This window comes from Squalius cephalus (assembly GCF_949319135.1).
Source record: "Squalius cephalus genome assembly, chromosome: 11".
NCBI classification, from domain to species: Eukaryota; Metazoa; Chordata; class Actinopteri; order Cypriniformes; family Leuciscidae; genus Squalius; species Squalius cephalus.
This window is the reverse complement of record NC_137132.1, coordinates 35,760,137-35,832,225: the sequence shown is the minus strand read 5'-3', so window position 1 is coordinate 35,832,225 and position 72,089 is coordinate 35,760,137. Positions and strand designations below refer to the sequence as shown.

Sequence of the window (72,089 nt, the reverse complement as noted above, 5' to 3'; positions counted from 1 at the left end):
GTAAAGTATATAAGGACATGGATGAATGTGAGGATGTCAGCACTGACGCTATTCGAGACTGGGGGCGACTCTCTGAGGAGGGTCGCAGTGCTGCCAGTTCGGTTGTTTTCCTGCTGGTGGCCACGGAGTGATATATATATATGTATATGTGTATATGTTTTTCTGATATAAATAAAATAAAGATAAAATACGTCTGTTCTTCTGAACACTCCGCTTTTAAAAAAAAAAAAAAAAGAAAAGAAAGAAATTATTCAGTGGCGTTCCAGAGGTTTCTCCCTTACCGATCTAATGTTCCTGAGACTGCTGGGCGGGAGCAGTCTCAGTCTACTAAAGCTCCTCGCAGCATAGATTGCGGCAATACAGAGATTCGCCATTTGGGCTCATCCACAATCGGGGGGACCTGTGTGCGGTCGCAGTCTAGCCAGTTAGAGATATGCAAGATTTGAGGACTGTTTTATCTCTAAAGTAGCTTGGAAGAAGAAGCCCTGACGCCGAGGCTGCAGGCTTCTGAGGGTGGTCCCCTCTGGGGTAGGGACAGTTTTGAGAAATCGTTTCTCCTCGGCGCCCTCTGGGGTGTGACTCTCTGAGGAGGGTCGCAACGCTGCCAGTTCGGTTTTCCTGCCGGTTCGCCGTTTCAGGACACCGAGGTGTCAGCGTCCCCAAACGATCCCCCGAGGAGGGTCGTAGAGCAGTCAATTCGGTTTCCCTGCCGGTTTGCCGTTTCAGGGCGCCGAGGTGCCTGCTTTTTCCATCGATCCTCCGAGGAGGGTCGTAGGAACAAAGCTAGTTAGAGGTAGGCAAGATCTGAGGACTGTCGTTATCTCTAATAAAACTTAGACAAGAAGTCCTGACGCTGACGCTATCAGGCTTCTGAAGGATCCTCCGGGGTAGGGACGGTTTTGAGAAATGGTTTCTCCTCGGCACCCTCTGGGGTGCGACTCTCTGAGGAGGGTCGCAGCACTGCCAGTTCGGTTGTTCCCTGCCGGTTCTCCGTTCAGGGCACCGAGGTGTCAGCGTCCCCATGCGATCCTCCGAGGAGGGGCGTAGAACGGTCAGTTCGGTTGTTCCGTGCCGGTTCGCCGCTTCAGGGTACCAAAGTGAGTGTTCAACCAAATCCAGAGGCCAGTCTCGAGAAACTGGTTCCCCTAGTAGAATTTCTGGCAGCGTGGAAACTACTGCCATATATTTCTCAGTGGGTCCTGCACACTATAGAAAAGGGCACCCAGATTTCTAGGGGTCCTCCCCACAGTGGTGGAGCCCGAGCAGGCTCTGATTATGGAGCAGGAAGTACTGACACTTCTGCAAAAGGAGCTATAGAAGGGGTTCCTCCTCCCAGCAGACAGTCAGGGTTTTACAGCCGTTACTTCATTGTTCCGAAAGAGGATGAGGGGTTGCATCCTATTCTAGGCCTGTGTCAATTAAACAACAGGTTTTAGAATCTCAAGTTCAAAGTATACTTACGCTAATATGTCACAGATTCAGTCCGAGGACTGGTTTGTCACAATAGACTTGAAGGAGCATGTACTTCCATGTATTTATCCATCCTCATCACAGGAAGTTCCTGAGGTTTGTTTTCGGGGGCGAAGCATACCAGTATCGGGTTCTTCCCTTCAGCCTAGGTTTACCACCCCGCACCTTTACAAAATGCGTGGATGCAGCTCTGGCTCCTCTAAGACTCCAGGGCATTCGCGTATTAAATTATCTCGACGTTTGGTTGATTTTAGCTCAGTCCGAGCAGATGGCAGTTCGGCATCGAGATGTCATTCTGTCTCACAGAGGTTGGGGTTGCGGCTCAACGCCAAGAAAAGTGTGCTCCTCTCAGCTCAGAGGACCACTTTTCTGGGTGTTTTATGGGATTCGACAATAATACAAGCACGTCTGTCGCCTGCACGTATTTCTGCGATTCTCACAGCCGTAAAGGGGATAAAACTAGGCCAGTCACTCACTGTGAAACAGTTTCAGAGACTGTTGGGGCTCATGGCAGCTGCGTCCAACATAATCACTTTTGGTCTTCTGTACATGAGACCTCTGCAGTGGTGGCTCAGAACCAAGGGGTTTTCTCCGAGGGGAAATCCATTTCACACGATCAAGGTCACGCAGCGATGCCTTCGTGCCTTGGTCATGTGGAAGAAACCTTGGTTCCTTGCCCAGGGCCCAGTGCTGGGGGCTTCTTGTCGACGCGTAATGCTTTCGACGGATGCCTCCTTCACGGAATGGGGGGGCGTTCATGAGTGGCCGCTTGGCGAAAGGTCTTTGGCAGGACCATCAACGTTCTTGATACATAAATCGGCTGGAAATGATGGTGGTATTTCGAGCTCTCAAATACTTCCTGCCAGACCTGAGAGGCCACAGTGTGCTTGTCCTCCGGACAACACACTGATGGTCTCGTATATCAGAACAGATATCCTGTTGAGGCAGGGGCTGAGGCCCGGGGAATGGAGACTTCACCCCGAGGTGGTGGAGCTCCTTTGGGAGAACTTCGGTCAAGACTCAAGTCTACCTTTCGCATCGTTTTATACAACGCATTGCCCTATGTGGTTCTCCCTGACACATCCAGCTCTGCTTGAACTAGATGCAACGTATTATGTGTGGTTGAGGCTACACCTGTACGCATTTCTCGATATCTTTGCTCCTGGGAGTTACTCTCATCCGGAGTTATGGATACTGTGGGCTCGGCCTCTGAGGGGGCCCAGCTCATAGGTTCAGGTCTCTCGACTGAGGTCGTGGAGACCATACTCCAGTCTAGAGCTTCCTCCACGAGAAGACTGAATATGCATTGGAATGGAAACTGTTCTCTGCCTGGTGCGGAGAACTCCTTCTGAATCTTGCTATCTGCCCTATGGTACAGTACTTGATTTCTGCAATGAATGTTTCTTTGCTGGGTTATCTCTGAGGAGAGATCCTTATTTCGTCTTCTCCGTGGTATGTGAGGCTGAGGCCTGCACATACTTGGATTTGCACCTGGTATGGTGATAGTCTTTCTTCAACCCTTGCCGGGTTGTATTCATAGGTCCCTACTAAATTTGCGGGCCATTTGTGCTGCAGGCCTTCTGTCCTCCACCTTAATACCCCAGATCAGGAAAAACTTAATCTGTTATGCCCCTTTCTGGGCTTTGGATGCTTATGTCCACAAAGCTGCCCTGTGGTATATATATATATATATATATATATATGAGCAATTATTTGTCTGCTTCGGGTTACCTAAGTTAGGTTGCCCTGCATCTAAACAGATAGTGAGCAAGTGAGTAGTTGAGGCTATCTCACTTGCTTATTAAGCGGCCGGACAGCCTTCACCTTTGGCTGTCCCGTCCCATTCTACCAGGAGTATGGCTGCTTCTAAGGCTTTATTATCAGGAGTTTCACTCTATGACATCTGTAATGCGGCAGGCTGGTCCTCACCGCATACATTTGTTAGATTTTATGACTTGGACCTAGGCTCCACTCCAGGGTCTAGGGTGCTTGTTTCCTAGTGTGCGCATGGTCTTCATACAGAACAGGCATTTGTCATATGGCGTCGTGGGTATAGGGTTCCCACAGCGCTTGACGCAGCGCGAGTTCCCTTGAAAGGGAACGTCTCAGGTTACATATGTAACCATGGTTCCCTGAGAGGGAACGAGACGCTGCGTCGCCTTGCCATATTCCCTGCATGCCTGTGATCGACTTGCTTCGGCTTTTCAGGAGCTGTCGCGGTCTGTTTCCAGGGGTGCTTTATAGTTTCCTGGTCGATGATGTCACCCGCCTATGACGTCTCGTCTTTCCATTGGGCTGATTACACATGTGCTTCACGACGCAATCACACAGGGCGTTCCTGCAGCGCTTGACGCAGCGTCTCGTTCCCTCTCAGGGAACCATGGTTACATACGTAACCTGAGATGATTTCTTTCGATAAATATATTCCTAAATATTTCAGTGAGCTCTGATCCCAATTAAGGTGGAATTTCTCTCTAATGTGTTTCGGAGATGTATAATTAAAAGTCAAAGTTTGCGTTTTTTGTATGTTTAGTTTTTATCCTGCATATCTACCAAATTTTTCTAGAAGGTTCAATAATTCAGGAAATTAGTTGTTGGGTTTACTTAAATATATCAAAATATCATCAGCGTATAATGCCAATTTATGGTCTTCTCCATTTATGCAGATACTTTGATGTTTTCAGTCTGACTTATCCATTGTGCGTGAGGCTCTGGACACTCCTGTCTTGATCCACGTTCTAATATAGGCTAATGGTGTCTGAAAGATACCCATTTATTTTTATCCTGGCTGATGGTTTACTATAAAGTGTACGGATGCCTCTATCAAAATTTTCATGCATGCCAAATCTTTCAAGAACCTTATATAGGAAAGGCCAACTCACAGAGTCAAAAGCTTTCTCAGCATCTAAACTAATTAAAAGGGCTTCAAGTTTATCCTGTTGAATTTGATTTAGTAGTAGGGTTGCCACCCGTCCCTTAAAATACGTAATCGTCCCGTACTTACAAGACCCACATTTCTAACTTTCATTCATGGAGATTACATGGATAATTTGACATGGTTTAGTGTAAGATTTTGTGTTAAGATGGGTGTACCTTATTTTGCCACACTGATGTGCAGCCCTAATGTGTAGTGACCGCCTGATGTTATCATGGGTTTGTCTTTAAGAAATAAACCCAGTCTGATCGTTATGTATAAGTTGGGGGAGAATCTTTATCAGTCTTTTGGCAAGGATCCCTGTGTGTAATTTGTAATCAACGTGCAGCACCGAAATTGGTCTAAATAAACTGCTTTCCAATTTATCTTTTCCCTCTTTTGGGATAACTGAGATCACTGCCTCGGTCCATGATGGAGGCATTTTGGCCATTTTTGCTAGATCTCATGCTGCAGTAACACAGGGTTTGTGATGTGAAAATATTAATGGAACAGCTGTTAGATTTTTGATCTAACAACAATTGTTAGATTCCAAAGACATCATTGAATCAGTCTATTTTATGATGATTATAAAACCATCAACAGGTAACCATCATGAAATAGACTGATTCAATGAAGTCTTTGGAATCTAACAATTGTGTTGTTCCATTAATATTTGCGAGATCAGGTGATGATGGTCACCTATTTCATGATGATTATAAAACCATCAACAGGTAACCATCATCACCTGATCTCGTTTCACTTTAGCTTTCTTTGCTGCTGCAAATGTGTTCGACAAACACACTGTCACAGCGGCCAAAAAAGACAAAAGATATAATAAGAGTTAAGAGCCCAACTAATGGAAACACTAATCACTGTTAAACCTCTGTTAATTCTCAATAAGAACTTCTGAAGATGTATGACAGAAATAAAGTCAGTCTGGTTATAATAAGTGGTAATGCTGTTTGTGGAGTTGTTTAATCCTCCTCTGCTGAGATCTTCACAGATTTAAAGCTCCAATATGTAGGAATTTTGTAATAAAATTTCCGAAAATAACTTGCACAGTGTGATATATTTCCTCCAGTTGTGTACTTACAATATTGCAAAAGTCTCCAAAGATTTTTTATTTCAGAGAAATTCCGATTTTAAATAACTGGCCGTCCCGGAAAAGAAACGTCGCCTCTCAGTGACGCAATGTCCGCTCTATCCTTGTTTTCCGGTGTGGACCATGTGATCGGATATTCCACCACACCGGATTTTTTTTTTTTTTTTTACAACAACTTTATTGAGTTTTTTTTCTTATCACAATAAACAATAACGACGTCTGACATAGAAGAAAAATAAATAAAATAAAAAATATGACCCACCACACCGGAATATCACATGGTCAAATGCGGAAGTGGTGGTTATAGCGTTATAGCCATAGACTGTATGGTTATAGCTGTTATGGATCACGATTACTCTTTGGCGAGTATTGAAGTGCCAACAAAACGAAAGCGTCCATATTCTGATACACGCAGACTGTGTGACAAACGAAGGAATAAAACCTGGATAAATATCGGCCAGGCGTTTTCGAGATGGAGAGAGCTGCGCGACAATCTTGGACTTGACAGAGACTCTGCTCTCGCGAGTGTATTGATAGACAGGTAAGACATGCAACTGTCAATAATAGCATTTATAAACAAAGTTATATTGCTCTTTGTACTTCGGTAAGGCTTTTTATCACGTGTGGTGATCGAGATTATGGCAGTACAATTAAATACAATCGGATATGTGTTGTTAAAAAAATATATTTAGTCATTACTTGCAAATGTTCGTTCAAATTTACTTTTAGATATTGGTTTGAACACGTTAAACAACACGGCATTAACCATAAAAACGTAAAACTGCACAACATTAACCCAACAAATCATTTGACAAATAGCTGTAAGTTGTAACGGGATAATATAGCATAACATTTCACATTCCTTGCAGTTCATTAATTATGATAACATAAAATAATACGATCAGACATACAGGTAATACAAAAACGAATAAATTACCTCATCCGTGATCATGATTCATTAATTCCATTTAGATACATCGCTAGATGGTGAAAACGCATTAAAAACGACATCTCCCATCGTCACCTCCTTCATAGCGTCATCAAGCTTCGCCTTTGTTATTGTTGGAAACTGCGCCCTCTTGTGGTCAAAAAAAATCACATACTGGAGCTTTAATGTCTTCTTTTCTCTTCAGTTGATTTAATCTTAGACTGTGTCTGAAGTCAGTTGTAGTTCTTGTGTTTCTGCTCATCTCTTTTTCTGATCTCTTCTTTCCTTCAGTGATTCTGCTTGTTAACAGGCTTATTAAGGATGAGATGACTCCATATTTAATATACACAGACTTTGTGGCTCAGATAAGGTCCAGTTCTGGTTTATTTCTTTGCTCTTGGCTGACATGTGGTATTGCTTTGGCCTGCTTGTGGCCCAGATCTGGCAAACAGGAATGAGCCGCCCAAGGGCCGTCATTCCACGCTCCATGTGGGCCAGATCCGCATTCCACAAGTGCCAGATGTGGGCCGGATCTGGGCCGAAACAATGTTGCTATCTGGGAATTAGGAGAAAAAAAAAAATGTTTTGTGTTTGATCTTTACAAAAACGTTTTTTATTGTGTTGCTTTAGGGCAAATGCAAAGGGAGATTGACAGAGTTATTGGAAGGAACAGGGTCCCTACAATGGACGACAGGAAGTCCCTCCCCTTTACTGATGCTGTGATTCATGAAGTACAACGTTTTCTGGATATTGTCCCACTAAATATTCCCCATTATGCCATGAAAGACATCACATTCAGAGGTTATGTAATTCCAAAGGTAACGATTAATCACACAATACTCAGCTGTTTATTTTATTGTATAGCTGTTGAGTATTGTTGAGTTTGGAAATATTCATATAATTTTAAATAAGCTTTCATTCTTTCAGGATACAGTGATCATTCCCCTGCTGCACTCTGTCCTCAGGGATGAGGTACAGTGGGAAACCCCTTGGACATTTAACCCAGAGCACTTTCTGGATGCCAATGGCAACTTTAAAAAGAATCCAGCCTTTATCCCCTTTTCTGCAGGTAAACTCTGAACTGTCTACAATCTCACACCAAACAAAAGTTTTAAAGTTGTTAATTTAAAAAAATAAAACCACATATTGTGAAGATGGTTAAATGTCTTTTTAATTTTAACATAAAAATGGCATTATTAAAATTTGTTCTTTTGAAAATCAGTCCTTAAAATCAAGCATGAGTCAAATAATGTTTAACCCAGACCTATAGCACTATAGAATAGCTCCAGATGTACACAAAGCTTCTTCACGCAGTTTAACTTTATATGAAGTAACTAATTTAAGCTGCTTGTTTAGAAAATTACTTCAGTCAACGTGGCTAATTCTTGTTCAAGTTCAACAAGCTTGAATCCGATGTGACATTGTAATAGGAACCAAGTAATGGGCACCAAAAAATGTCTGGCCCAATTAAACAGAGGCTGAGTGAATACAAAAAGTTTGAAGTATAAGTGACTATTTATCCAAACGTGCAAAATCATGAAAAATCCTAACCCAAATATATAACATTAATGGAAAAATTAAACAAAAGGGAATAATCTTATCCAAATTAGATTTAAAAGCAATTATGCCAAATGCAAATTTTCCAAAAAATAACTTCCGCAAAAAGAACAAAGAGAAAATCAAAAAAAGACAAATCACACTCTCCACTGTAGCAACCAATACAGACTAACTCCATTAAACACAGACGAGCACATTTATACTGGCGGCCAGCACCATTACCCCATGGGGAGGGACAAACTCTCATTCAACACTTTACACATTTTCTCATAAATATAGAGTCTTGAAGAAACATTTTGTCATACTGTTCAAAATAGATTATCTACTCTCTTATGCAACAGTTGATATAATTTACAATACATTGAACATGAAAAAACAGAATCAACTCGGCCGCGTTGTCCCTGAAACACACATCTTCAATTAAAAGTGGTAGATTCCAATCCTTAGCGGAACCAAAGATTCCCGCCACCATTTCCCCGTCAGACCACTAAAATTATGGGACAAACAATACTGCATAAAGACAACAGGTATTTCATTCACTCATTTCGATCGATAATCATAATAAACTCTTATGTCAGTAAACAGTCTCTCTGTGTGTGTGAGTGCATTTATTAACTCAAGACCATGTTAAATGTGCGGTCAATCCGTGACCGTCACAGACATCCACACAGGGAACGAATGCCTCACGCAAAACTCTAGACTGCATTTCTTGAGCAATGTAATGAAACCAGCTGAAGGATATCTGAAATTGTAACTTAAATTGGAGCAATATCATAAGCATTGTATTCCTAAGTAGATCAGATACTGAGTATCGACTGGTCAAGCTTAACTGATGTGGCCTGTCTGACTGATGCAATACACTTAACAATATGCTAAACACTTAAATGCAAAACCAAATATTTATATATAAAAATAAATGATAAATATTTATTTATAAATAAATAAAATGTATTTCGAGTTATTTCTTTTTTTTCTTTTTCTTTTTTTAGCACAACTGCCTGTTAGAAAAGGATTTTGTGACATGTCACTAGTTCACCTCCTCTGCATTCTGTCTCTGCAGGTAAACGCGCTTGTGTGGGTGAGTCTCTGGCTCGTATGGAGCTCTTTCTGTTCATCGTGTCTCTGCTTCAGAAGTTCAGCTTCAGTAGTCCAAAGGGTCCAGATGGCATAGACACCAGTCCTGAACTCAGCAGCTTTACCAACATGCCTCGATTCTATGAGCTCATTGCCTCCCCCCGCTGAACAAAGAAACATGACCATAATTCATACTAATTACAAGTTCTTTGAAGCTGGATCAGTTTAGAGAGTATTTGCATATAATTTGTTTAGATCTTTTATTTAACAAATTTAGAAAAACACCATTATTTCCAATTTTTCAGCGAAATAGTTACAGTGAAAACTGAAAAATTGGTATTAATGAAAAACGTGTCAGCATGCTGTGAGCAATGTTCTCGTTCTTATTTCAGAATCTACAGGTTTATTTGAGAGTTGTTGTGAAGACATTGAGGGAAAGTCTTTTTTCTGAAGTCTGTTTCTGATTCTTATATATGTGTGTTACTTGCTCCTGGGTGTCAGTCAAATGCTCCATTAATAAATAGCTCAGCAGTCTGCAGTCAACACCAGGATGAATTACTAGAAAGGGCATTTGGAATATAAAAGGAGGCACATTTGTCAATTTCCCCTAACATGTACTGTAACATTGCTGATATTCTGATTGTTTTTTTATCAACAACATCACCAAATCACCAAATAAAAATGTATCATATGCAAAATAAATATCACAGACAATTTTGTGTATGTTTGAATTACGTAAAAATGAATATGAAGTCAATTTTTAATAATAATAATAAAAAAAATAAAAAAAATCAAGGGTTGGTTCGCCCCAAAAATAAAAAATCTGTCCTTTACTCACCCTCATGTCGTTCCAAACCCGTAAGACTTTCATTCATCTTAAGAACACAAATTAAGATGTTTTTAATGAAATCTGAGAGTTTTCTGTACCAGTTCATGCAACTACCACTTTAATGCTTCAAAAAGTTCATAAAGAGATTGTAAAATAAATCCATATGAATTGAGCGGTTTATTCCAAACTGTCTGAAGAGACACGATTGCTTTATATGATTAACAGAGTTAATTTAGGCTTTTATTTACATATAAACATTGATCAATACAAACATCAGTTATGGTAAATGGAAGCTCAAGCATGCAAGAACCAGCGGGGTTCATTCTCGAGTATCACACAGCACGTTTGAGCTTCCGCAAGAACCAATGAGGTTTGTTCTCACTTGTCAAGCATGTACAGTTGAGTTTCTGTTTATGTTCACTGACTAATGTTTACATGAGATTAAAAGCCCCAATCTGTTCATCATATAATGCCCAGAAAGGCCATGGTGACAGCAGAGCAACGACTGAACAAGGCGGAGCCACAGGGACGAGGAAGCCTGGTGAAGTCGTAGGGATGATGGTCCCAGGTGAAGCTGAGGGAGTGAGTAACCAAGGTGGAGCCAACTGGTCAACAGGCCGAGGTGGAGTTACGGGCTTGGAGGTTCTAGGCGGACCTAGAGGGTCAACACTCCAGGGCAGAGCTGGCGAACTGGAAGCCCCAGGCAGAGACGAAGGGCAGTAAGGAGCTAGCAAAGACAGGGCCAAAAAAATTGGGTAGCACAGGCAGGGGTTTACAAAACAGCCTCCTTGGCCGATACAGGGCAGAAAGAGAGTTTAAAAGTGGCCACCTTGGCTGGCATGGGACAGGCAAATAATTCAGGAACTGCCTCCTTGGTAGAGGAGTAGGAGTAGGAGTGGGAAGCAGGGTGGGAACATCCCAGACAATTCTAACTCAATGCAGGGCGACGAAACAGGCATGGTGCTCTGCGATAAAACAGGCATGAAGTTTGGCTACTAAACAGGCAAGGCGTTTATTCTTGCAAACTCCACACTAAAGGGGTTCAGAGTCAGCACACTCACGTCAGCCTTGGCAGTAGGGTCTGAGCTCCACTCCATTCCCTCATATTCCACCAACACGCCCACTGGAACGGATAATGTTGTCGGGCTTGGGCTCCGGTACGATCTTACACTGTTAACCCTTGCTGTAAAAAAAAAGGCCAAATTCTGACAGTATCATACCATTTTCCATTAAAACAATAATATACCGTAGAAAACAATGCATTCTGGGTTATATTTGTCCTTTTCGAGAAAATAGCCTACAGGAATATACTGTGAATTAGCACTGCTTAAAGCCGACTCTCAGAGGCTGTGTTCCAAATCACACCCTATACTTCTGATGAAGGACCTTCGCCTGGACCCGATGACAACGCAGTGCTGAAGTGCCAACTAGTCTCTCCCTATGGAGGATCCATTTACCACTCTACAGATAAAGCGTTTTCGGGAAATTCGTTTCACGTACCTACCCCGAAGTGATAAAATAAAATAAAATCCTGTATCAAAATTTCTAAGGAAAGACCAGTACTTTGTTTAGGCTTGGTTTGTAGGTAATTACAAACCTGTGCACTAGGGTGGTCCTTATTTTTAAAGTATCCAATTGTCATGCTCTTAACTCTTCAAATTGTTCCTTTATATAAGAAAATACAGCATGCCAATTTTTATGGCAGTAACATAATTACTGGTAGCTCAATAGCTTTAAACTTTCTGAGATTTTGATGATTTTCGTAAAAACAGATCATTAGGGGCCAAGCCCCGAAGGGGATAGCCCCTATTGTATCTGGTAGTTTTCTTCTTATTATTATTCCTCCTCTGGAAGTCTATGGCAGCCCTATGAACTGTACATAGGAAAATGATGAAATTTGGCACAGTTGTAGAGATGGCCATGAATAGTAAGTGGACCATCATGCTGATCAAAACCAATATAGTCAATTAAGACTCCGCCCATTACAGTAGTGGCCATTTTGAAAAGTACTGTGTTCAGTTTTTTCGCTACTCCTCCTTCAAAATTGGTCCAATTTTGTCCAAACCTGTGCTCAAATGATCTTCGGACTGAGCTGCACAGAAGTGACTGAACAGAATTTTTTGTTATACTGGAAAAAAAGAGGTTATACTGTCGCAAAGTTAACGAGGTCCACCCAAAATTGGCTAAGTGGCTGTATCTCGGCCAAAGTTTGATCAATCGAAATAAAAATTGGTACACTTCATCGGAGCATGACCTGAGGTTCCATGCCAAAGTTGGGAACAGCGCCACCTACGGGTCATGAGATATGAAAAATGGCTATTTTGGCGAATAACTTTTGAACAGTTTGACAGAAAATCATAAATGTGGTGTCTATGGATTCCTTGAGTCATGTCGAATCCGTGGATACCGATTTTGCCAGGATTGGATGAACCACATGTCTACCATTTTGATTTTTGTCATAAATTGCAATATCCCAGATAGCAATGAGTCGGCGGACCACCGTCGGTGCTCCGGCGGCAGTAGAAGCGGCAGAATGGCGACATCGCAAACACGTTGGACGGCGCACCGCCGGCGGCAGCCGCCTTTTAAAAGCGGCAGCCGCCTTCCTACCGCCTTCGTTCCGCGGCCGGCCCGCCGGCCAACCACCGTTCCGCCGCCTTTATATTGAAGGCGACCCTTCCGCGGCCCGCCGGAGGCAAGCGCTATTTTTTAGCGATCTGCCGCTGCTTATTCTGGCTATATATATATATATATATATATAATATTTATAGCATGCAGTTTATCAAGAATAATGATTGTTCAAACCAGACAAATATCCATTTGGCATTTTTATTCCACATTTCAAAGTACAGTAACTGTCATTTAAACAAGATGTGTCAGATCACTGAAACATAACAGAAAAATAAATAAATATACTAACATGCAGGTTTCTAATTAAATTTTGGTAAAAAAAAAAACAAAACAAAAAACAGCCTTACAAGCAAATTACAACTCTTACAATAATTGTTCATATAAAGAGGACAGCTCTAGGGTGAAAAAAATGACCAGTAAACATTATGACAAGTAAAGAGAATACTTGAAAAAAATGTGCAGGATACCAAATAAAATAAATAAAAGTATGACATCACATTTACAAGCCATTTCTAACAATAGGATAAGTGGCAGTAATTTATAGTAAAGCTCTGGAGTAGAATAGACCATTATAACTGCAATGCTGACCTGTGGCACAAGGACTTACAAGCATTATTTGAAAAAAGAAAATAAAAGTATTTTGCACAGTTAGTGAGTATAGCGTGACACTTCTGACTTCTTTAGGGGTCTTGATGTTACTGACTGCAAGATTAAGAAAGGATTCCAGTTGTCAGTGATTCTGGGGTGTCAGTAGTCAGCCTGGTGCCTTTTTCTGCCTTCACGGTCAGATGCTCCTTTCAGGTAACGCGAAACGTTAACCTAGACTGCTTCATCAGTGGCATCCTGGGTTGCCGGGTTCTTCCGGATGGCTAATTTAGAAAATACAGATCTGTCATTTCATTTGAATTGCATGAGGCCATACACATCTACTTAAATATAATAAAAAATATATCCAACTTACTTTGAACAATGATCTTCAGGAACATGTCTCTAAAACATGCTTTATCCCCTACACCAAGCTGAAAATCCAAAAAAGTGTTACAAATTACATTTCTCTGAAGCTTCTCATAAATAAATAAAAAATGTGAAAGGCTAAGGATTCAGACTGTAATATATGCAGTATACAATCTTAAATTTTACTTTTTAGATTACTCTATGGCGTTATAATCAGCAAACTTACAAATTGTTCCAGGAGCTTTTTATCCTGCTTCAAACTGTTGTCAAGACACGGCAAATCTTCCTGGGTGTGTAGGGGGAGTAACAGATCCCCTGACAGGGATAACTCCAACATCATCAAACTCTGCAAGACGTCACCGCATAAGGGTCTGATCTGCACCTACAGGGTTTCCCAGAATAAAATAGTCAGTCCTGGTCCCTCAACTACTAAACTATGACATTTATATCTAGATCTACTACATGTACAGGTAGCCCCAGTGGGAATTAAACCAACAACCACAGGTGCTGTTTGCAAGTTGTACCTGATTGCCCAGTGCAAGCAAACGTCTTCAACATTGTTTGTTGAACTTGCTTCACCTGCTCTTGAAGTAAGCCACTGTCATCCGAAGCTACAAAATGAAAGGCATATGGTATTTTTGGACTTACATCACACACAAAAAAGTACAATTTAAGAAACAGTGCAAATTCTCACCTGCTCGTGCAATGCTTTCCCTCAGGGCTTGGTTCTACATTTAAAAAATAAAATAAAACAAACAACTAAAGGCACTATTTTCAATACTGTTAAAACACTGGACATTAAAACATAGGGCTAGAATATACCTTCACAGCTGAAAACTTCATGCTTGACACGAGATACCATTGGAGTACAAGGGCCAACAATAGAGCAATGACTTTCTCCCTCCTATTGACAATCATTGACATGTAAAAATATGTTTGAAGTTAGTGAATACATTTAATGAATTGGACTTAAATGTGACGCTTAGTTAAGCGCAACGTATTACATACCTCCAGAGTTTTCACCCATATGCTGCCAGGGTAAATTTGCTGCCGGGGGTGTAAAGCTTAGTACTTGATGAGCTGGGGGAGCAAACATAACAGCTTTCATTTCAATGCAGAGTATTGCATATTTAGTAATGAAACAATAATTGAACAGTGCAAAGCTAATGGAATGTACAACACACCTCAACACCTTTCATCCAGAAACTGCTGCAGCGAATCCCATCAAGTGTCCTAGTGAAAAACAGATTATGATTAAAGGATTCATCATCTTAAAGTCAGCATGAAATCAAATTTTACAATTTGTATTTTTATATGTAATATTGTAGTGTTTATGTAAATGATTCATCTGTGCACTTCATTTTTTTTTTTATTCATGTACCCTTATAATCTTTAATCAAATACATTACCCTTCCCTCCCCCCTCGAAACGACTTCTCTTCCAGTCATGTGCAATGGCGTGAGGGCGTGGCAACTCCCCTCAAACATTAGTCTGCTATGAGCAGAGATGGAGGTGAGGAGAGCTAGAGTAAAACCCTGCTCCTCTATTCAATATTCCCTTTCACTTGGAAATACATCACAACACTGGAGAAAAGCCGTTTGTAACTTCCGGTTCATGCCGACTTTAAATAGAAGCAATAGTTTCCAAGACAAAAAACTTCACAAATAACATCACTTACTTGTACTCAAACTCTTGGCGGATTCTGGATTACTGGGGAGAAACCTGGTTCTGAGGAAGAGGAAACAGAAATTTGATAATAATAATAATAATAATAATAATAATAATAATAATAATAATGAATGAAAGAGTCCGTAATCCACAATGAACAGACAAATAAATTACACAGATGAAATAAAGGAAAATCAAATGTACAAGTCAGACCCATTTACCTGCTCCCTTCATGAACTTAAAATTATGTTTCTCCCTGGTGCTGTGTGGAGGTGTGCAGCGGATGGCTAAATTGTTCGCTTGTCTTTTTTGCGGAGGTTAAATGGGGGCCAATGGCACATGCCCTTCGCTGAGCCACACTTGCGGAACCACTGCAAATGGCAGATCCTCCTTGTTGATAAACTGAACAATGTGAAGCATCTAAAATAGAAGACACATTAGCATAAAGTATACTTTTTGATTCATTTTTTTCAGGCAAAATCAACAACATTAAAATGCTCACCCCTTCGAAAAAGCAGTAATTTTCACAAGTGGATCAACAGAAAACCATGTTCAGACAAACAAAATCATATAAACAACCTATATACATCGTTATTTTTGTAAGAAAACACCAAAAGTTAAACTACCGCTAAGTCTTTCTAGATGTAACGTTTGGCTAACGTTACCTACTGTAGCTAGATGCATTTCAACATGTAGCAACGTTAGAACATGCTTGAACTCAGTGTGTAAAAAAGGTGAACAGCATGTGGTCGCGAACACTGTAATCTAGACTAGCAGCATAATTATGTTTAGTTAGAAAACAACACAAGTTATACTACTATAAAACTCAAGTCTTTCTTGTCGTGTAGATTTTGCTAACGTTACCATTCCCACGTAACGCTAGGCGGCAGAATAATTGTCCGTAGTTCAGGAACTGTAACGTTAGTTAATTCGACTGACCAATACTATCTTAAACCACATGTACTCACACTTGTACAAACATACGTTACAGTTAAACATACTTAGAAGAAGAAAAAAACTCAACGCCAGGAAGAAACCAAGTAGCTAACGTTAGCCTAGCTATGTCAGAAACTTTGCAAACAAGACTAACTTACTTTAGCTTGACTAGTTAGGCAAGAACAGATTTTAAGAAGAAGTACTAAAAACAATGTCAAAAATGAACATAGTAATATTGCATTACACAAAAAGGCAAAATGTACTTACTTAAAAGATCGTATACTTCCTCTCTCCAAATACTGAAACAACCGTGTGACGAGACGAGTTATCTGCTTCAGTTTTTTAGGTGCTGCCCCTCTCGACCGGTGGAGGTACTTCTCTGTTTGTGCTTTAACACTTTCTTAAACATTTGTACAGGTCGCAAAACTCGCAATTGCAAACTGCAAAGTAATCCCTTATTCATGTAAAAGGTAAAATAAATTTTAAAAAATGAGCTTGTAAAACAATGAAAGACAGAGAGACAAAATATTTCTAAATATTTCACTTTATCCTTCAGGTCAAAACAGAGATTTTCATGTTTCTCATAGACATTACCATGGTTGCTAATTAATAAAAAAAATATAAAGCAAACCCAAGATTTTGGCCAAGTTGCAGATGTCTTTCCCTGTTCACTGATTTCAGGCATTGGTGAAAAATCTAAATTGTTCATACCATGAATGAAATATTTATTTTAAAAACTAATCAGAATCAGAAAGATATTTATTGCAAAGTACGTTTTAGAAAAATGAATCCTTTTTGGTCTACTGGGCCCCCCCAAACCCAAAAAAATGCAGTTTTTCCTAAATAACTACCTGAACCGTGGCACCGAGGATGAAGAAATTTTTATGGTATGTTGGTCTACTAGACTTTTACAGAAAAATTTCGTTTGGTCCCCGGGGGACCATAACTTTTGAAAACATAGGTTCAAATTTGATTTCTTTATGTCATTATGTTCCTTGGATTATGCCGATTCTGGCGATATCTCATTTGTCATTTTATAACAATGTGACTGTCCACCATATTGAAGCAAATGGTAAAAAAATTTTTTGCTACTCCTCCTTCAAATCTTGCTCAATTTTGCCCAAGGTTTGCTCAGATGATCTTTGGACCAAGCCGCACAGAAATGACTGAATAGATTTTTGATATTCGCTACCGTTACCGATAGCCTGTGTTTGTTGCCTTATGCTAGTTAGCTTAGCATAATAATTAGTTAGCATGCTAACCAGATACCATTTTTTCTAATGTGGCTCTTCAGCTATCAGGATAACCATAAGCTACATTAGCATTAAGCTCATTCATACACTGAAGCCTCTCCTGAGTGGCGCAAGTTGCTAAGCCACATGTTATGAATCCCGAACCATTCCGGTCGTGGGTTCGAATCCTGTGTGGAACATGCCCAGACTGCAAGAGGTACTGTGGCCTTAAGTGGTGGAAGAGTTGTTTTAGTTCCACAAATTATGTGTATCTGAGAAATTAATTTGTTCTGTGAGGTAAGAAGTTAAGAAGAATACTTTGGTTAATAAAGTTTCTTATAAAGTTTTGAAAGCAAAGTATTTTTAGCTACTTTTTGAACCCAGGGAACCATTGGAGGGCTTGGCCCCTGTGAGGCTGCTTGCAGCTTTAATTTGATTTGGTATTGTACCTGGCTAGTAAAATTAAAAAAAAAATCTCCATAAAAGCATCTAATGCACCATTCCTAAATATGTATTTTAGATACATATCTCAGTTTACTTATTGTAGAAACTAAATCCAAATTAATCCATCCATGACCCGGTTTAGCAGATTTACCTTTCCTGGTGGAATCAATACATATTTCTATTGATGATCACCTTGGTTATTGTTTGGGTTTAGAGCACATTTTTTGGTTTAAAAAATTACATTACGTTCCTTGAAATTGACCCGGAACTTTGGCCGAATCAAGCAGATTATCAGGAGGCACAGGCAACCATGCAATGAAAGTAGTCAATGATCACGCCGAGAGAGGAGTGGCTCTGATTCAAGAATACAGTGGCTATCTCACACACTCTGAAGAACAATTGCAGTTTCTTCTTCATGTGGTGGAAGATCACCGACGGATCTATCCAGACTGCAAAAAGTCAACACTGGCTGCTGAGCATCAGAAATGAGGGATTGTTGAAAACTTTGTGCTTTTTTGAGATTGTTGTCATTGTTGTCATGTCAGTGTTGCTCTGATTTCAATAAAATGTAGTTCATTTGCAGCAACTTTTAATATTACTTGCATATCACAATAACGCCGCACAGCTTAACATAGGCAATCTTCCACATGATTGAGCTACCTCTAAATATCATTTTTTTTGTCAACATTTTTGCATATTTCTAATTTTGAAGTTAAAAGGAACAGTTTAAAAGGTTAAGACACTAACATTTTGCAAAAAAAAAAAAAAAAATGGACTTGATAAGGACCACCCTACTGCGCACATATATTCAAACGCACATAACTATACTGCCCTACAAAGCAAAAAGGCAGTAACTACGCAGAGTGCAGAACTGAGAAAAATGACTTTAAAGTTATCCTGTCATCCAGCCTAAGTAGTTGTAGGTAGATTATTGGACATGTGGCTGTTTTGTTACTTTATATTAGCTTATTCTTTGTACATATCAATCCTCATATTTAATTTGATATTTTACCCCTATTTTGCAGTTACTGTATTCTTGCTTTGTATTACTTACCAAAAACGTGGCACCATACCAAGGAAAAAGGCAGTAACTACAGATTCTCCAAAAACTATTTTGCCACAACTTGGGCTCTGGGTGTGTTAGATAAACTGTATTTGAAATAATTGGAACCATTTGTTTTCCTGAACATGGATATACCAAACCCAAACTAATTTGACCATTTTAGGTCAATATTTTCCACCCGGAAAGCTGTTCTGGTGCTGAAACGGCTGCTTAAAGTCTCACATTGCTAAGCTGTATCAAGGTCCAAATGGGGACAATTTATTTTGAATAGGACCACATTATTATGTGTGAGTATTAGATTAATGTGTGTCTGGGGGTGTTTCTGTATCTCTAATGTAGTATCTGATATACCTACAAATCACATTAATGTTAAAGCACTGCAAAACAACTTTTCTTTGGAGTAATATAGGCAAGTTAAACTCCAATTCAACAGAGCAAAACAAAATAATTTTGCCTAAGTGTTTCTAAGGCTTTTCAAACTCTTATGATGCTAACTAAGATAAACAAGTTGATGATTTTATATGGTGCAGTATCTGTTTCAGTAGGTTTATAAACACAAAGTACTAAATGAAATAAATACATGGGACAGATATTTCAAATTAGTAAACATACATTTAATAATAGATTGTACATAGATCATATATATATATATATATATATATATATATATATATATATATATAAATAAAATGATAATAATAATAATAATAATAATAAAAATAATTGATGAACACCACATTTCATTTGGTTATTACTCCTCATCCTCCACAACATTGCTCACAGGCAGGGAATACCAGAACACCCTCCTGTTTGGTGGCATGAGAGGACAAAGATGACAGATGATGTCTCTCTTCTTGACCTCCTCAACCCCTCTATTCTGTGGTCGCAAAAGAGTGGGCACCTTCAGCAAGAACTTCTTCATGAGGAAGTCCAATTCCATAAATTCATTCTCCATATGGGATAGTTTGTAAAAGAGGCTCTTGGAGCCACGCCGCACCTGTATCTCCACCATCTCCCCAAGCTTTGGTGCTTGCGCTTTCTTGACCTTGACGGTGGAGTGGCCATCCCTCCAATCTAGCACATTGGCATTCTCCAATTTGACAACATCCACCTTCCTGGAGTTGGAGCTCTCCACAACACTCACAAAGTCCTCGAAGTCGTAGACCACACCACCTGGACGGCTCCTCATTTGCTGCTCGACACCATGGTGGAAACTGTCTGCACTCATGAATGTGTGTCCCCTCTCAAAAAACTTTAGTGTGATGTCCTCCTGTGAAATGGTGTCACTGTTCACAAGAGTGACGAGTGAGGATAGAAGGCACCAGTTCTTATTCTGTGCACTGCAGTTGTCCACCCAGAATATGGTGTGGCGTACATCCCGCTCCTTCTCCAATGCAGTTGTGTATGCTGATGTAATTTCTGCTGCACTTCGCCCAGCCACTCCCTCGTGCCACAATACAGAGATGGTGTTTTTTTTTTTTTTTTTTTTCCCCACTGAGGCAAATGTTTCGTGGTATGCCACGATGCGACGAGTAAATACTGCTGACTTGACTCCTGGCATGCGTGGCAGCATTATCACCTTCTGGAGGTCCACGCTCCGAACTGATGTCATGTCCGGCCAGTCCCTCTCTGCATCTGCCTGGTAGCTTTGGCGGCTCTCTAGGGCAGACTGCTTATGTTTGTTCCACCTTAGGCACTCTGGGCAATCTGAGCTTTCAGTCTCCCCTGTGTGGCAGTTCGCATGTTCAGCATGTTCCAAACAGTCCTCACATTGCTCCTCCCCAAGTTTGGCAAAGCTGATTTTTTTGTCTTTTACAATCTTCCTGTATGCTTCATAGGAGCAGACGTTTCCTTTATCCAGGTAGTCTGAATGCATCATCTTTATTGTGATGTCACTTGGCAGGTACCGTCGATTTGGGGCATGCTCCCGTCTGTAATGGCTCACACAAGGATGGAAGGACTCAATGTGGTCATCAAGTGTCTTCACGTCCATCTTGTTGACTGCAGCCTGCCTTCCTCTCTGGTCCTTGGATGGAACCAGTGGCCTGGTGTTCGACTTCCCCATCATGGAAATGACTAGATTGTCATTTTTAGGGTGATAGCCCAATGATGACAGGAAAAACATTTTGCAGACCTGTCTTGGCTCTCCTTTCTGGTTTTGCAGCCGGTAGATGAATGAGCGGCCACGGCGACTTTCTGGGCCGGTTGTTGTTCTTTTGGTTGGCATTGGGGTAACTGAGTAAAACATCCATGATCGTCTTTCTGTGTAGGTCATCTCCCAGTATTGACTCCATATCTCCCTCCGTCTTTCCTCTGAAATATGGTCTGTACACCTTCTTCGACATTTGGCACCACATGGCTCTCTCATTGGTGGTCGACGTGATTCCACATTAGGCTGTGGCCCTGGCTGGGGCTCTGGCTGGGGCTCTGGCTGGGGCTCTGGCTGTGGCCCTGGCTGTGGCTCTGGCTGGGGCTCTGGCTGTGGCTCTGGCTGGGGCTCTGGCTGGGGCTCTGGCTGGGGCTGTGGCTCTGGCTGGGGCTCTGGCTGGGGCTCTGGCTGTGGCCCTGGCTGGGGCTCTGGTTGAGGCTCTGGCTGGGGCTCTGGCTGGGGCTCTGGCTCTTGAACTTGTTCCCCTGTGTCTCCAAGTTCCACTTCAGTCTGTGTCATCGTAGGGGTTGGGACATAATCTAGGTCTGTAATGTCATCGTATAAGCTGTCCACGCTGGAGGTATCCAGTAAAGTGTCCAGGATGGTCCACTCCATTTCTTCAGCGGGGGGCAGGTCTTGCTGCCTCTTTGATGGAATACCTACATGTGTATCTTAAATGAAAAAGAGAGAATATTAGTAGCATGAATGTAAATCCACATCTGTCTGTGTACTGCAACAAATTATTATTATTATTATTATTAGTAGTAGTAGTAGTATTATTATATGGACCTACAGGACAACATCTTCACTCTGATCAAAATATGTATATTGATGTCTGTATATCATAATATTTTATTGTACAGGGAATAACTTCAATTAGGTCCATGACAAAATAATGCATGAATTAGGCTAACACAATAATAAATTAATAATTTTGCACCCTTGAAAATGAAGAAAGAAAAGCCAACACACAAAAACTCAGCCTGGCTTCATAAGTTACATTAGGCCGATAGGATAAAACATAGAAGCTTGCAGTCATGCAGAGGGACAACATTTTCATAGGTTAATATAATTAAGGGAAATCCAAATTAAATATCTAATTTTATATTCAGAAGAAGAAACCGTGCAATAAATAAATGCTTAGGAATAGGAACCAATGTGTTTGAGCCTGAGAGCTAAGGGGGGCGTAAATACCTGCCGGCTCGCTCTGCAGAAGTTTGTTTTTGTTGAAAGCATGGATGCTTACAGTAAAGAGAAAGATGTCAGTTTTGCTCACAACTCGCTAACTTCTCTAAACAGCGGACATAGTCTTCAAACAGCGGCCGCAAAGAGAGTGTGTGTTTTAAGTTGAACAGACACCTGTCACGTTAAAGAATAACTGTTACACTGATAGCTGTGTTTATGGATTATACGGTTATATTCTCCTGCTGGACAACAACGCCGTGAATGATTAGCCTATGAAAAAAGAAGATGCCGTTCATGTAGGCCAATAAGAGCGAAGAAGATCATGCTGGATGTTATGGGATAGCCTGATGCCTTTAGAAGTTTTACCTCCGCCTAAAGGTTATCTTTTGGTGCTGTTTCTGTCTGTCTGTTCGTTAAGATAACTCGAAAAGTACTGTACGGATTTGGATGACATTTTCGGACAACATGGGTATTAGGACAAGGAACAGATGACTACATTATGGTGGTGATCCGGGACATTTGGAATTTGTATTGCCTCAGTGACCTATTAGGCTACCTTGACAGAGGTTAGTGCTCTCCGAGTGCTTTTCTAGTTATTGAATATTTTTCCACCGCTAGTTGGATTATAACTTTGTGACATGAACAACAAAATGATGACATGGCATCGGCGATGATGTAAAGTTACAGAGGATAAAGTTACAGCTAGGAGCAGGGAGGATCAGGGGCAGGTAAGCAAAGCTATTTAAAACATCGCCTGTCAATTAGCATAATGCTATCTGAATGGACCTCTGAGAGGAAGTTCCGCCCTAGCGGCTGATGGGTGTTTATATTGTGATAGCCTAGCCTCTAAATGTTTAATCTGTCACTGTTACTTACCATTCTCCGGGTATTTTCTTTTCAACGCCAGTTCGACCATCTTCTTTCCCCGACTTTGTGCCATCTCAAACAAAATTTGTGTGAAGTTAGAAGGGTGAAATCGCAAATGTTAAAACCGTCCCGTGAGGATGCCGCGAAATCAGCTGTGTTTGTTCACCATGGCAACAGTAACTTCACTGCGCAGCAACACGGTTATTTTTTTGTTAGGTAAAACATAGCAAGAACACAGTAATGGATGTTACTGTACTCATGCTTTGTTTCACTAGGGCTTTTTGCAGTTACTGTACAAACGACTACCATTTTTCTCCAAAACGACACACATTTGAGATAAGATGTTTTGTCACATAACAAAGGATGCCTTGAATGTCATGAAAATGATAATAACTCATTTTTGACCAAAAATGCAGTTACTGCCTTTTTGCTTTGTAGGGCAGTATAGAACCAATTCTTAATGCGCATGTGAACGCCATCAGCGTTTATCACAGGTTTGCGTTTAAAGTCTGTGTAGAGAGAATGTGTCGTCTTGGGGAAAGCGGTCATATAGGGATTGTCAAAGTTTTTTTTTTTTTTCTTTTTTCGTCATCTACTGAATTTTTCGTCAACGATACCAGGGACACCGAAACACCGGGGAACATGAAATTTGGTGGGCATGTAGCCCCACTAGACTTTTACGGAAAAATTTCGTTTGGTCCCCGGGGGCCACTCCCCCCCCCGCGCTGGGCCCCCCCAAACCCAAAAAATTCAGTTTTTCCTAAATAACTACCTGAACCGTGGCACCGAGGATGAAGAAATGTGTATGGTATGTTGCTCTTAAGGGCCCACATCAACCTAGCCAATAATCGATTGTCAAAGGTTTTTTTTTTCTTTTTTTCGTCATCTACTGAATTTTTCGTCAACGATACCAGGGACACCGAAACACCGGGGAACATGAAATTTGGTGGGCATGTAGCCCCACTAGACTTTTACGGAAAAATTTCGTTTGGTCCCCGGGGGCCACTCCCCCCCCCCGCGCTGGGCCCCCCCAAACCCAAAAAATGCAGTTTTTCCTAAATAACTACTTGAACCGTGGCACCGAGGATGAAGAAATTTTTATGGTATGTTGCTCTTAAGGGCCCACATCAACCTAGCCCATAATCACTCATTTGTGATTTGCGCCCCTCCCATAAAAAATGAAAATGCAATATTATTCTGCTTTAATCGCCCCTATCTTCAGTTGAGATGTTCAGAACTGCACCATATTTCATGTGTATGATTAACTTGACATCCTCTGGGGGTATGCTAAGTTTCGTAGAATTTCATCCATGGGGGGGGGTCTAAAATAAATTCATTTATGTGCACATTTAGTGACTGTACACTCATCGGCCTGTAGATGGTGGTGTTGAGCGAAGGGTTGCTGGTTTAGGATGATACTGTCACTAAGGTTGCCAACTGTCCCGAATTAGGCGGGACGTCCCGTATTTTGGGCCTAATTTATTTGTCCCGTGCGTGACCTCCCGTGTCCCGTTTTTTGACAAGCTGATAAACCACTGACTGATACAACAGCAACAGCAGCAGTGCTGACCACGACACTTGAGAATGATCACCGACACCTGTCATCATCCAATCACAGCTTTTTTAAATCACTGTTTTGAGATAAATCATTGTTTGATTTGCGAACATCCTCTGCCGTCTGGTCGCTTCCGCTTCAAGCCGGACTCGTCTCGTGCTAACGGTAATTTCCTTTCACTGTCCACGTTTTGATTTCGGCTAATCAATTTTGGCGAATGCAAACAACGTGATTATTGTTCATGAGTCTAACATCCAGCCACGCAAGAAAACATGTAATCTACCTGAGGGAATAATATGCTCAAAAAACATTTCTGATTATTATTAATGTTTTAAAGCTTTTAGAAAGTACATAGAAAGCTTTTGTAACATTATCTTAACTGTCACTTTTGATTAATGTAATGCATCCTTGCTGAATAAAAGTAGGCAATTACTTTCTTTTCTTTTTTTTTTCCAAAAAATAATCTTACTAACCCCAAACTTTTGAACTGTAAGCCTAGTGTATAATGTTAAAAAAGCTTTCTATTTTAGATAAATGCTGTTATTTTGAACTATGGTTTGTTTGTAATGTGACTTTTTTCATGTATGACATTAAAATTATTTTTTGAATTAAATACATAAATAGGTTAAGCAATACAAATGTGTTTATGTCTGATAACCTTTTAAACACAAACTTTTCTAAAATTGTTATGGCAAGAAAAAGTCAAGAATAAGATGATCAGGTGTTTCTGGCTGTTGTGATGATGCCATAATCATTTTGGACATGTCTGATCCTCTGATCTCATCCTGTGTATAAGCTTTGAATTTATGGTTGCTTAAATTGTATCCTATATCTGTGAATCAACAACATAAAATACAATGGTTGTGTAATCAGTTATTCTGAAGGATAATTAAATCATATAGTGCATTAAAACATGCTGAACTCATATTTGACTTAATCACACACAGACATCAACAATCCGCACATGAATCTCAACAATGGTGACAATCAAAAGTTTCATGTAGCAATGCATGTTGGGTTCATGATAGTATAAAACTCCCAGCTGCATGAATAAATAAATAAAACAATTATTACCACCATTGTTGAGTGTGCTGAGTGTTCATGTGCTAATTTTTGACATCTCTGTGTTTCTACATGACAGCTCTGTTTTTTTGGTTGTGCATGATGTGTTAAAAAAAATCACCCTTGAAACTCTTTGCTGTAGTTATAATGTGTTTATTAATGTAGCCATTAATAATCTGTAATGGTTGTAAGTCAGTTGTAGTTCTTGTGTTTCTCTATTTTCTGTTCTTGTGTTCGTCTTTCCTTTAGTGATTCTGCTTGTTAACAGCAGGTGTTCATCACTAATGCTCAAAAATTACTTACACAGCAAATTCCCCGATGTTAAATTAACACCGCTCTGTGTTTATATGGGAACCACCAGCAGAGTGACCAGCGCAAGTGTATTTCTTAGTTAACCGACGTGCGTCTGTGGAGGGAAAAGTCCGCTTTGCGTGGGTGCAAAATAGGAATGATACATGCGTCGGTGTACAAAGTCAATTGCGCTGGGTGCAAGATAGGGCCCTGAGTGTTAATTCAACACTGGGGATTTTGCTGTGTAGATTTATAAACTTAGAGAAATATAACACTCAGAATACTTCAGGCTAGAAAAAAAAAAAAAAAAAAAAAGAAACCGGTAACAAAACACAGGTGACAGGTGACGGTAACAGGTGTTCCTAATAATCCTTTAGGTGAGTGTATGTGTTGTGCTGTGTGTGTGTGTGTGTGTGTGTGTGTGTGTGCGTGTGTGTGCGCGCATGTGTGTGTGTATGAGTTAGACGACTTAGACGATGTTGTGTGCACCTCTGTATTTGTCTTCATTGTTGTACAGCTTTGATGTTAATATTTTGGTAAAAATTGTTAAGAGCCCAGGAAGAATAGCTGCTGCTTAATGGAGTAGCTAATGGGGATCTAAATAATAAACAATAATAATAAACAATCACCCGTGACAGTCCATGCAGCATTGTTCCTTACAACCACATAATTCTAAGACTGCAATTCGATGAACTTGATCCAGGAATCAGATTCCAAACAGCACCAGGCCACAGCCTGTTTGCAGACACACTCTATAATCCAGAAAAAGGTATGCAATTCAATTCATTCCATGTTGTTCAGTGCCTTCACAAACCAAGAGCTGCTTAGATTTCATTCAGAAATGAGCAGCTGACCCAGCCTCAGGTGACAAGCCCGAAAATCAGGTCCTGAATAGATCCTGATCGCAGATTCAGACAAAACAACGCCAATCTCTAAAACTTATCAAACGAAAATAAACAAACAAGCAAACATACAAACTATCCAAAATACTGTGTCATCAATTTAGATTTGGTGTGAACTGCTTGTACTTTTTATTTTTATTTTATTTTTTTACTACTGGCATCAGAGTTGCCAGTACATTACTGTTTTTTTTTTTTTTTTTTTCCTGTTAGCTTGTTTACTGTTTAAAAGTCTTGCGGTTGTGTAAACACTTTATTGTTTAGTGCAAATTAGCACATATTTAATACAGAGTTAATGCCTATGCAAATATGCCTTAAATTTACAGGCATTAAATTCACAGGCCATTAAATTACAGTGATAAATGCACTTTATTGATGGTCCCCCAACAGACATTCTACTGACTATAAGTAACTTTGCAACTACATGTCAAGTCTTTATTATACTAAACCAAACCCTAACAACTAACCCTAACTTAAAAGTCTACTAACAGTCTACTGCAGTCTACTAATACTCTGAGATTTGCAATGTAGTCGGACATGTAGTCGTTGCTTAACCCACCTTTTCAGACCTTAAAATTGTTGGTTGTTCTCCACATAGCAACATTGTGATCTGGGCCACATGTCAGCCAAGAGTAAAGAAATAAACCAGAACTGGACCTTATCTGAGCCACAAAATCTGTGTATATTAAATATGGAGTCATCTCAGCCTTAATAAGCCTGTTAACAAGCAGAATCACTGAAGGAAAGAAGAGAACAGAAAAAGAGACGAGCAGAAACACAAGAAGAGACTGAAGAGAAAATAAGACATTAAATCTGTGAAGATCTCAGCAGAGGATGATTAAGCAACTCCACAAACAGCATTACCAGCTTCACTTATTACTAACCAAATTGTCTTTATTTCTGTCAGACGTCTACATAAGTTCTTATTGAGAATTAACAAAGGTTTGACGCTGTTTCATTTGAAGTCACAAAAACGGTGATCAGTGTTTCTATTAGTTTGCCTTTTAACTTAGATTTCCCAACACTATAAACTGTTAACCTTTGCTGTAAAAAAAGGCCAAATTCTGACAATATCATACCATTTTCAATTAAACATTTCAATAACAACTTCTGTAGCTGTATGACATAAATAAAGTCATACTGGTTAATAATAAGTGTAATAATCTGTAATAGCTGGAAGTCAGTTGTATTTCTTGTGTTTCTCTATTTTCTGTCCGTGTTCCTCTTTCCTTCAGTGAATCTGCTTGTTAACAGCAGGTGTTCATCACTAATGCTCAACAATCACTTATATATTCACTTAATTATCTCACTGCAACACTGTCTCAATGTTACTTTTACTCTTTGTAGAGTGGATTTTCCTGTAGGGTTGAAAGGGTTAACAGTGTAAGATGAAATGACACACCCACTGAATGTATTTTAACAGTAAAAAACTGTAAGTTATAAAACAGGTACTGTTGCCAGTAGTTTACTGTAAAATATTTTTTTTTGGGTCACCATTGTGCTGAAGAGTAGAGCCTGTGCTTCAGTCCAGGAGAAGATCTTCAAACATTGATGATATGCTGCATGTTGCTTTATTTAGCAGGCAGTGACTGTGTAGTTGCTGCTCCAGATGAAATCTTTTTATGTACAATAGTTTTTTAGTGGTCTCAAATGAAATATGTTCACAATAATACTTTGCTCACATTATTAATGCATTATACATTTTAGTTAATACATTTAAATGACAGTTGGTCAATTTAAGGCAGTCGGTTTCTGCAAGTGAAATAACAGTGTATGAGAGAACGGTTCAGGTGAGTTTGTTTTATAAGTAGCTGTTTTATTACTCCCTCATCTCCTGCTATTTTTACAATATAATGTGACTGAAACATTTTGTGAGGCTTCCTTGATTTTCATTGAGAAAAATGACTTGTCCAGCTTTGAGTGTAGTGTCATAAATGCACTAAATAAGTAAAAACATTCATCCATTCAACGCTAGAAAACAGTCCCCTCCCTCAAAAGAGCTTCAGTCCTGATGTTTCACTGACATCTGCTAATCTCCATCCCATCAAACCCTAAGTGCTGGTTGAATGTACAGTTATTGTCATGGCAATCATGCACCTTAAAACTGAAAACTAAAACCAAAAGTATTTCTGTCAGGTTAGGCGTGTTTCTGTTTGATCATGTGCACCAGCAGAGGACTTTCTGTTTCTGTTTAATCTCAGTTACAGTCACCTGATGAGACCGGAAGATCTGAAAATCAGCTACGATTTTGACAGTAAGGTAATAATAATAACACACTAATAATTATATACTTATAATTACATTTTATACTTATATAAACATTAAGTCAATTAACAAATGTGGTGATGTTATTGTTTTGATTGTTACTGTGACTGAAGGAGAAGAACACACTTAATGGAAGTACAAAGATCACAGCACAGATTATGTTGTGTATATGCTGAACAATGTTATCTCACAGACTTGGAACAACTGAACTAATTAGTTAAGTGAGAGATGTAGGTGTATTGTTTGGTTTACTATTATCGCCTAAACCACTTTCAGAAGAGTTTTCTGTTCTTTTCTATTCAGTTCTGTACGTTGGCAAGATGACAGATGAATGCATCACAATAGAATCAGACCTCAGCGAGTCAGATGAGGACACTGATGAACTGCCAGCACCTGAGTTCACATGCCACTGTTGTTATGAAGTCCTCGTAGATCCCACTACGCTCAACTGTGGCCACAGTTTCTGTCGGCATTGTGTGGCGCAGTGGTTGCATTCTTCTAAACGGAATGAATGCCCAGAATGCAGAGAGAGTTGGCAGGGGTTTCCCAAAGTCAACATTCTCCTCAGGTGAGAGAACCATGGCTATCTACTGGACATCTACTCAGGGGTGATTCTAGGATTTTAATCTCGGACCCCAATGAGGGTATGATAAAAAAATATATGGTGACAATTTTTGGCTGTACACAACACAGAAGTACACAGGCTTTACAGGGTTATAGGTGTGTGGATGTGTGTGGTCTACAAAGGGAAAGGAATAAAGATATACAGTACCGGTCAAAAGTCTTAGGCATGTTAATGCTTGAAGAAACCTTTGATTAGGATTAGATGTCAATGGCTGTTTGTTAATGGTCACAATCATCATCCAGTGACCCGATTCACTGATCTCATTTATTGTTTAATATGTTTATATGGGTGGTGTTTTGTATTTTTGATCATGGTATCACTGTGATTTTACAGATCTATATCTACCGGATTATTGACAACTAGAAAATATGAAGGATTTTAAAAAAGTTAATGCTCAAAACATTTTGAATTTCTAGATAAGCCAGACACACACAGACATCAAGATTAGGCGTATGAATCTCAACAATGGTGACAATCAAAAAAGTTTCATGCTGCAATGCATGTTGGGTACCAGCATAGTACAAAAAAAATGTGTGCATGACTCCCAGCATGCATTGCAGCATGAATAAATTATGCAGCTGAATTGTCTGGTTATTTTCTTTAATTTGTACTTTTTGCTTTTATTTTTGCTTTTGGTTTTGTGTTGACTTTTAGTAGTGTGTTTTGTGATGTTCAGATTTGATATCTTTTTTTATTGACTGTCACCATTGTTGAGATTCATTGGCTGATTCTTGATGTCTTTGTGTGTCAAGTCATAATTAATTTTTTTTTTTAGTGAATGATACATTTAAAAATTCTTCATAACTGATTGCGCAGCACTGCTTGATCTTTTGCTGTAGTTTCACAATGTAGTAATATAAAATTAAAAACGTATTAAAAGACACATTTTGATAAGTGATTAGACATTGGATGAGATTGGTTATCCAAACATAATGTGATGCCGTAATAATCAAAACATCAGCAACAAGTGATCTATTTTTTTTTTTTTTGGATTTGTTTCTTGTTTGTTTAAAAACACACAGTTACAACAGCCAAAGAAAAACTATTGTTAAAGTCAAGGGTCAAGAGCCCAACTAAAGCAAACACTGATCTCCATAATGGTAATGTCAACGTATGAACAAATAAATAAAGTCAATCTGGTTATTTTTGGAGTTGTTTAATCCTCCTCTGATGAGATCTTTAGAGATTTAATGTCTTCTGTGGCTGGAAGTCAGTTGTAGTTCTTGTTCCTCTGTCCTTCAGTGATTCTGCATGTTAACATCAGGTGTTCATCACTAAATTATATCATTAACTTCAACACTGCTTCAGTGTTACTCCTACACTCTGTAGTGTGGACACACAAGTGTTCATTTAAAACTGCAGATTTTGCAGTGGGGTTAAAAGGGTTAATTGTGTCAAATGAAAAAAAAAAAAAAAAAACAGAGTGAAGCGTAATTTAACGGTAATTACGGCATAAAACGTCTCGGTTACGTATGTAACCCTCGTTCCCTGAGTACAGGGAACGGAGACGTGTCGTCGGGGGAGTTCCCTGACGAATTGGGATCACGCTAGGGAGACCAATTGCCTACGAGTGAATTAAAACGAGCCAATGAAATTTGGCATGCAGGATTTGCATTCCGCAGCCCGCCTACCAGCGCGGGTATGAAAAGGCGGAAGCAACACATGCATAGTGCTTTTCGCTGAGGAGCCGATGTCCAGTCGGTGTCCAGTCCTCCGCGAAGGTACAGCAACATGGCGAAGGGACGACACGTCTCCGTTCCCTGTACTCAGGGAACGAGGGTTACATACGTAACCGAGACGTTCCCTTTCGTCCTGGGAACTCCGACATGTCGTCGGGGGAGTTCCCTGACGAATTGGGATCCCTAATAAAACGCCATGGTGCTGGCCCCCTTCCAGCGCCCAGCTAAGCTACTCTGCAGCAGTTTCTTGTAATAAGTTGCGGGAGCTAGCTAGGGAATCACACTGCTGTTCCGCAAGACCCGCACAGTGGATTTTGGATAACACTGGGAAAGCGTGCCCTAACCCCCGGGGGGGGGGGGGGGGGGGATACACATATGGCCTGCCTGAGGAAGGCCTGGAATACACATATGTACTAACCCATTGGGGTAGTGAAACATATGGCAGTCCCTGAGGTGGTCCCAATCCAATGGAAGTGGGAGCGTACTCAACAGGGACGACAGAATGAGTCTGTCAAGGGGAAGACATGGCTGAACTGCACGTGGCATCATGGGTCACCGTAGAGACCACTGGACAAAACACCCAGTCTACTAGCAACTCCTACTAGAGGTAGCAGACCTGGCGCCGGGGGGTCCGCCACGCCTGGCACCGGAGGGGTGATGGAGGAACTCACGAGGCTCACTAACGTAGGGCGCCATACGGAGCAAAGGACGCACGTATCCGGCCGAGGCACGGAGTGGCGTAGCAAGCCGACACAACCTATTCCCTCGCACCATTGGCCGTAGTGAGTACTCGGGAGGAAACAGGTTCCACACGTAGGCTATAGAATCTAGCGAACGTGTTTGGTGTCGCCCAGCCCGCAGCTCTACAGATGTCTGTCAGCGAGGCGCCTTGAGCCAAAGCCCAGGAAGCGGCAACACCTCTAGTAGAGTGAGCGCACAACCTGGGAGGACAAGGCTCACCCAAAGACTCATATGCTCGGGTGATAGCATCCACTAACCAGTGGGCTAACCTCTGCTTGGAGACAGCCTTCCCCTTCTGCTGGCCTCCATAACAGACAAAGAGCTGATCTGAGGTTCTGAAGCTTTGCGTTCTGTCAATATAAACCCGCAAGGCGCGGACGGGACAGAGAAAAGCTAGGGCTGGGTCTGCCTCCTCCTGGGGCAGCGCTTGCAGGTTCACTACCTGGTCCACGAAGGGAGTGGTAGGAACCTTGGGCACATATCCGGTCTCAATACAACATGAGAAAGGCCCGGCCCGAACTCTAGGCACGATTCGTCGACCGAAAAAGCCTGCAGATCCCCGACCCTCTTGAAAGAGGCCAATGCTAACAGGAGCGCTGTCTTAATGGACAGGATATTAAGCTCTACTGTCGACAAAGGCTCAAAAGGAGGACTTTGAAGAGCTCTAAGTACCAGAGCTAGGTCCCAAGAAGGTACAGAGTGCAAAACATGAGGTGGATTTAACCTCCTAGCAGCCTTAAGGAATCTGATGATCAGGTCGTGCTTTCCCAAAGACTCACTTTCTACTGCATCGTGATGTGCGGCTATTGCAGCGACATACACTTTGAGGGTGGAGGGAGACAGCCTTCGCTCTAACCCATCTTGCAGGAAGGAAAGCACGACTCTGATCGGGCAAGTTTGGGGGATCTCCTGACGGGAGGAACACCATTCGACGAACAGGTTCCACTTCAACGCATAGAGGCGCCTCGTAGAGGGGGCTCTAGCGGAAGGGATGGTGTCTACCACTGCTTGTGGCAGGCCATCTAGAACCACCACGTCCTGTCAAGGGATCAGACATGGAGTTTCCAGAGGTCTGGACGCGGGTGCCATAGAGTGCCCCGTCTCTGAGAAAGGAGGTCCTTTCTCAGAGGAATCGGCCAAGGAGGGGCTGTCGCGAGGAGCATGAGTTCCGTGAACCAAGTCCTGGTGGGCCAATAGGGCGCCACTAAAAGGACCTGCTCCTCGTCCTCCCTGACCTTGCACAGGGTCTGTGCAAGAAGGCTCACTGGGGGAAACGCATACTTGCGCAGGTCCCGGGGCCAGCTGTGAGCCAGGGCGTCCATGCCGAGGGTCCCCTCGGTCAGGGAGTAAAACCACTGGCAATAGGTTGTGTCTGGAGAGGCAAACAGGTCTACCTGTGCGACTCCGAAGACACTCCAAATCAGCTGGACCGTCTGGGGATGGAGTCGCCATTCTCCTGGCAGGGGAGGCAGCCGTGAGAGCTCGTCTGCCACACGGTTGAGCTCCCCTGGAACATGAACGGCACGAAGCGACCTCAGATGCTTCTGACTCCATAGGAGGAGGTGGGAGGCGAGTCGCGACATACGACGGGAGCGTAGACCACCTTGATGGTTGATGTACGCAGCGGTCGCAGTGCTGTCCGTACGGACCAGTACGTGCTTGTGTCTGAGAAACCCCTTGAGGCGACACAAAGCTAGGCGTACTGCTTGCAACTCTAGGCAGTTGATGTGCCAATGCAGCTGGGGCCCCGTCCACAGACCCGAGACTGCATGCCCGTTGTACGTGGCCCCCCAACCCATGGCAGAGGCATCCGTGAAAACCACAGCATGCCTGGAAACCTGGACTAAGGGCACTCCAGCCCGTAGAAACACAGGGTCCGACCATGGGAAGAAAGTCTGGCGACAGCGCGGGGTAACTTTGACCCGGAGCGTACCGCTCTGCCACGCCCACCTCGGGACTCAATCGTGAAGCCAGCGCTGAAGCGGTCTCATATGTAACAGGCCGAGCGGCGTTACTGCGGCTGTGGCTGCCATATGCCCCAGGAACCTCTGAAATTGTTTCAGTGGAACCGCTGTCCTGCCTCGAAAGGACCTGAGGCAGGTGAGCACTGACTGGACGCGCTCCTCCGTGAGGTGCGCAGTCTGGGCGACCGAGTCCAATTCCATACCGAGATAAGAGATCCTCTGGACGGGGCAGAGTTTGCTCTTGTCCCAGTTGACCTGAAGCCCCAACCGGCTGAGGCGCCGGAGCACCATGTCCCTGTGATCGCACAACACATCTCGCGAGTGAGCTAAAATGAGCCAGTCGTCGAGATAGTTGAGGATGCGAACGCCTTGTTCTCTCATGGGAACAAAGGCCACCTCTATGACACGGGGCGACAGGGCCAGCCGGAAGGGTAGGACTTTGTACTGACATGCTCAACCCTCAAAGCAAACCGTAGAAACGGTCTGTGTCGAGGAAGAATCGAGACGTGAAAGTATGCGTCCTTCAGGTCGATCGCTGCAAACCAATCCTGGGGACGGATGCATTCGAAAATGCGCTTCTGAAGCGCTTCAGCATTTTGAACGGGAGTTTGTGCAGGGCCCGATTCAAAACTCGCAGATCCAGGATTGGCTGTAACCCACCGCCTTTCTTGGGTACAATGAAGTAGGGGCTGTAAAACCCAAACCTCATCTCGGCAGGAGGGACTGGGGGGAAACGAACTCCGAGCGGGCTGGTTTTGATGCGCTTCTGGACCACAGTGTGGACACCGTCTGACCGAGGGCCAGCGCTGAGACTAATCACGGTCAGTCACTAAGTGCAGCTCCACCCCAAATCAGAACTACCCACGTGCACTGAATGTGCAGGGGTAGTGAGAGAGGAAAAACTTCTGCAGATTTAGGCATGTTTGGCTTGCCATATTGGCACCAAAATGCTTCCATATTGCCAACATTTTTCACACGCATCCAGGCACTTTAGACCCAGGAAGTGTGGCTGTCAAGTCTGAATCTTCAGCACGAGAACACACCATTACAGTAGGAACTCAGCATCATTTTCAGAGTATAACAGCCCTCTCTCCGATGTAGCGATCGACATCTGTCCTCCCCCGGGGCCCCGAATGAAATGCTTGGTCACTCATGAGAAGGACCAAAATCCCATTCAAAGCCTCGACGGCACACGGCACGCTGAGCGGCTCAAGCCTTTACGAGAAAGGGGAGACGAACAACGTGCCGACGTGGTCATGCGAGAACATGAACCACCCATGAACGCAGTCTCAACACACTGATTAGGCATGTGAAACAGCGATCATGGCCGTCAACCAGGCATGCAAGACAGTGAACATGGCCATCGCCTCGATGACACACGGCACGCTGAGCGTTCAAGCCCTCAGGCAGGACGAACAACGTGCAGACATGGTCATGCTCTCATGTAGAGAGCACAAACCACCCACGAACAGAGTCTCAGCATGTTTGCGATGCGCTAGAGGAGTGAGTGGTTCGTGCTCACTGTAACCCTCAGATCACCAATGTTATTCGCCAAAGTAGCCCTCTTCTGGTGCACCAGAAGAGAAACTAGATCGGGAAATAAGCAAAGGGACTCACCTCATAGAGGTACGCGAGTCTTGATCTTGACCACGCATCTTGAGCGCCGAATGACGCGCGCTGGGTTGCTCGACAACTCGAGCCTTTAAAAAGGGGAGACGAACAACGTGCCGACGTGGTCATGCACTCCTGAGAGAACATGAACCACCCACGAACGTAGTCTCACACACTGATTAGGCATGTGAAACAATGAACGTGGCCGTCAAATGAGGACAGGAAACGATCGCATCCAGAAACACACGAGTGAAACGTCATCCTGAAAAGGACGCGATCTTCACTCGTGTTGCTCTTTCAGGAAGAAAGTACTCTCTTTATCGTGCTGAAGCACACAGGGACCCAACGCGGCAACACAGCGGGGAAACTGCAAGCCCGCTGTGCGCACTCAACCGTTTACCAGCTGCGAAAACAGCTTTTGAATTAACAGTGTGTAGACGCAGCCGGCAGACAGGAAATCGCGCCGCGCGCGGTCGCTGAAACGCCGTCACGCCAACACAGAGAGATCCCTTCCCGAAACAGCAGACTCGTAGAGCGTAAGATAGATACAATCTTAAAGCTCATTCACTCAGAGATGACACAACTGGTCGGCTCCGAAGCTAAAAGCACTACACTCTAAAAAGAGATGTGTTAAAAAACAACACACATCATGTGTTGATGGTATTTTGACACATGTTGTGTATATTTTAACACAAAATTTGCGGCATGTTTTTTTTTTTTTTTTTTTAAGCAAGTATGCTAATGCTCGCTAAATGCGAACTGCAAAGATTTGAGTTAAAGTCATGTTTTTAATTAATTCACTATTACACATTAGGTGTTTGCAGTTTTATATTAAGAGATATTCATTTTCAGTGGACTCAAATGAAAAAAGTTCACAGCACTATCAGAATAAATACTAGTTTTTAAACTCGAACTGTTTGAAGCAATCGGTTTCCCAAATTATATGAGTTACCTTCCGTAAAAAAGGAGAGCTGTTAATTAACGGTAGAGAGCTGTAAATTAACAGTGCATTGCTGGCATCCACAGCTGCCAGTAGATTACTGTTATTTTACAGCGCAATTTCTGTTTAGAAGATAACTAAGCCTTTAAATCTCCTTTGTAAAAGCTTTTCAAGGCATAATTAGTCCTCACTTTAGATGAGCTCACAAACATAGTTAACTGACCACTACTAAACGCTTTATAACTACCTGAATTAACCAATGATTTACAGTAGACATACATGTTAATAAAGCATTTATTAACACATTAAATAACTATTACTATATGTCTGAATAATAAGATGTATGTACATTTAAATAGTTTATTAATCATTTACTTACACTTTCTAAGTGATCTTATGAACCACTGACAACTCCTAATACCTGGTGTGTAAATAATGCTATACTTCATTTAGAAATGATAAATTGATCATTAATAAAGTATGAAAATACAATTATTAAACACATTATAGATATGCTTATAGATCAAGAATAAAGCATGTATAGCTGTAAATGTCTATTAATGCTTTATAAATGATTAATTAACTGTTTACTAATGCTTAACTAATGATTAATAGCATGCAGTTATTATAAATTGTTACCAATGAACCCTCTGATATTATGTGTGTGCTTATGTTAGGATATGTTTATGTGTGTGTGTGCTAGGGATGCAGTGGAGAAGAAGTTTCCCGCTGAGATAAGCAGACGGAGGAGGGCTGTCCAGAGTGACCCGCGGTTCCATTATTTTCTCCAGATGTTCCATCAGTATGGACAGATGCTGACCCAACAAATACCTGTATCAGAAGTCCTTCAGCAAGCTATACAAAACAGCTTTTTTTCTGGAGCCATTATGACATTGATCTGTGTGGGGGTGAGATGCTCTTTTTCTTACACTTGCCCAGCGATTAATGATGAGGTGAGGTTGTGCACAGGTCATAATAAGCACTGTGTGAATGTTTCTAGGTTTTGTTGTTACGGTATCACTGGATCAGTACTGATTCTGATTATGACATCTTGGTCCAGAAGCCAATCAACAGGTGGAATACTGATGATGTCAGTCTGTGGGTGAAGCATCTGGGTCCCTGGACCAATCAGTACAGTGCAGTGTTCCACAGAGAACAAATTAATGGCAGGTGGGCAATAATTACACAAACAGAAACATAAGTAAGTTGCTGTTTTAAAAAAAAAAAGTGAAATGTACGGTAAACAAAACGGCAGCTGTGGTTGTCAGTATTTTAGTAGTAACAAAATAAATTTACAGTAAGTACACAGTAGTAACCTTTTAGTTTTTACGGGACAATCCTTATATTTCATTAACCGCTTAGCGTTATCATTCAATTTCACTAAAGTATTAAAATCTGCTCTATTCCTTTGTAATAACCACCATAATAATACAGTCGGTAAAAAAGAAAACCACATGATGATTCAAAGTTCATCACCATTAGTTTTCCACAAGCTGAGGCACATAATAAAATAAAGAAGGTGCACAGTGTCATACACACAAATACAAAAAAAAAACATCATGGTGACACACACATGACTCCAAATAATGCCATAAAACATTCATTCAACAATATATGATGTAATATAAACCCCAAATGTACATAAATGATAACAAAAACTAAGAAGAAACATAATTATTTAAATTAAATAACATTAAATGTGAAGTGTCACGCAGGGAATTCTGGGAATGTCAATTTAGAGAAACAACAAAAACAGAAAAAAGAGAAGAGATGAGCAGAAACACAAGAACTACAACTGACTTCAGACACAGCCTAAGATGAGATCAACTGAAGAGAAAAGAAGACATTAAATCTGTGAAGATCTCAGCAGAGGAGGATTAAACAACTCCACTAACAGATTTACCAGCTTCACTTATTACTAAACAGACTGACTTTATTTCTGTCACACGTCTACAGTTCTGTTTGAGAAAAGATGTTTAACAATGTTTAACAGAGGTTTAGATATTAATGATTTATTGTTTCATTTGAAGTTACCATGATGGTGATCAGTGACTGCTTTAGTTGGGCTCTTGACCCATGACTTTTTAACATTAGTTTATCTCTGGCTGCTGTAACTTTGTTCATGAAAAGCATTGGTTATGGCAACAAAATCAGAGAAAATTTTCAATCAGGTTAGGTTGGTTATGTATTGATGATGACATTATCATCATGTAGTGGTCTGATTCGTTGAACTCATACTGAGTTTACAAAAACATGATAAAATGTGTAGCTTTGACGTGTGTTTATAGGTTATAGGACAGACATTTAAATCAAATTAAAACCTATTAAAATAAAAGTATTTGCAAATATATATAATGCATTACTTTACAATAAGAATAAATCAATAAATAAATAAATAAAACATTAAAATTCTATAGCTGGTCTACTCTCAAAAAACTGAAAACTCTGTTATCATTTACCTATTCAAGATCTGGTGTTCCAAGGCCAAATGCTCAATTAATTTTTTTTATTGACCATTGTGTTTACATTCTTTTTTTATTATGGACAAAAATAAAAAAGACAGACCCTTACAGATATTTATTTAAAAAATAAAGATGTTTTAAAGATATTGTTATCCAATCTTGCCCTCCAGATGTCTTAAAGGTCCCATACTGTCAAAACTGAAATTTCCTGGCTTTTTGTCTAGGGGCTATGAAACTACCATATACGTTTCAAAACAGTCGATCCACAGACAAATTCGCACAGCCTGCATTAAGTAGCTGTGCCTTTTCACAAGCCGCTGTTACTTCCGTATAATGTGATGTCAGAACTACTCAGTCACCGCCTTCAGTCTCACCCCGAGCAATGCCCAGCGTCACGAAACTACATCATTGCACAGGCTTCCGAACAACATTAATATAAGAGACCAGTGGCTAATGTTTATTTATTCAGAAACGACACAGCAATTTAGTTTGACCTTAACCGTCTGTTCTGCATATTGCACAAGTGACTGCTTCGTCAATCAGGAACAGCTCAATGCCGGTTTTTAAAGAAGCTGCTACTCAAAGATGCTGCAGTCCCTACGGTTCATAGTTTTACAAGTTTACCTTGTTTACCAATTGCAGCATATGTTCTCGCGTTCTGTGGGCATCTTTGCACATTTACCACAAGTACACCTTTTACAGAAAAAAGTAACATTGTAAAATAAATTGTTGTTCGTCAACTTACTGTAACAGTAGGGAAGCAATAGTTACATAGCTTACTGCATTCGGTGTCTGTCTGCTAACGTTACATATTATAAAGTGGTTAAGTGTTTCAAAATCAGTGCATTTAAATCGATTTAAATCGAATTTGACCAAAAAAAGTCTGAGTTTGTTTACAGACAGTTTAAATTAGTGTTAACGTTAAATCTGCATGCAGCATTGATGTAGTGGTAATTATAATACTTTTACAATAACGCCGAAAGTAAGGAGGTGGTTGTTTGTCTCCCGTCGTCCGGCTCGAACATATAAGGCCGGATAACAGTTCCCTCAGCAATGTCCATTATTACAGGTGTTTTATTCACCTTACTTGTGAGCATCACCAAGCCACAGCAGGCTACAAAATCAATCTGTTCTTAGCAGAGCTCCTGAGAAAGAAGCTATAAAAATATATTGGGATGGTTTTTGGTACTTATACCGCAAATATATATTCTTGAGGACATCACAACCTAAAATAAATCTTCAGAAAGGTGTACAATATGGGACCTTTAAATTTGTAGATCAGGATAATCAAAAATTTTCCAGGAGGCGTATGCGGACCTCGATATTTCTAAAACCCTTAAGTACGGCCATGCTGTTGTCGAAAAATTACCACTACTAATACATGCCATAATCAAAGCTAAAGGCTGTCCGATGCTTGATGTACACACTGTTACAGCAGTCAATGTGCATTTATCACTATTCCTCTTTGTGTGTTTGTCAGTTTGTTGGCTCGTCTCAGAGATGAAGAACTGTCTGCTGCTCCATTCAGGGTTGAGAATCCATCACACAGACAAATCATACTGGATGAAATCCAGAAAATCAAAGAGCTCAAAGTTAAACTGCCACAGAATCTCTGGGAGTACAAGGTGTGTGTTGTGTTTTTCTGATAAATTGTCTGTGTTTCATTTTGCAGAGAGCCTAGTCAAATCAAAGTTTTGACTGAGAATTCTAAATAGTCACTAAAAGACTGCAAATAAACAGTAAAGGGTTGTTATTTCTAGCAACTCATTAATTTTACACACCTCTATTTGTCAACTTAATCTCATAGTTGAGTTCCCCAACTCGCCGTGTGACTTGCCACTTGGTGAGTAATTTAGAGCTCGACTTTGTCTGCCTGTTCAAATTACCACAGCCGGCTCTGACGTTCTTGAGCCTGGTGCACATTCTCCTGCTTCAGTTGACTGAATGCATGGAGCATTGTTCATTTTTACTGATAAAATGTCCCTCCCAAGGATTTACCAGCTGACGTTCACAGCATGTTGCATACCACCAGCGAACATTCCCAAAAATGTATTGTACCAGGTTAAACCAAGCGTTGATGAATCAGGGTTTAGTGCAACCATAATCCACCCAGGATTGGTATGTACCCCCTTTATACTCACAGGTACTTAATATGTCTCAGCTCAATCATGGGTGGCCCATGGAGTTAGGACACGGGTAAAGGCATCAGCGGATATTGATTTCAGACTCCCTTTCAAGCTACCTGGCTCTAGCATACTGGCCATTGCAAAACATGTTGGGAACTACAGATCCACTGCCCAGAGCTGCATTTCTCAAAAGCATTGTAAGGCAAGTAGATCGTAGAGCCTTTGACATGGTCACGATGCTTTTAAGAATTGCAGCCCTGGACAGTGGATCTGTAGTTCCCAGCATGCTTTGCAAAGGACTACATTAGGAGAGTAAATTTAGGGATTAATTATGTTATGTGTTTTACAGTAAAGGGAAAGATGTTGGTAGTTTATGTTAATATTTAAAGGCAGGGTAGGTAGGATTTTTCTAAAAAAAAAACATTCCAAATTTGTTTAAACTGTCTTTATTTACCAATACATAATTAAAATGTAAGTACTCTGAAAAAGAGAGTATAAAAATTGAGTGTATGTAGACCTCTCACGACTGTTGTAAACACAGCTAATTATTTCCATTCACTCCACCCCCTCCCTTCTGGGCTCCTTCCAAAGCCACGCCCCCAAAACACATGAACGCGAGACGCCAAACACTCAGGCTCAGCTGGAAGACGCATTTATTACCTGAGACGAGTGGAGAGGAAGGAGCCCAGTGCATGCAATGATATCATGTCAGAATCACATGTAATAAAATACCTAACTTTATCACTATGAATATAAACAAATAAGATGGCTTTTAGTACTCACTATCAAGCTAGCATATCGATACTGGTAAAGTGTAAAATATATTTTGTTTGATTCGGTAACGAGCTATATTTAGGCTATAGGTAACGAGCTATATTTATAAGGCAAAGCTAAAAACAGGTTGCATTGATACACGTTTTTCCATTACCATCAGTTACACTGTGATGAAGGTGAATTTCGTGTAAGATTCATAACATATACGGTGTTTTGCATGTAAGAGTTTCCATGATGAAAACATTGTTGACTCGGTTCGAGGACAGGTCCGGGGTCGAGGGCGAAGCAGAGGAGGTTGTTCAAGAGTGCGGGCAACCAGGGTCCGAGGAAGTAGTTTTTGCCTTGTTTGCCTTCGCTGACTGAATATGCAGGTGCTTTGAATTTTGAATGCTCTTTCTCTGCCATAATTTTACTCTTCGTAGGTTCTGCGCCTCTCAAATCAAACGGGTGCGCGCGCATATGGGCAGATCTAGCAACAGGGGTGGTAGCCATGGTTGCGAGAGAGAGTGACAGTCGCCCAAACCAATCAATTGTTTCGTCCCGGATGGAAATAATGAGCTGTGTTTATTGCAGATTAAACGGTCTACAGTCCCTCGATTTGTATACTCTCTTTTTCAGAGCACTTACATTTTAATTATGTATTGGTATATAAAGACAGTTTAAACAAATTTGAAAAAAAGTTTTTTTTACAAAAATCCTACCTACCCTACCTTTAATGTTCAGTTAAGTTGAACATTTAGGAGTTTCTGTTATTGAATGGTGTGGTTACCATTGTGGTGAAGAGTAGTGCTGTCAATTGCGATTTTCACTTTGATGCAATATAATATTTAATAACCCCAAATCACAATTTCTTTTTTAAGTAAAATTTGCCGATCAGCAAGGAGCAGGTGTGCATGTGTCGAATGTGTCCATCCTGAACTTTAATGGAAATTGCATGTTGGGTCAATGTAACTCACTTAAGTTAAAATGGCATTCCCTTGTTTTATGTTACACCAAACTGATTGGATTAGGTTGCAACAACAACATAAAAATGTATAGGTAGAATCAGGTAGATATACCTCCTTAAAGCAACAACTGCACATTTTCACATTTTACAGTGTAGATGCAGAAGTTACAATCTTATTTTTTCCCTTCCTTGAACATGTGACAAAAACAAAAACAAATTTGAGATATTTAATACTGACCAATCAGCAGATTATAGCATCCCCCACCATACTAAAGGTGTGACAATTAGCAGACACCCGATGTAAACAAATCTTGGCCTAGAGGCCTTGATCAATATCAGCACCTCTGTTCCCTTTAGGCATTTCAAATCAAAACTGTTTGTCGTGTTTAAATGCATTAGACTTTCTAAAGGTGTATTATAATGTATTATAATTGTGGTTACTGGTTACAACTATTCATGGGACCACACAATGCATTATAAGGTGCATTACAAGGCATAATTAATGCATTAAAATACTTTTATAATGCATTATACATAAAGGCTTAAAAGTGTTACCCAAAAGTCTTTATTGATATTCATCCTTTTATTTTAAGTTTGGTACCCCAAACAAAATTTTAAAGAGACCTCAACCATAATAACAACTATATTTAGTGTTGGAATGAGGGGGTCGATTCACATTCCCAAAAACATAAACACATTTTTTTTTTTTTTTTAGTTTTCATAGTTTTTGTAGTGCATGCAGTCTTTAGTTGCTGTTTTATTTCTGTTCCATTACAAACTCCAATTTTCATTTCTGAGTTGGTTAAGTATTTTTACTGTCTTTTCTTTTCATGGATAACAACACTTGTATTTTACGGTGACGCATTGCTGCCACATACATATTATTTTTCCACTCAGTTATGTCGTAATAACGACGTTAAAACGACATATTTTCTCATAATAATGATATCTTATGTCGTTAAAACAAAATATTTTTCTCATAATAACGAGATGTTATGTCGTTAAAATGACATGCGCAAGAAAATGCAACATAATTTGATATGTTAAACATGAAGAGGATTATCCATCTGGCATGGCCGCTCGCTCTAACGTTAACCTAGATAAATGTTCGCTATTATTAAGCGCATATCCAAGTGTTTGTGCGGAGTGTGGAGCACGCACTGCATGACATGGAGGCGCCGGTGCCATCACTCGCATTTTCCTATCAACAGTAGAAACAACTTAAAATACTCCATCATTTCTGGTCATAAAGAAAAGAATAATACATCAGTCGCAACTACTTTTATTTGTGTAAACTCACAACAACAAGAAAACGTTGTGCTTTTGTAAAAGAAAAGAAAACGAACAGGACGAGCTTTCATGGTCTCCGTGAATTGGAGTGCGTCTCAGAAATGAACTGAAAAACAGCGTATAGACTAGCCTTACAGACATGAGAAATATATCTATATAAAGCTTGAAATGTACCAACGAAAAAAATCTAATCGACAGCAAATACAGTACCATCTGATTATGTAATCCTGTCCGTATGAAAGGTGCATTTCTAAGGCGCATCTACTTTACAGCGGAGATGTATGAAGACATGTTTGCAGCCTACACTTATTTAGAAAAATGAACTAATAAAATAAAGTTTAAATTAAGATGCTAACCATATGTTTCTATATACAGAAGCATTATTCCACCACAATAAGGTTTATAAGATGACAATCCATGTGATGATTGCAGGCTGTATCTTGAAGATTTTTGTATTGTATTGTATCTTCTGTTATAAAGACGAAGACTGACATTTCGTTAATTGAAAAAAATATATAAGAACACAATGTTGTAAAAAATAAACAATTTAGGCTATGTTCTGTTAGATGTGTTTTGACTATATTTTGTTTAATTATATCTCTAGGTAATGAAGATATAGCCTATTAACAAATATAAATAAATCAATATATTATATTAAAAAAACTTATGGGCCTATATAAAATATATTTTAAAAAAGGGCCTCATTGATTATTTTTGCCTGGGGCCCCCATTCAGTGTAGGTTCGCCTCTGATTGGGGGCTGCTACTATTTGCTTAAGCTTTTTGAAAGTAGAAGTATGATAAAGGCATGATAGTCTATATAAATTTTATGTGGATAAAGGAATATTTTGTACATGACTACACATGTCCTTATAAGGCTAAGAAAATATGTTGTTTTAACGACATAGCATCTTATTATTACAAGAAAAAGATGTTGTTTTAACGACATATCTCGTTATTACGAGAAAAGATGTCGTTAAAACGACATAAGATCTCGTTATTACGAGAAAATATGTCATTTTAACGACATATCTCGTTATACGACATAATTGAGTGGAAAAATAATATGTTTGTGGCAGCAATGCATCACCGTAGTATTTCTCTCATGTCTGTGAATAATTCTCTTTCCTACCCAAGGCTACAAATCTTGGAAAATCCCTGTTTCTCCAGTTTGGTCTGAGAGAATTTCCACGTCTCACTTTTCTCTACTTGTACCTGTTTGATTATCAAGACACCTTTCTACCCTTCATACACACCTGCTGCCCTGCACACACAACCACCGCAGTGCAGGATGTCCTGCCCGACAACATGCTGGTTTGTGTCTGAGAACTCTCCCCATTGTTAACATACAACAGTTGAAATATAAGAAAACAAAGTGATTGTGTCTATGTAGCAGGAGCCAAGCCAGCATCAGTGGATGGAGTTTCGGGTGAAGGTCTGTCTGTTGCCCTACCTGCTACTGATTAACTTTGCGTGGCAATGGCTGAGCGTTCATTACTGGATGTCATGGATTGTCATTGTTAATGCCATGTTAATGACAATATTGGAGTTCTTTTTTATCTGGATACTATGGAAAAGAAGACAGATGAGGTACACACATACATTTACCATATATAGAATACAGTACATACTGTACTGTACATTAGGGTGGTCCTTATCAAGTCCATTTTTTTTTTTTTTTTTTTTTGCAAAATGTTAGTGTCTTAACCTTTTAAACTGTTCCTTTTAACTTCAAAATTAGAAATATCCAAAAATGTTGACAAAAAAAATGATATTTAGAGGTAGCTCATGTGGAAGATTGCCTATGTTAAGCTGTGAGGCGTTATTGTGATATGCAAGTAATATTAAAAGTTGCTGCAAATGAACTACATTTTATTGAAATCAGAGCAACACTGACATGACAACAATGACAACAATCTAAAAAAAGCACAAAGTTTTCAACAATCCCTCATTTCTGATGCTCAGCAGCCAGTGTTGACTTTTTGCAGTCTGGATAGATCCGTCGGTGATCTTCCACCACATGAAGGAGAAACTGCAATTGTTCTTCAGAGTGTGTGAGATAGCCACTGTATTCTTGAATCAGAGCCACTCCTCTCTCGGCGTGATCATTGACTACTTTCATTGCATGGTTGCCTGTGATTGATTCCACCAGGAAAGGTAAATTTGCTAAACCGGGTCATGGATGGATTAATTTGGATTTAGTTTCTACAATAAGTAAACTGAGATATGTATCTAAAATACATATTTAGGAATATATGGTGCATTAGATGCTTTTATGGAGATTTTTTTTTAATTTTACTAGCCAGGTACAATACCAAATCAAATGATCTGTTTTTACGAGAATCATCAAAATCTCAGAAAGTTTAAAACTATTGAGCTACCAGTAATACTTATGTTACTGCCATAAAAATTGGCATGCTGTATTTTCTTATATAAAGGAACAATTTGAAGGGTTAAGAGCATGACAATTGGATACTTTAAAAATAAGGACCACCCTACTGTACATATATCCCAGCAGGCACAGGATGTAAACTCCAACGTTGGTTAGACGAATGCAAGTCGGGGTGATGTTTAATTCCAATGTTTGTTTGACGTCAAGCTCAAACGTTGGACAGGATTTGAGTTTTGGTTGGAATAAACACACTTTTTTTTTTTTTTTCTAAAAAGGTGAAATATATGAGAGTACACTTATTACCAGCTTCACTTATTACTAACCAGATTTACTTTATTTCTGTCAGATGTCTGCAGAAGTTCTTATTGAGAATTAACAGAGGTTTAGATGTTAATGTTTCGTTGAAGATGTTTCGTTTCGTGATCAGTGTTGCTTCAGTTGTCCAGCTCAACTCTTGACTGTGTAACATCTGTTTATCTCTTGCTGCTGTAACTGTGTTAGTTATGGAAAGAACTACAAGACAAATTGTGGTGCTTATTCCAACCAAAATTCAACATCTGTCTGACATTGGAGCTTGACGTCAAACAAACGTTTTCATTTTCAACCAAAATATGACGTCTGACTGACGTTGGATTAGTTGGAGTCCAACGTCTTCCTGACATTACATTGACGTACTGTGTTTGCAATGTGGTTACAAGTGGTTGTGTGATTCGATCACAAATGTTTTGAATGTTTAGATGTTGTTGTTGCAGACCACTTGTAATCAGGTCACCAGAAAATATCATAAAACACTAATGATTTTGTTTACACCTCATATTGAGAAAATCACTTTATACTCAGCATTCACAAGTCAGATATTGTGTGTGTTTGTATGTATATTTCAGCATCCTCCCTAAGATGTTTTTGTGGAGGATATGCAGTCTGTTCTGCTTTGTGCTGCTGTGGCCTGTGCTCCCTCAGATCTACTGTGAATTTGAATTCTACGTGGGACTCTGTTTCAGCTCAATCATTTACATCTGGGTTCGGAAACCTATTTTTAAGCTGGCACAGCAATGAAAACCAAAACAAGTTTAGATTTATTATTTTTTTTCAGTCAGAAAACTTCAAGTTCAAACATGAAACCTGTGAATTTTTTTTTTTATTAATCATAACTAACATTCCTTTTTTCTTGTAGGATCAACATTTATATGCTTTTTTAAAACTAAATGTCTTAACTACTATTAATTCTGTAGCCTTAGACGAAATCAACTGAAGATAAAATACATTAAGATTTTCTGATACATGCTCCGAAGCCTCGGCACAGAACGTAACATCACTAACAATTGGTAACTAGCCAAAATAAACATATATAATATATATGATTATAAAATATACAAAATGTTACATTATATATTTCTCTATTTATGTGTGTTTATACTGCATGAGTAAATATATCTGCAATGTATTTATACACATGCAGTACCATATCTTATCACATGTACATCTATATATTATGAAGTGTATTACTGAAAATAAAATTAAATACATTATGATATATTAGTAAACATATTGTCACATATTTTAATATATGAAAAGTGGCAATTCCTTATGTATTATTCAATATATTTACAAATAAAAATAAAATAACAAATAAATACATAATATTGTATATTACAAATAAGTGAATAATTGTTAATGAAGAATGTTTTAAGAGGCAGCAGTTTTCTGACAGTCAGATAAAATGAAGGATCTATGGCAATCCTAAAACTCACACAGACGACAAGAATCGGCATATGAATCACAACAATGGTGACCATAAAAAATTATTCATGCTGCAATGCATGCTGGGTACCAGCATAGTACAACATGTATCCATGGCTCCCAGCATGCATTGTGGTATGACTAAATAACACAGGTTAATTGTATATGTTCTTGTATTCTTACAATTTACAAAGAAAAATATATTTTAATTGTATAGACAATTGTAAATTTATAATTTTGATGATTTTTATGAAAAATATTAAATAACTTCACTGTAATTCACTGTATTGTTGCCAAATTCAGTTCACACATCACTGCTGTCCTGATGGTTATACTACAACACTTATCTTGAAAAAAATATTTTTAATTGTAAATACAATTGTAAATTTATAATTATTATGATTTTTATGAAAAATATTTAAATAACTTCACTGTAATACACTGCATTGTTTCCAAATTCAGTTCGCACATCACTGCTGTCCTCATGGTTATACTACAACACTTATTTTAGATAAATATTTTTTTTGCATAATTTTTATGATTATAATTTATGAAAAATAATCAATAACTTCACTGTAATTCACTCTAGTGTTGCCAAATTCAGTTTACGCATCACTGCTGTCCTGATGGATATATTACAACACTTTTTGGGGAAAAAAATATTTTTGTATAATCTTATGATTTTTTTTTATTATTACAAGTATTCAATAACTTTACTGTTACACACTGCATTAATGCCTTATTCAGATGGGCAGTACTTTGTTGGAGACAAAGTTCAAGTTACTGCCTTTGCAAGAAACAAATACTTTTTTGTTTTGTTTTTTTAAATGCATGATAAAAGAGCTTAATTTTTCAGTAATGTTCATTTATTCTTTATACAAACATGAAAATCTATGAAGACAAAACCTGACATTTTCTGTATTTTTCTATAATTTCCATAATTGTAATTATTTTTATTTTTTATTTTTTTAAGTGTGCATGCTTGTCTCATGGCTACTGCCTATAAGCCAATCAAATGATAGTTGCAGGGGGTGGCTAAATCTGTAGCCAGTCAGTAACAACTTTCAATTAATCTCTAACTGTATCACTGCATGCAGACATCAAAACTGCTCCTGATTGGCTAGTGTAGAAGTCTGGTAGAGATGGACTTTTTTGTTTGTTTGTTTGTTTGTTTGTAAAAACTACATTCGGGAAAGAATCTTTTCATACATTTTGAATTGTCTGACTTTTTTTTTTTTTTTTTTTTTGACATCTGATTGAGAAATTTTTATTTCTGAAATTTCGGTCAAGTTCCATCATTACATGTAAGTAATCTTTTGTTTTTGTAGCCTATGTATTAATGTAGTTAGTTGAATGATTCTTATATACCTGTTCAGACTTAGACACAAGTTTTGTCTAACCTATCATATCTTAAGTTATTAATCAAATTATATACTTGAATCGGGGCTGTCCATCTACTGTTCATTTAGTTACAAAATAACAAAATGAACAAAATAACTTGCTAAAAAAATAGTGCATTTAAGCAATTCAGAGGGAGTGGGAATAGTATATTTAAAGGGAAATGATCTATTGTCATTTGCACGCTCTTAACAAGTTAATGACGAGTGATTGACATTTTCATTGACATTGGCATTTCGTGAAAAGGAGTACCGTGAATTGATTGACGTTTCAGCACTTTGTGAACAGGGACAGCGACCTTAGCGTAACACATAAATTCCTGCCGCGCATTTGTCTTGTTGACAAACAAATGGAAAAAAAAAATGAGTAAGAATGTCATGATCCTGGTTCTTCCTTTACTTTGTCTCCCCCCTCTGGTCACACACATTTACACACACACACACTCATATGTACGCACACACACCCCTGATTACTTCATCGGTCATTACACACACACATAGCTCTTTTCCCCAGGTGTTCCCATTCATTACTTATTATCCTCATCATCAGTTCCACACCAGTCATCGCTTTCCCTAATTATCATTACTTCTTCTAGCCTTGTTTTCCCCTGTCTCTTTGCCAGATTATTTCAGAAGCTATGCGTACGAATTCTCTGCGAAGCATCCTCTCTAGTAGCCTGACTACGTCAGACTTCCTACTTCCGCTAATTTCATTTCGCTCCTGTAGTCAGTCTGAGATAGCAGCGTATCTTTCAGTTTTCCACCGGCCTGAAAACAGCCGGGCCAATCAACGAACAGAGGGCGGGCTGAGAGCCGTGACGTAGACGCTGATTGTACCGTGGTGGATGCGTACTTGCATAGATTTACTTCACATAATCTGCAAAAGTCGTTCACAGCCATGTTCACTCCGGTATTTCGCTCGATGGTTTAGTTTTTGCATCATACATGTGTTTACAGTGGAAGTTAGATGCGGCTGAGCATGCGCATAACACACGCCATAACCAAACGTTATGTGATTGGCTTATGGGTAACCAATGATTTTAAACTTCAGACAAGCGCCCCTCCGCGAGAGAGAAAACACTTCTCTATTATGCTATTCCAGACTCTCTCTACGAAGCAAAGTGAAGTAGCAGAGTCTGGTATTACCAGGCTACCTCTCCTGTCGTTTCTAAGTTCTGTCCTGCCCTGTCCTGTGCACGTAAGGGGATTGTTCTACCACTGTGAATTGTTACTAAGCTATGCTTGTTACAGAGTACCTGTGACTGCGCTCGTTGCTTTCTGATCACCTGGAGGTCCCGGAGTTGGCTGGCATTCTCACGGTACCCTCGACTACCAGAGACGCTCCGCTGCCTAGACGGAGGAATTACGTTTAGTTCCCGGCAACTGTTTAACCGGAAGATTTTTCGTTGTCAATTATTATATACTGAAGATTTCTGTTCTTACCTCTGGACTTCTGACTCTGTTTATTAAAGACTTTATTGCTGCATATCGCTCTTGGGTCATCTTTCTCTCCACGCATTACAAAGAAAGCAGTTTTTTTTTAATTCAGTTGAATGAATAGCAACAATTTGCGAGGCAGTGTCTCGTAAATAGGCATTTCATAAATAACTAATTGTACAATAAAAATAGGAATTTAAAAGGTGTTGACTAGTAAATGTATTAATCATTAATGCACTTAGTGACAAAGTAATTTATGTCTGGATATTTTAATGGATAATAAAAAGATTACATTTAAAATTATTTAATAAATGAGATATTAAACCATCAAAAAATAAACCATCAAAAATAATACAAAAGTATTATTTTTGTAAAAAAAAAAAAAAAAAAAAAAAATTATCATTCATAATTAAATAGTGGAATTTAATGTTGAAAATGCATTTTCAAAATATAAATAAATTACTGGATTCTCAAAATGAATCTACTTTGAATCATTACTTTTAATGCACTGATGTTGAGGAAGTATCAGACAAAACTGACACAGAAGATGAACAAGAGAATGTGTCATTGCAGAGTATAGTTCAAGTGGAGGAAGTGGTCACTGATGTTGAGGAAGTATCAGACAAAACTGACACATAAGATGAACAAGAGAATGTGTCATTGCAGAGTATAGTTCAAGTGGAGGAAGTGGTCACTGATGTTGAGGAAGTATCAGACAAAACTGACTCAGAAGATGAACAAGAGAATGTGTCATTGGAAATTATAGTTCAAGTGGAGGAAGTGGTCACTGATGTTGAGGTAGTATCAGACAAGGGAACAAAAAACATTAGAGAAAGATGACAGTGGTTTCAAAAAGGTTCATAATTACAGTGAACAGAAAGAAATGGCAAACAATTGTTCCACTGCACGGTTCAACGAAACTGAGACAACCGTGGACCCATATATTCTACAACAGTTTCAGACAGAAAAAAACCCTGTTGTACCCTTGCCTTCAAGAGCCAGCATATTATAACTCCTCACAACCGGAAAATGAATAGTCCATATTTAAATATTACAGCAGTTTGTACATTTCCTTCCTGCAGTGCAAAATACTTCTTTAAAAAGAAAAAGGAGCCAGTGGGAGACAACCCAGTGAAGAACAGCAATTTCCAGATGCTCCTGCTATTGTTCTGGGTGATTTTAACAACTGCAATCTAGAGAAAACTTTGCCAGGATTTCAACAGGTTGTGAAATGTGAAACAAGAAAGGATAACATACTGGATAAATGCTACATTAATCTACCCAATGCCTATCAATCCAGGAGCAAACCACCAATTTCTAACTCCGACCATAATGTCGTACATCTTATCCCGACGTACACATCAAAATTAAAAAGTCGTAAACCAGAGAACAAGGTTGTTCGACAGTGGACTGATGACAGTAGAGAGGAATTGGGAGCTTGTTTTGACTGCACAGATTGGCAAGTGCTGAGGGGGGACACATTGGAAGAAACTTGCACTGTAACAACAGACTATATTAACTTTTGTGTACAGTCTATTATACCTACAAAAATGGTTAAGGTGTATCCCAATAATAAAATGTATGTAACCAAAGACATTAAACAAGTAATGAATTTGAGGAAATTGGCTTTTAAAAATAAAGATAGAAGGGAGCTACAAAAAACAGACAAAGAACTGAGAGAAAAATTGAGGAAGGCGAAGGAGGCACACAAGAAACACCTGGAGGAAGCCTTCAAGGCTGGCAACCCACGTAAAATGTGGGATACAATGAAAAGCATAACAGGTATGCAAAGTAAAAACAGGAGACCTATTGTGACAAATGATGAGTTAACCTCTGCTATGGAATTGAACACCTTCTTTACTAGGTTTGAAACCTCTGGGAGTATAGAGAGATGCAGGGAGGTGTTGGAGTCAGTCACGGTGGGTTCTGAGGATAGAGTGACAATTACAGTGGGTCAGGTGGAAAACGTCTTTCGTCAGCTGAATTCAAGTAAGGCCACCGGCCCGGATAACATCAGTGCCTCTATCCTGAAAACTTACTGTAAGGAGCTAGCCCCAGTGTGGCAACCCATCTTCCAACAGTCCATGGATACACATACTGTCCCCATGGCCTGGAAGACATCGCACATCATCCCCCTACCAAAGAAACCATGCCCCAAGGAGTGCAACGATTTCAGACCTGTAGCATTAACATTGGTATTAATGAAGTCATTGGAAAAAATCATATCCTATGTACTCTCTCAGTCTGTACAGGGGCCTGTTTCAGAAAGGAGGTTCAACCAACTCTGAGTTAAAACTTGAACTCTGAGTTGACTTACCCTGAGTTAAGCGTGTGCACCACAACTATAAAAAGCCATTATCAATGGAGCGCAGATATTATGAGTCACCATTGTAACAGAGCTAGACAAAAAGAGGTCTGCATATTTCTCACCAGCAGAACTGGATGATCTTCTGCAAGCATATGGAGAGTACGAACACATATTATTATTATTTTTTAAATATCGGCTCCAGCATCAAAGGACAAAGAGTTAGCTAGTGAGAAAATAGTTGCTCGAGTCAATGCGTAAGTTTACATTTTAATTACTGTTACTGTTACTGTTTAATTACTGTTTCTGCTGCCACAGAGAGGCCTACATAGGTAATGTTAATATTACAATCTACACATTCCGATTTAAAAAAAAAATATGTGGAGTAGCCTATAGAATCTAAGTTTAAATCTAAGTATAAACAGGTATTCTTATCTCTTCCCCCGCCCCCCAGAGTGTGGAAGAACAGCAGGAGGAGGGTCCATCAACTTCTGTTGCACAGATGAACACAGTTCAGTGATTTTCAGTAAATGCCACAGTTTAATTCTGTAGAATTTGTTTAGAACTACTCTAACTCTAATCTACTACTGTATTTTCAGTTGCCAGTTAAGGAGTTATATAGACTTCATCTTATAAAAAAAATAGGAGAAAAAAAAAACAGCAGTAAAAACAGAAATTAAACACTGCTTCCTCTTTTTTTAAAAAAGGGGAGGAGACCGAAATAAACTCTGGGTTTACCAAAGAAAACCTGCTCTGGACCAGGTTAGGTTCACAGAGTAAGTTACCATGGTAACTGATTCTGAGTATAAGGTACCTCTCTTTCAGAAACGGGCTTGACTTACTTTGCTTTCTCGGGTTTGACATACCTCCCATAGTCCCATTCTGAAACAGAAAATCCAGAGTTTCCCTCATTTTAGGGTTAACATACTCAGAGTTTTCACTTAACCTCCTTTCTGAAACAGGCCCCAGGACATACTGGATCCATTACAGTTCGCATACAGGCAACAGCGCAGTACGGAGGATGCTGTTGGCACGCTCATGCATTTGGTCTCAAAACACCTGTACGCTCCAAAAATAAAGCCATATGCCAGGGTACTGTTCATCGACTTCTCCTCTGCATTTAATACAATAAAACCGGACATAATGTTATCCAAAATGGCTCAAATGGGTATAAACCCATATCTCGTTCACTGATACTGTTCTTTCCTCACTAACAGGCAACAGCTGGTCAGGGTCAATAACACCTATTCCCCCATGGTCACAACCAGCTGCGGTGCCCCACAAGGTTGTGTTAGCTCTCCTTTGCTCTTCACGCTTTATACCAACGATTGTGTTACCTCTGCACCTAACCACCATATCATCAAATTTTCCGATGATACTGCACTTGTAGCTCTGATGAAGGAGGGAGAGGGGGCCGATCTCTATGTGGAAACGGTGAATAATCTGGTAAAGTGGTGTGATTTAAATGCCCTCATCCTCAATACACAGAAAACTGAGGAGATTGTCTTTGGCACCTCTCATGAGTGCAACATTACACCATTAATCGTTCACAATCAAACCATAAAACAAAAATCAACGTTCAAATATCTTGGAGTGTACGTGGATAGTGACTTTTCCTGGACTTATCATGTAGACTACATCTGCAGCAAAGTACAGCAGATAATTTATTTTTTAAGGAGACTTAGGTCTTTCGGAGCGAGCAGTGAAATCCTGTCTCTTTTCTTTGTGTCATCAATACAAAGCATTCTGCAGTATGGAGGCGCAGTGTGGTTTGGGGGTCTCTCCGCTCATCTGAAGGCCAGGATTCTACGGCTCCTGGGAATCTGCTCCAAATTGGTTGGACACTCAGTGGAGAATGCATTCATTGAAAGCCATTTACTGCACACCATCAGACTGGCAGATAAAATCTCCCAGGACTCTTCCCATATGTTGCAGCGGGAGTATCAACTCCTGCCCTCCGGCAGGCGTTATAGGGTTCCAGACTGCAGAAAGAACACATATAAACACTCATTTGTTCCTCTGTCTATATCTCTGCTGAATCAATACGGAAGAGTAAAGAAGTGTTAATTCCTACTCACTTTCATCTATATTTTTATGGCTATTGAAGACCACTCTTGCAGGGCAGATGGGGCAGGGCCCCCCATCATATTAACTATCTATTTATGTTGTTACTGATGTTTATATGTTTTTAGCTTGTTTTTGTAGGTTGTTGCGTTGTAATTGTTGGAGCTTGTATTGCAAGACAAATTTCCGTGTACACGGACAATAAAGTGCTATCAATCAATCAATCAATCAATCAAGATATCTGTGCTACAAAGAGGAAAAATTGCACACAAAAAAAGTGAAAAAAAATTCAGACCAGCATCTAACACAAGAAGAGGGAGAATTGCAAGAGCCCTACACAAAGGTGTTAGTCAATTGTTCTACAGAAAACTTTTTAAAAAACACCCGTTCCTGACCTAATGTCAGGAAACATAACCCGAAGTCTGAACAAAAATGTTCTAAAAGTGATAAGTTCAGAGATTAGAAAGAGTAAAAGAATTCATGACTACATGTTCATTGAGATGTACCTCACTCAAAATATCATGAAGGAATGTGACATCAAATTTCACAAAATGCCTGGGCACATACAGCACTTTCAAGTGGACCCCTTCGGTGTGCACATGTACACTGAAACAGGAGTAAGCATAGTTGTGCAACACCTAAGAAAGAAGACTCCACTGACCTTATACCTAGATGCTACAGGAAATGTTGCATCAAAAGTTCCTGGTCAGACCAAAAGAGTCCTTTACTACTCTCTCACCCTGCCTGGATGTGGTCAAAATGCACCTCCCGTCCCCGTCTGTGAAATGCTGACAAATGAACACTCTATACCACCAATCACATTCTGGATGATGCAGTTCCTCTGAAAACTGTCACAGTATACAAAACTAAGAGTTCATCAGATAGAAACAGACTATAGCTGGGCACTACTCCAAAGTGTTCTTCTGGCATTCAACAGGGAGAGCATTGTCAGCTACTTGGACAGGGCTTTTGACATTTGTTCAAAACTGAAGACATGGAAGGATATCAGAGCATTTACAGTGCTACATATATGTTCTGCACATGTGCTCAAAGCTGTCTCTCAGTCATTTGGGAGAAAAACGGCAGACAAAGGTTTGAAGGATTTTGCTACATTTGCATTTGCCAGGTTTGAAAAGGTATGCAGATGACAAAGAAGATGACAGCTCCATGCCAAGTAAAACAAGGGACACAAATTGCCATGTTGAGCGATGGTTCGGAATCGTGAAACACTCAATTCTGGAAAAACAAAGGCGATTGAGACCAGGAGCATTTGTCAGAAAAATGTATGGCTCTTTACAGGGGAGGTACAGAGATGTACCACACATAATGGCTCATATCTTCTCTGAACATTTACTACTTAGACCCATCTCAAGAAAAGACATAACTCAATCTCAGGAAGATTGGGCAAAGAGAGATGGTTCAAAGCCTCAAACTGCCAACTCCAAATTTTACACTCCTCCACTCACTGTTCCAATTCCAAAGAAAACAAAGGCAACCAAGAAAAAAAGCAAAGATGTCAATAACAGTAGTATTGACTTCAAATGTAAAATTTCGGAGACTACCACAGAGGTATGATCATTCAAATTACTAAAATCAACTCATTGTAATTTGTAGAGCCTGAAGCCACCTATAGCACTATAAGGAGCTATACAAATACTATTTTTATCTTATCTTCTAAAAAAAATACACAAAGTTAAAAATGTGAAAAATATTCATTGATATTCATACACCAAATGAAATGGGTTAGTTTAATGACAGCTTGTCTGTACAAGGACAGTAGCATGTGCTGTCAGAGTAGCTTATTAAAACATTTAAAATGGAATTAATTAATATGGAATTTTCAAATACTGTGTGAAGTAATAACAGTTCGCTTCTTCATATCCTTGTAGGTTGATGCCCTTTGGAAATGCAAACCAACTGAAATTGTAGTTGCTGTTGTAAAGCATGAACAGAGCCTGAATTTCACCCTGCGGCACAAAGAGTTCCAGATTTTGAGGCCGGATGAACTCATTGTAGGCGAGGCAAGTTTCTCATTAAAACTGTTGTACCACTTTATGATTAATCTTTTTGTTGATGCATACCTTAAGAAAAATGTAAGAAATGTAAGAACCTCTGTAATAATTTAATATGTATTTTTTTTGCACTGTCAAAGGATGAATCGTGATTAATTGCATTTGATATTAAATATCTATAACAACAACAAACAATTGACAGGAATTCCCAACTCACTGCAAGCATGTCTCTATTGTTTCTGTATACAAAATGCAGTTGTTCTTTTTTTCATTTTCACACATTGTATCAGGTCACATTTGATGACTATGATGGATGATTGATTGATGACTCATTGGATTTGTCAATACAGCAAAAGTACACTGGAAGTTTGTGGTGAGTATATAGCTCATTGTGTAATTTTGTGGCTAACGTCTCATCCGTCTTTCAAAATTATTATTATTATTAACAGCATTTCTGCACGGTTCATGGTTTGTGTATTTAAAGCCCATCAGCCTTACAATGCTATAAATATTTATATGAATATAGTGAAGTAAATACAACTATAAATACATATATTTTGCATTATTGTTATTAAATATTTTATATATTATCGCAAATAATGTATTTATTTTATAGTGCTATCAGTGTGTCTTATCAATTTATGTGAAAACAGTTATGTGTATGGAGGCCAAAACTAGTAAAAATTCACAGTATGTGAGTCCTTTACAATGTTAAAAGAACCAAATGATAATAAGTCATGGGATAACTTAAACATTTTAATTAATTAATTTTCAATGTACTTTTATGCATGAAGTAATAATTAAAATAATTATAGTAATTATAAATAATTACTCTCCAATAACACACATTTGATGTGATAACACGTACTGTATTTTTACTGGAACAGACAAATTCCCACAGCATGCACCTTTTGCTAACTCAACGCCGGCTCCGATGGATAGGTCCACTGTCAGCGCAGTTATATTCTTTGGTGGCGGAACCTTTAGGGCTTTTAATAAACAGAGAAAAAGGAGGATACAATAATTAAAGGGGATACAATTTTAAGAAAAAGAATAATTAACGAAAATATTCCAATACGCTGACGATACGACAATTGTGGTTGAAAATATCGAAAAGTGTTAAAGAAGTGATGGAAAAAATTAAATGCTATTGCGATGGCTCAGGTGCAAAAATAAATGAAGGAAAAACAGTATACATGAAGTTTGGAAGAACAGAGGTTTTAACGGGGGTTGTTAAGTTCATAGAGGTACAAGAGATGAAGATTTTAGGAGCAATTTTAGCAAAGAACAAGAAGGAAGCTGTTGATAATATATGGGAAGAGACACTGGGAGGGATGGAAAGAAGACAGAAAGATGGAAAGAAGCCTATTTCTATTTTTTGGAGAAATAGGTTTTTAAGTTTGAAAGGGAAAATTGTAACTGTAAACATGTTAATGTTATCAAAGATGTGGTACAAGTTACATGTGATGTCATTACCAAACTGGGTTTTTAAGAGAATAAAAAGAGTATTTTAGAATTTGTATGGGAAAAAAAAGCCTCCAAGCATAGCGTATCATACGCTGATAGGAAAACCAGAAGAGGAAGGGATGGGTTTAGCATGAGGGTAAAAGTGGTTAGGAAATATTTGGATGACAAGAATAGAGCTGAATGGAAGAAATTGAAGGGTTTTTATTTAAATAAATGTGGGAATTTTAACCTTGGGGAAAACATTTTTTGTATGAAGTTGAAAATTTGAATGATAGAGGGGATTCCACAGTTTAATAAAGCAGTTTTAAATGCTTGGAGGCTTTTTCTAACAGAAGTGGATTTTAATCCAGAGGGGAGGGAAAGGATTTTAAATCAGCCTCTGTTTTTAAATGACAAAATAAAGATACATGAGAGAGATGTCTATTTTAAGAAGTGGCTACAAATGGGGATTGTAAAAGTGAGGGATGTTTTATGGGAGTTGAAAGAGGGATTTTTACCGCTCCAAGTGATCATGGGATGTGATGGAGGAGGAGAAGGAGGATTTTAATGTGATGGTTTTAAAAAAACAGTATGAAGATGTCAAGAAAGCAATCCCAATGCAATGGATAGATGAGATTAACAAAAAAGAAGACAAAGAAAACAAAATGATGGTGTTCTTAAAATGTAAAGACAAGAAGGGGGATTTCAATTTGGGAACGGTGAAAATGTTTTTTTTATAAATAGAGTTTTTAAAGAACCTGTGGCCAACCAGGTCTGGCTAAGGAATTTTAATGGAATTGAAGAGAAAGACATCTGGAAGAATAGAACATGGAAATGGTTGGATATGGATTTAGAATGTTTAGATTATTTTATTAGACAAAATGTGATTTATACAGAAATGAGATTGTGTTTAATGCAGAAAGAAAGAAATGTCCAATGTAAAGTCTGTAAAAAAGATGATGAAGGGATATTACATCTGTTTTTTATTCGCTGAATCCATTTTTTAATGAACTGAAAGAAATTGTCAAAGAATTAAGAGAAAATGAAGAGGTTACTGAATGGAAGAGATTTTTTATGCTGGGAATGACGGAGAACAAAGAAAATAGGAAACTTGTAAATTTGATTTTAATACTGGTGAAAAAAAGCAATATGGAAAAGAAGGAATGTAGCAAGAAACAGAGATTTTACTCTAAATCTATGGGTGCTTTTTAAACAGATGGTGGAAGGTTATGTAAAAATGTTGTACAATTATTTTATAATGGAAAACAAGATGGGGGAATTTTACAAATTTTTTACCAAAGATGTTATATGTGTTTTTAAACAAATGCACTTTTACTTGACAAAAGAGGATGAACTTGTCTTGTGTTAGTTTCTTGGTTTAAATCTGTGTTATGAATGTGATAACGAGGAGATGGGGATTTTATGAATGAACAACTTTTAGAGTATGGAAAGCTGATTTTATTTTATTTTATTTTTATTAAATTAATTTTATTCTCGTCTGATCTCAGAAGCTAAGCAGGGTCGGGCCTGGTTAGTACTTGGATGGGAGACCGCCTGGGAATACCAGGTGCTGTAAGCTTTTTAGTTTACTTCACTAATGTTCTAACCTTTTAAATAGCCCGTTTTTGGCAGCAGATTTTGCTTACGGCCATACCACTTTGAGAACGCCTGATCTCGTCTGTTCAGCAGAGTCTGTTGGCAGCAGAGTTTCTTCAGAAAGTCTGAAAAAGTCTATGAATTTCTTCAAAAAGCCTGTTTTTGGCAGCAGATTTCGCTTACGGCCATACCACTTTGAGAACGCCCGATCTCGTCTGATCTCGGAAGCTAAGCAGGGTCGGGCCTGGTTAGTACTTGGTTGGGAGACCGCCTGGGAATACCAGGTGCTGTAAGCTTTTTAGTTTACTTCACTAATGTTCTAACCTTTTAAATAGCCCGTTTTTGGCAGCAGATTTCGCTTACGGCCATACCACTTTGAGAACGGCGATCTAGTCTGATCTCGGAAGCTAAGCAGAGTCGGGCCTAATTAGTACTTGGATGGGAGACCGCCTGGCAATACCAGGTGCTGTAAGCTTTTTAGTTCACTTCACTAATGTTCTAACCTTCTAAATAGCCCGTTTTTGGCAGCAGATTTCGCTTACGGCCATACCACTTTGAGAACGCCCGATCTCGTCTGATCTTGGAAGCTAAGCAGGGTAGGTCCTGGTTAGTACTTGGATGGGAGACCACCTGGGAATACCAGGTGCTGTAAGCTTTTTAGTTTACTTCACTAATTTTCTAACCTTTTAAATAGCCCGTTTTTGGCAGCAGATTTCGCTTACGGCCATACCACTTTGAGAACGCCCGATCTTATCTGATCTCGGAAGCTAAGCAGGGTCGGGCCTGGTTAGTACTTGGATGGGACACTGCCTGGGAACACCAGGTGCTGTAAGCATTTTTGGTTTAAAAAAAAAAAAAAAAGAGTCTAAGAGTTTGTTCAAAAAGCCTGAAATAGTCTCTGAGTTTCTTCAAAAAGCCCGATCTTGGCAGCAGAGTTTCTTCAGAAAGTCTGAAAAAGTCTATGAATTTCTTCAAAAATCCTGTTTTTGGTAGCAGATTTCGCTTACGGCCATACCACTTTGAGGGCGCTAGAGAGCTCACAGGAAGTGTTGGCTGCAGTTGGAGAGGAAGGCTCTCCTTCATTTTGTGTTTTCTTTTTGTGTTTGTTTGTGAGGTTTTCTTACTTTAAGTTTTTTTTTTTTTTTTTTTTTTTTTTTGACAGTTTTTAAACCACCTAACAGCAGCTTTTGCTGGCTGGAGGGTGGTTATTTTTCTTTTTCTTCGTAAAATGGACGGATTAATGGCAAACGACACAGGACTGGCAGGAGGAACACACACGGCAAACAACACTGGACTGGATGGAGGAACAAGCATGGCAAACGACACTGGACTGGCTGGAGAGAAGCGCAGGGCAAACGACACGAGACTGGATTATCGACAACGAGCGGGACACGGGAAAAACCAAGACGTTCGAGACAAGTTCGGTGGAAGGAAGTATTTAACCCTCTGAGGTCGGCAATCACGCCGGCGTGATCTGCTCGCTTTTTTCCTTATCAGTGCAAAGGAGACTCCAAAATAATCTGTTGACTTTGATATTACAAACAAGTTTCATACATTAATCGATTCTGTTAAATGTGTATTATTTTTGTGTATACTCACAATAAAAACAAAGTGTTGTGCTTTTTGCCAAATAAAGAAAAATAAACACGAAGCGAGTTCTACCTTCTCTCTGTCAGTGTAGTCCATTCTGAAACGCGTCCGAAAATTAACAATAACTCAGCGAATACTCAGTCAAACAAGCATACAGACACACAGGCATGAAGCTTGAATTCTCTTCTTTTAGTAATAAAGTAATTTATATAAAAAACAAATATTCTCAGTTCATGTAATCTGTAAGAAAAGAGCGAGATGTCAGTCGTTCTCATCTCATCTAATTATTTTTAATGTGACCCCGCCCACGGAGAGCGCGCGCTATTCAAACGCAAATAACTGAGGCAATCCACGCAAACCTGTGAACGCCCCCATATCAGCTCGAGAAAACACAAGTTTAATCACATCATTGTAGCCTACTTGTTTACACCGTCTCGCAGCGCTGTGAGGAATAATAATAATGGAAAATGTACCTCAGAAGTGCGGGTATTTCGAGGAGCAAGGATCCGACTGAGCTGAGGAATACTGTAGTAAGTTTTTTTTCCTTCTCAAGTGAATCGCGTTTCTGTGTGTGAATGAATGAATGGCAGAGATGCGCGCTGTTTACCACAGCTCTCAAAAAGACAGTTTAAATTTAAATCGCGTTTCTGTGTGTGAATGAATGATGATGTTTTAGCAAACTGTATGAGATGAGTAAAAATCGACTGAAATATGTTGAAATAAAATGTAGGCTATTTGTATAAGCAACGTATTAAACTGCAAATTAACATTTATATGGCCTAATATTTCATAAAAACAACGTTACAGTCAGGTGAAATATGAAAGACAACATTTTGTTGACTAGATTTGGGTACAGTTTTTACTGTAGAATTTACTGCCACATCAAATAAGCTTTTGTTTAGCAATTTCTGCTCATATGTTATACAGTGCAATGCATAAGTGAATACACCCATGCTAAAGTTGACTAAAAAGAGGAATAAAAAATCATATTTTGGAAATTGAACTTAATGCCTTAATTTAAAAAATTAGGAAAAATCCAACCTTTAAGGACACCAATTTTCTTTGTGAATGAATAATGTATCGTAAATAAATAAATGTTCTTCCTTAAAATACATGGTGCATAAGTGAGTACACCCCTATGTTAAATTCCCATAGAGGCAGGCAGATTTTTATTTTTAAGTATTTAAAAAAAAAAAAAATTTAGGATACTATGCATCCTGATAAAGTTCCCTTGGCCTTTGGAATTAAAATAGCCCCACATCATCACATAGCCTTCACCATACCTAGAGATTGGCATGGGGTACTTTCCATAAGATCATCTCTCAATGCAAATCAAACTAGCTTTTAGGCTAACTGAAATAAAACCATGCCAATCTCTAGGTATGGTGAAGGCTATGTGATGATGTGGGGCTATTTTAATTCCAAAGGCCAAGGGAACTTTATCAGGATGCATAGTATCCTAAAAAAAAAAAAAAAAAAAAAAAAAAAAAAACTTAAAAATAAAAATCTGCCTGCCTCTATGGGAATTTAACATAGGGGTGTACTCACTTATGCACCATGTATTTTAAGGAAGAACATTTATTTATTTACGATACATTATTCATTCACAAAGAAAATTGGTGTCCTTAAAGGTTGGATTTTTCCTAATTTTTTAAATTAAGGCATTAAGTTCAATTTCCAAAATATGATTTTTTATTCCTCTTTTTAGTCAACTTTAGCATGGGTGTATTCACTTATGCATAGCACTGTATATCAGGGATGGGCAACTTCGGTCCTGGAGGGCCACTGTCCTACAGAGTTTAGCTTCAACCCTAATCAAACACACCTGAACAAGCTAATCAAGGTCCTCAGGATTACTAGAAAATTACAGGCATGTGATTTTTTCAGGGTTGGAGGCGGTTTCTCACCCAATACCAATACGTTTCGCTGCGTTCACCTTCAGCCCTTATCAGTGTGATAGTTGTTTTTTATTCCTACAAAAATGAAGCGATTAACACCCATGAAAACATACTTTAGAAAACGATCATTTATTTTAATTTACTTTTTAAACTTTAAAACGTATTATTTTGTATTTCGGCATTACATTATGCAGCCATGCACAGAAATGATTAAAGACACACATCATTGTCTGAAAGCACTAGATGGCCCAGAGAGAGAAACATCATGTGGAGTTATTTTGTTTTTGTATTAATAGTTTTGTATTAAGTAATAATGAATCAGGAGGAGTGTATCATGATACATATATTAGAGTAAGAGTAGAGTAAAGGGATTTGTGATTTTCTTTTAAGTACTTGATTTATAGAAGTGGCAAATTGATAATTCATGTTGTTATTTTTAATAAATAGAAATAAATATAGAACAGATTAATCATATTGCCAATAGACAATTACATTAATACATGTTTAGCTGGTTAGTTAAATGATTTGAAATTAAATAGATTTTCACGGGGTAACTTGATGAATAACCAACCGTATTGTTGATTATAAAGGCTAAAAAGCTTAAAAAATAAAATAATTTATATTTCATTGTAGATGAACTTAGTTACCTAGCTTTCCTGGTAGCCTTGTCTGAGAAAATGATTCATGAATCAACCTATCAGTTGACCCTATGTTTACTTTCTTCACTGACAGACAAAAATAAAAAGCCTATATCAGTCAAAGCTCAGCTTTAGGAGGGGAAAAGACAGAGCAAGATAAAAACAAAGAGAAAAATAGTGTGATGCTGATGAGGTGAGAAAAAAAAACAGCTGCCCGCACATGGTTTTAAAGCTATTGTCATCCAATTTTTTTGGCCTTCAAAACATCTTAAAATGCACATATGTAGATCAGAGAAATCAAAATTTTCACGGGGGAGCATGCCCCCGAACCCCCCTAAATACCTCGCATTCGGTACCTCAGTGATTATAAAACCGTGCCATATACATGTTGCTGGATGAATGAATCTAGTTAATAATGAGCATTAGATCATAAACTAACTTTTTTTTTTTTTTTTACATCATACCCTCATTGGGGGCTGAGCCCCCCTAAAATGAAAATCCTAGAATCGCCCCTGCAATGAGCTAATCATTGAGGTTATTTCTGCAGTAGGATTACGCCTGGTCACAAATGGGCCTGCAGTAAAATCTGCCGCATCAGTATCATTTTGTACATTTTCAGATGTAACTGGGTCATCAGGATTTACATCAGCATTATTAACAACTTCTGCAACTGCATCAGAATTATTCACATCCATATTGCAAATTGAAAACAAACAAAACAAACTCCACAAACAAACACAATAATAAAGGGTCCCCGTACGGGCCACCAATATGTAACGCTCAGCCTAAATTATAGGTGATAATACACAAAAAAAGCTTTACGGCCTTGACCCTTCTTCTTTAAAGTTATGTTTGAATGTTTATCAAAAAGAACTCTTGGAGAATATCAATTCGGTTTAAACCCAAAGTGTATTTACAATAAAAAAAAAAACACCAAACTGTACCAACAAATATATACATCTCATATAAAGAAAAACAAGAAACAAATTGTAATATAAGCGGAGGAATTGTCCGTATTAGTCCCGTACCATATATGTACTGTAAGTGTGTGTGTGCGTTGGTGCGACCGGATTATGAGGACAAAAACCATGGATACATACCGACTCTATGAGGACATACCGTAACTACGAGGACAGCACTAATGTCCTCATAAGTCAAGCAGTGTAGAAAGGCTTATCAGACCGCGCCTAACCACCTCCCGCTTTTTCTCAATATGTCCTTATAAATCCGTTGTAGGCTACCCGTTTTTCAGTGTATGCCAGTGTATGCTCAGAGTGTATAATCTCCCTCTATGTGAAATTCGGTGCTACTGCAGTATATTACACATTTCATACACCCAGACCACGCCCAAGCGCGATTCATTGGTGGAACACTGGAATCCTCGTCAGTGATTGGCTGCATTTCACATCCGTCAAAGTCAGCGCGCCTCCTGTAGACGTGTGGTGTGACGTGTGAGTAATCAGAAGATTAATCATCATCATGAAAGATTAATTAGCAGAATTCGAGCGAAGTTGACGAGCTATAGCGGGAGATTTTCACTTTATCATGAGGAAGGTAAGTGTTTATTTATATATTCTACCTTTATGGAGTTTAGTGTCGGAGTCGGACAGTTTTAACTAGTTAGCCTACAAGTTACAAGGTTTCAGGCTTATATATTCAATGCATATCCAATACTCGCAATAATATTTGTGCTTTGTTAGTTTTAATATGAAAAAATGTCTCAACTTTCAAATTCAGTCTATTTTATAACAAAATGTAAACAATAGAGACCGCTCTTTAATACGGCGTGGTATATTTCTGTATAGCGCCTCAGTGCGCGGCACCTCAGTAAAGTTGGTTTCATATTCGCACATTCGGACTTTGTTTTTCAATAGATTTCCAAAAGTAGATGCGAAAGTGTAAACGTAAGTTCAATAATATTATTGGCATGTTTGACCATTAGCTCCAACTAATTTCATGAAGAAAAATATACTATTAATGAGCTGATCATATTTTCTATGAATATCCACCGAATATATTTCTCGGTGCGCTGGCGAATTAAGGGACTGTCTAAAAAGTTGCTTTTTTTTTCATTGTGTGCAAACAGACAACTCAAATTTAGCAAAATACAAATGTACCAGCAAATATCTCTCACATTATTTGTTCAAATTCTATTGATTGTACTTTAGCAACAATAAAAAGTGCATTGATTGAAACCTGCCTCACTGTACATAATGTACATAAATATTGTTAAAGAAAATGACATTAATTCACCAAAGGGATTTTGTTTTACTATCCGAAGGTTGTAGCATGTTCCTAGTGACCAGTCTGACTTACCACAGGTGAGATTTTGACAAAAACTCCTTTACTGTACGTCCAGTTGACATGTGTTTTTTTTTTTTTTTAAATACTGTAATTTACCCTAAGTATTTTTTGGTGTTTCAAAGGCTGTAGTACTTTCTTACGGCCCAGACTGACTTACTACAGGTGAAATTTTGACAAAAACTGCCTTACTGTATGTACAGTTGACAAAAATGTTTTTAAGAAAATAACTGTAATTCACTGTAAGTATTTTTTGGTGTTCCAAAGGCTGTAGTACTTTCTTACGGCCCAGACTGACTTACCACAGGTGAAATTTTAACAAATTGAACTCCCTTACTGTACAATTATGAAACAATTTTATGCAATAAGCATTTTTTACATGTTTATTACACATGTTTATGAAATAAACTGTAAATCACCTATAGTGGGGTTTTTTTATATATCAAAGTTTGTAGTACTTTCCTAGTGAAAGGACTGACTTACTACAGGTGTAATTTTGACAAAAACTGCCTTACTGTACGTACAGTTGACAAAAATGTTTTTTTTAAAAAATAACTGTAATTCACTGTACGCATTTTTTGGTGTTTCAAAGGCTGTAGTGCTTTCCTACGGCCCAGGCTGACTTACCACAGGTGAAATTTTAACAAAAACTGCCTTACTGTACGTACAGTTGACAAAAATGTTTTTAAGAAAATAACTGTAATTCACTGTAAGTATTTTTTCATGTTTCAAAGGCTGTAGTGCTTTCCTACAGCTCAGAGTGACTTACTACAGGTGAAATTTTGACAAAAACTGCCTTACTGTATGTACAGTTGACAAAAATGTTTTTAAGAAAATAACTGTAATTCACTGTAAGTATTTTTTCATGTTTCAAAGGCTGTAGTGCTTTCCTACAGCTCAGAGTGACTTACTACAGGTGAAATTTTGACAAATTGAACTCCCTTACTGTACAATTATTCCATATGTATGTAATAAGCTTATTATTACATATGTTTATTACATATGTTTATGAAATAAACTGTAAATGTCCTATTGTTTTTTTATATATCCCAAAGGTTGTAGTTCTTTCAAGGACTGACTTAATACAGGTGAAATATTGACAATACCTGCCTATACTATAAGTTTAGTAGGCTACATACATTTTATGAAAACAAATAATTTCACCTTTTTCAAGTTTCAAAGGTTATTGTATGCTTCTAGTGATGTCTCTACTCAATTAGTTTTGATAAATGTATTAGGTAAAAGTAGGTTTTACAATGGTTGTTTCTTGTACAACACATTTCTTTCATTGATTAAAAAACTGCAAATATTTTAGCGTAATCATCTTTTCAACATTACAAAAATGCTTTTAAAGATTAAATATCAACTTAAACATTTTAATTTGTTATAGAAATTACTTGTTTGATTATTGAAAATATTATTTCATGTATCATTTAAATGCCTGTATTTGCTATCTGAGGTGTGACTGAAGGGTCTGGCCCATGCCAGGAATGCATTAAAGGGCTTGCTCATTTAGCCCGGCTTGCAGAAATATGGACTTCTATAACATTTCACAACATCCATCTGCTTTTCTTGGCTACGCTGATAGAAATGGTTTCAGGGGTCATTGAAACCTATATTGAGAGACCATTTTTTAGTCAAAGTCTCTATTTTACAGTAAGATAAGTGTCTTATCCTTGAGAGAAAGAACGAGAAAAAGGTTTTGAGAAGTCTCCTGTTAAAAAGTTAAAGCTTTGCCAAATGTGTGTGTGTTAGTATTCTTGGTTACAGGTTAAAGAACAAAATATAACTGCAAGCACAGATACAGGGCCAAGCCCCCAAAGCACCAGCAAGATCAGGACGAGTAATAAGATAATAAAGCATAATTTTTATATAAAATTCCTGCATTTTGGATTTAGCGAGTTCCTTCACATATAGACACCATGTCTGGAACAGAAGAAACTTTTCCACTACTTAAAGGTTGTATGAGTGATTTTAGGTCCAAATATAAATTATCACATTAATCTAATCTTTCCTAACGATCCACTAGCTGGCTGTCCCATAAGCAGGCTGTCAAAAAAACGCGTATCTGTGGGCAGCCTAGGCTCTGAGATCTGCACACAAAAACAATGGGTATAACTAAACACTCAAAACCAAAATAAACACTGCTCCAACCAATCACCGACAGGATGAGCTCAACATGTTTAGCGCCACCTGGTGGTGATTGGGTGGAAAACTTTGTTTATGTTGTTGAAAGCAGTTGTTTTTGTGTGCAGATATCAGAGCCTAGGCTGCCTACAGAGACACGTTTTTTTGACAGCCTGCTAATGGGACAGCCAGCTGGCGGATCATTAGGAAAGATAATTAATTTATGTTTGGACCTAAAATCACTGATACAACCTTTAAGGCCACAGTACCTCTTCGTCCTGGGCATGGCATGTGGCACACAAAGTTCAAACCAACAACCAGAATGGTTCAGAATGGTAACAAGGTTTAGCAGCTTCTGCCACAGTTGATGCTGTCTTACCAAGCTGTTGAGGAGAGACTTAAATTTAAGATTGAGCACACAAATGCATGTTGCCCAAATCAGCAAGCTAAGTCAGCTTAATGCTAATGTAGCTTACGGTTAGCCTGATACCAAAAAAGACGGTCCAAAGATCATGTGAGCTATTTTTGCCATAATTTAACCAATTTTGAATGAGAAGTATTAAAAAAATGAAAATGTACTTTTCAAAATGGCCACTAGTGTAATGGGTGGAGTCTTAAAGGGGGGGTGAAATGCTCATTTTCACTCAATCTCCTGTTAATCTTGAGTACCTATAGAGTAGTATTGCATCCTTCATATCTCCAAAAAGTCTTTAGTTTTATTAGTTTCTTTAGTTTAAAGATAGGCTGTACCGAGTCTTTCCGAAAAAACCCGAGCGTCTGGAGGCGGGCCGTGTGGGCGAAGCCAGAGCCATAGAGAGAATCCGATCTGGGCTTTGTTTATAAAACATTCATCGTCGAAATGCAGGGAACAAACAGTCTACACAACTACACAACAATCTGCATCCACTGTTCCTAACGCTGGGTTCTTTGGGAAGCTTTCCCTCACATCCAAAAACACACTTTGGAGACACTATGCAGCGCTGCCGATGATTTCCTGTTGAAGCGCGTTGATGTGCACGGTCTCGCTCTCCTCTGGTCGACGTGTGCGCGGCCGCGCTTTTCCGGGAGAAATGCTCATATAAGGAGTTCCACTTTGGTCTACGTCATTAGATCCACGGTCGAAAAAAAAACAGCCGAAACTTGTACCAACCCGGAAGTAAGATTTTCGGCACAGAAATTCTCCGTTATTCGTCCAAAATATTTTTTAAAAACTTTGGCCATGTTATGCATGAGAATCCATCTCTTTAACACTGTAAACAACTCTGAATACATGAAACACCATTGTACCCCCCCTTTAATGTAAGATATTGATTGGGATCACCATAATGAGTGGAATCCTGTGTACTAAGTTTCATTTTTCTAACAAAGGGTTAAAAACCCTTTGGAACATCAAAAAAATACATTAGGTGAATTACAGTCATTATTTTCATAATCATTTGACAATTGTACAGTTAGAGAGGTATTGTCAAAATGTCTCCTGTAGTAAGTCAGAGTGGTCACTAGGAAAGCACTACAGCCTTTGGCACATGACAAATTACTTCAGGTGAATTACTGTAATTTTTCCATATTCATTTCTGTGTACCGTATGTACAGTAGGGAGGTATTGGCAAATTTTCCTCAGTAGTAAGTCAGGTCACTAGTAATATTCTACAACCTTTACAATATCTCTTTGGTAAATTATGGAAAGTTTTACATAAACCAATATGAGTTTTCTGTTCGTACAGGCAGCCTCAGCAAATATCAAATCTAAAGCTATAACTTTGCATTATTTAACTTAATGCGTGGTTCTGTATATGTACAGTTCAGTAATGGCCTAGTGTTTGGAGATAACATTCAGATATTCTAAACTTTCTTGGTGTTAAATTTTTCAATAAATATTTCTTAAATCCAACATTGGAGGTTTTGTGTAACTTACAACATGTAACATTCTCAAGTTGCACTCCTCTGTCTTGGAAGTTTCAATATAAACCTCAAAATAAAATACACCTCGTAGTTTGGGTACTGTGAAATCATTGTTTGGCATGTCATATCTGTAGAATTATAGTAACTTTGATATACAGTAGAATTTTACACTCAATAGAATTTACAATATAGGGAACACAAATATTTAGGACAACCATGAATTTCTTCCTTGGAGCCTACTGAACATATACATATTAATGAAGTTTCACCTAAAATTCAGCTAAAATTTACAACAACATGTACACTAAACTTTACACAACATGATGACTAATTAGTTAAAACTACTGAAACCTAAGTGCTGAATCGGTAAAAAGAAATCAATACACTAACAGTTATTTTAAAACAACTGATGAATCCTGCACAATCAGCAGTGTGATGATATTAATATTTTATATTTTCATTAATCATCTTAGCTGGATTTTGTGAAATTCTGGAGTTTCTCTGTACTGTGCGAAATTGTACTTTGCTTTGTTAGAATTTGTAATTTGTTTATGTTCTCTGTTTTCAGATAAGAAATAAAACAGTAAAATAGTAAAACCAGTGTTGTATTCAATAAAATACAAAAAGACAGTTTCAAAACACTTTGAACGTTTATATATTTTCCATACATACATACATACATATATATATATATATATATATATATATATACATAGGCCTACACACACACACACACTGTACATGGTAACAAAGTAAACACACATTACATCTCCTACAAAAAAATTATAAGCACAAAACACAGGACCATGATTCATCTTCAGGTGGGACCATTATGTCCAGACATTTAGTGTGAAACCACCTTCTGCATAATTCACACTGTATCTAAGAAGAAAATTGGAAATATATGTAAATTGTTTTTCCATGTCATAGTGTAGTTAGTATACATTACATTGGCAGTGTTTAGTGATGACCATGAGATTTAATGTAATAATTACCCAAATGCAGTGCTCCT

General features: G+C 39.0%; 2 protein-coding genes and 1 long non-coding RNA gene across 3 annotated transcripts in view; 2 read left to right on the top strand and 1 right to left on the bottom strand.

The window, feature by feature from the left end:
* The window catches only part of LOC307166907 (cytochrome P450 2G1-like), a 40,955-nt gene extending 31,174 nt beyond the window's left edge, over positions 1-9,781 (top strand). Inside the window, exons 7-9 of the mRNA XM_079885668.1 lie at positions 7,045-7,232; positions 7,342-7,483; positions 9,032-9,781. Coding sequence (XP_079741794.1) covers positions 7,045-7,232; positions 7,342-7,483; positions 9,032-9,213 — 512 coding nt within the window. The 3' untranslated portion in view covers positions 9,214-9,781. The remainder of the gene's footprint in view (positions 1-7,044; positions 7,233-7,341; positions 7,484-9,031) is intronic.
* A 4,506-nt stretch (positions 9,782-14,287) lies between these two features.
* Positions 14,288-15,404, bottom strand: LOC307167677. Its single transcript, XR_013822843.1, has 5 exons — positions 15,349-15,404; positions 15,138-15,187; positions 14,642-14,692; positions 14,468-14,530; positions 14,288-14,363 (listed from the first exon to the last, which is right to left on the bottom strand). It is a non-coding gene; the product is annotated as an uncharacterized lncRNA (long non-coding RNA).
* Positions 15,405-29,011: 13,607 nt separating this feature from the next.
* Positions 29,012-47,989, top strand: LOC307166602 (bifunctional apoptosis regulator-like). Its single transcript, XM_079885063.1, has 8 exons — positions 29,012-29,064; positions 29,379-29,643; positions 37,339-37,543; positions 37,636-37,805; positions 40,578-40,722; positions 45,370-45,546; positions 45,626-45,822; positions 47,509-47,989. Exons 1-8 carry the CDS (start codon positions 29,025-29,027, stop codon positions 47,678-47,680), a joined length of 1,371 nt encoding a protein of 456 aa, XP_079741189.1. The 5' UTR covers positions 29,012-29,024; the 3' UTR covers positions 47,681-47,989.
* The last annotated feature ends 24,100 nt before the right edge of the window (positions 47,990-72,089 follow it).

What these genes read in the sequence shown, in the direction of transcription:
- LOC307166602 (XM_079885063.1), top strand. Translation starts at nt 29,025, where the DNA reads ATGAGACCGGAAGATCTGAAAATCAGCTACGATTTTGACA. An exon ending in AATCAGCTACGATTTTGACA is followed by an intron (nt 29,065 to 29,378) that starts GTAAGGTAATAA and finishes TTTTCTATTCAG; the next exon opens with TTCTGTACGTTGGCAAGATG. An exon ending in TGACATTGATCTGTGTGGGG is followed by an intron (nt 37,544 to 37,635) that starts GTGAGATGCTCT and finishes GAATGTTTCTAG; the next exon opens with GTTTTGTTGTTACGGTATCA.